This window comes from Ursus americanus, chromosome 33 (genome assembly GCF_024610735.1).
Source record: "Ursus americanus isolate L20-20 chromosome 33, mUrsAme1.1.p, whole genome shotgun sequence".
Lineage (NCBI taxonomy): Eukaryota > Metazoa > Chordata > Mammalia > Carnivora > Ursidae > Ursus > Ursus americanus.
Window position 1 is genome coordinate 7,251,277 of NC_142159.1, and position 67,302 is coordinate 7,318,578.

At 59.4% G+C, this 67,302-nt stretch overlaps 2 protein-coding genes across 18 annotated transcripts in view; both read left to right on the forward strand.

The window, feature by feature from the left end:
- Positions 1–831: 831 nt before the first annotated feature.
- Positions 832–37,370, forward strand: ADGRB2 (adhesion G protein-coupled receptor B2). Of its 10 annotated transcripts, none has more exons than XM_087858251.1 (31): positions 832–965; positions 7,881–8,700; positions 19,865–19,948; positions 20,200–20,364; positions 21,548–21,712; positions 22,311–22,475; positions 22,560–22,727; positions 22,803–22,904; positions 23,066–23,172; positions 23,965–24,159; positions 24,319–24,387; positions 24,465–24,573; positions 24,866–25,196; positions 25,530–25,635; positions 25,810–25,853; positions 26,096–26,222; positions 26,664–26,767; positions 26,868–26,970; positions 27,633–27,783; positions 27,966–28,035; positions 28,420–28,486; positions 28,650–28,735; positions 29,027–29,125; positions 31,249–31,420; positions 31,709–31,804; positions 32,169–32,208; positions 32,873–33,489; positions 35,810–35,845; positions 36,231–36,326; positions 36,425–36,481; positions 36,896–37,370. In XM_087858251.1, exons 2-31 carry the CDS (start codon positions 7,896–7,898, stop codon positions 37,079–37,081), a joined length of 4,722 nt encoding a protein of 1,573 aa, XP_087714377.1. In that variant the 5' UTR covers positions 832–965; positions 7,881–7,895; the 3' UTR covers positions 37,082–37,370. The 10 variants fall into 10 exon arrangements, with proteins under 10 accessions (XP_087714377.1, XP_087714376.1, XP_087714378.1 ...); XM_087858250.1 differs by having other exon boundaries at positions 833–965; positions 36,228–36,326; XM_087858252.1 differs by lacking the exon at positions 36,425–36,481 and having other exon boundaries at positions 833–965; positions 36,228–36,326.
- Positions 37,371–58,475: 21,105 nt separating this feature from the next.
- The window catches only part of COL16A1 (collagen type XVI alpha 1 chain), a 53,705-nt gene continuing 44,878 nt past the window's right edge, over positions 58,476–67,302 (forward strand). For 4 of the 8 annotated variants that reach the window (XM_087858655.1, XM_087858656.1, XM_087858657.1 and 1 more), the window contains exons 1-11: positions 58,476–58,828; positions 60,388–60,494; positions 62,347–62,487; positions 62,597–62,714; positions 63,552–63,675; positions 63,965–64,231; positions 64,850–64,930; positions 65,099–65,224; positions 65,981–66,034; positions 66,338–66,364; positions 66,938–66,973. In XM_087858655.1, the coding sequence (XP_087714781.1) occupies positions 60,422–60,494; positions 62,347–62,487; positions 62,597–62,714; positions 63,552–63,675; positions 63,965–64,231; positions 64,850–64,930; positions 65,099–65,224; positions 65,981–66,034; positions 66,338–66,364; positions 66,938–66,973 (1,047 nt within the window). In that variant the 5' untranslated portion in view covers positions 58,476–58,828; positions 60,388–60,421. Of the gene's footprint in view, positions 58,829–60,387; positions 60,495–62,346; positions 62,488–62,596; positions 62,715–63,551; positions 63,676–63,964; positions 64,232–64,849; positions 64,931–65,098; positions 65,225–65,980; positions 66,035–66,337; positions 66,365–66,937; positions 66,974–67,302 lie in introns of those variants that run through there. The other 4 variants (XM_087858658.1, XM_087858662.1, XM_087858660.1 and 1 more) reach the window with 3 other exon arrangements.

Consider the following 67,302-nt stretch of genomic DNA (forward strand, 5'->3'; position numbering starts at 1 on the left):
GCACAGAGCCAGGCAACATTGCAGTGCACACACAGGGCACCTGTGTGCATAAGCATATGCAAAGTTCAGCGCACAGGAGTGGCACCTGCATGCATAGGGATATGCAATTTGCAATGCACACGGGGGAGGGTGGGGCAAATGTTTCAGCGTCCCCCCCACCCCACCCCCCGCCCCGGGGCCCCGGAGACCCTGGATGCTCGAGCTGCCTCCGGCTTGGGGTATCGCTGGAGGGGCGTCGCGGATCGCCGCATCCTGCGGTCCGGGAGGCTGCGGGCGGGGCGGGGGCTTACCCGGGGCTTCTCCCGCGCCGGCGCCTGGGGCCCAGGGCGGGGAGGAGGAGGGTGCGCTTGGCTCGGCTGGCGCTGCTCCCCCTTTAACAGGAGGCGGCGCGCGTCGCCCCCGCCCCCCGCCCCTTCTCCCGCGGCTCCTCGCGCCCGGCCTGGCGCGCGCCCCCTCCCGGGCCCAGCCCGCGCAGGCGCCGCGTCCCGCCTCGGCCGTCACTCGGCCCGGCGCGCGCTGCGGGCAGCGGCCGGAGCGGCCGGAGGAACCGGGTTTGGCGGCGGCGGCGGCGGCAGTGGCGGCGGCGGCGGCAGTGGCGGCGGAGCTCGGAGACCGAGGATGCGGCGCCGGCTTCTGGAGCCAGGGGCTGCGGCCGCCGCCCGCGAATAGGAGGCGGCGCGCGGCGCGGGCGGTGCTCGGGGCGGGGGAGCGGGGAGCGGGGGGGCGGCGCGGCGAGGAGGCGGCGGCAGGAGCCCGCGCCCGGCCCGGCGCCCGCCCGCCCCGCGCTGCTCCGCGGCGCCTTTTCTGCACCCGCCGCTCCGCGGAGCGGGAGCCTCGGCCCCTCGGCGCCGCTGCCGCGAGCTGCCCCGCGCCCGGCCAGGCCCCCGCCTTAGGGATGGCAAACTTGCGCCCCGTGGCTGCCTCCGCCAGCGCCGGCCCCCGCTCCTGCTGCTGACGGCGCCCAGGTGAGTGCTCGGTCCCAGAGCTCGACCCGGCCCCGCACCGAGCCCTCCGGCGCGGTCCCGAGTTTCCGCACCGGCCCGGACCCGGGGCGCTCCCCTAGCCCATCTCTGTTGAATCCTCCCCCTCCCGAACTGAGTTCTTTCTGCATCTACCCACTCCCATCTCTTTGGGAACTTCCAAGCCTGGGGCCGAGGCCCCTTTCATCTCTGGTGAGTCCCTTTTCCACCCCCTTCCCCTTCCCCATTTCTGCCAAAGCCCTCCCCCTACAATCCTGACCCAGACCTCACCCCCATTGCTGTCTCGAGTCTCTTCCTATCTTAGCCTGGATCCTGGCAGTGCGCCCCCCACCTTGATTAGAGCCCCTTTCTCCAACCTGCAGCTCCACTGTGTATTCCCCCTTAATCGCCCCTCCTCGTCTGTATGCCGGACCCTGCTCCTCCCCTCCACTTCATCTCTGCCCAGAGTCCTTCCTATCCCCCATCCATGTCTGCTCATAGTTACTGCCTTTCCCCGCGCCAGTACCCCGACCATGCTTCCCTTCTTATTTCTGTCCCGATGCTTCCTCCCCCATATCTGCCTGGAGTCTCTATCCCTCGCCAATCTCTGCTGCAAGTCTCCTCCCCCTCAGCCTGGACTTGGGGCCGTGTCCCCCATGTCTGCTCCGAGCCCTCTCCTCTCCGGCCGGGATCTCGACTGGCCCTGCATCCCTGGCTCCCGTGTCCATCTTTGGTCGGAGTCTGTCCATCCCCCATCCTTCTCTTCCCACCCTTGGGGCATAGAGCCGGGCACCAAACGCACCCTCCCGCAGCCCCGGGGGCTGGCATGATGGGGCGGGGGCGGGGGGGTTGTAGGTTGTGAAGTTGGCGGCCACTCCCGCAGTCAGCTCGGTCCGAGGGAAGTCCTCTGCGCCGCGGCCGGTGCAGAGCGGGCGAAGGGTCTGGTGCCCGCGGGGGGAGGGGCTCCCGGGCCAGAGATACTGCCCGCCTGCCCGCCTCGCCAGCTGCCGGCCGGGCCCCTGGGCGTCCTCTGGCGCCCCCTGCCCGCAGCCCTGGACCCGCTGCCCCTTTTCCTCCCGCGGGTAACCCCAGGTTTCCGCAGCCGGAGCAGCAGCAGCGGTGGCTGCGGGACTGGCGCTGGGAAGTCCCTAGGGAAGAGGAGGTTGGCGGGCGAGGCCGGGTGTCCTCTCGTGCTAGCCATGCAGGAACAGTTCTGGTTGTCAGGCCATATGTTCTGAGGGTAGGGTAGGGTGGTGTGGGGTGGGGTGGAGGGCTCATCCCAGCAGGAATTCAGGAGCCCTTTGAGCTATCAGGGACAGACCAGAAGGACTGGCTCCAGAATTTGAGATGGTCTGGATGGGCTTGTTTGGGTTGGGCAGGTGTCCCCAGGGAGCCTCTGTCTACCCCATGGTAGTCCCCACTAGGTGGTGGGTGGGGGCAAAGGTGGGCTCAGTCTGGTCTGGGCATGGCATAGGCGGTAGGGGAGTCCACCTGGCCCCGGGACAGAGCAGGCACCTGGGGAGTGTCCCCCTTGCTGCCATAGGGGTCAATGTGGACTCTGGATGGGGTATGCCCTGATGGTGGTGGTGGTGAGGCTTGAGTGAGGGTCTTGCCTGGACTGAGATTGACAGATTTCCTCCCTCTTCTTCCCTTCTCTGCCTTCTCTTCTCCCTTCTTCTACCTCCCCCCGCCCAATCACTCTTCAGAAAGGGAGAAGTCTGGCCTGGGGTGCGTGTGTGTGGTAGGCATTTTTGTAACCCAAAGTGAGGTCTCAGCTGGTCTCTGCCCTCTCCTCTCCCTCCCAACGCCCAGGTAATGGAGCTGGGTAAATAGTAACTCAGCTTTTGGCCAGATGACCTGGGTTCAAAAGCTGTGTGACCTGGGCAGGCTACATAACCTTTCTGAGCCTCAGTTGGCCCTCTATAAAATGGGTCAGTGATAAATGCCTCATATAGTTGCTGGGAGAATGAAATTAGATTGTATAGAGTGTCTGGCACCTAGTAATGCTCAACAATGATTGGTTTATTGGGCTGTCTTCAAAGCCAAGGTCAGGCCCCTCTCCACACTACTCCTATTCCCAGAGGAGAAGTGCAGAACACATTCTAGTGACTTCACTCTAACCCCCAGGATAATAAAGCCAGAAACCATCCAGCTGCCAGAGTGGGTCCAGGGAGCCTGTGACTGGCAGCCTCTCCCCTCCCTCATCCATCCTTCACCATCCCACTGGACTGCTCTGGGATCAGCTCTGGCCAGAGGGGCATCAGTGAAAGCCAGGCCAAGGTCTCCGAGGTCCTGGTTCAAGTGTAGAGGCTGGGGAGGTAGGGTAAATGCAGGGAAGAAACCCAAGTCAAGGTCCCCAAAGGTAGGTTTGCCTGTTAGGGGGGCCCACGTGGGAAATCAGCCACAAAGGAGCATATGGTACACAGAGGAACCTCTTACCTCTCCCCAGGGGGTCAGATGCCATCAGGAACTTTCCAGGACAGTTAGTGCTCCAGGTCAGAGTTAGGGGGAGACCCGGTCTGAGAGCCCCAAGAGTTTGAAGAAACCTGGCTTTACCGGGATTGGCTTGGTGAAGGGCGGGTAAGGGGGAGAGAGACGACTGGAATCCGGCCGTTCTGCTGCTGGAAGTCCTCTGGGCAGTGTGGCTGGGCCTGGGTCCCACCGGGGAGTGGCGGCCTCCCAGCCTCCAGTCTGCCCGGGCAGCCCTGACATTGGGGAACAAAAGCTTTCGGTTCCTGTAGCAACGGCAGCTCCAGCTGCTGCAAAGTTCCGGGGAGGCGGGCGGAGGGTGGCTGAGTCACCGCCCCCCCCCCGCCCCCGCCCTCGCGGTACCCCCCCCCCCCCGCCGTCTCCCTCCTGGTGGTGTGTGGGAGAGCCCCTTCCTGGACTGAAAGACCCCTGAGCTAGAGGAGGAGCGGCCCTCTTTGCCAGGTGGAGAAGGCGGGGCCGCACTCAGGGGAGCCCCCTCCCCCGGGTCCTGCCCACCAGCCCCAGAAGCTGGATGGAGGTGTGCGCCCTCCTGGGTATCAGAGCTCCAGGACAGGGGTCCTTGAGGACCCTGCCACCTGGCCAGTGTATGTGAAGGGGACCCGAAGGCCCCGAGTGGGGGGTCCCCGTCCGCGTGTCTGCCTGGGCTCGGCCCCCCAGCGAGCGCCCGGGAGGCGGAGGGTGAGTGACGGGCCGGTGAATTGGAGCTGCCAGGTGGATAAACGCGACCGATGTGCGCACCGCCGCGCCCCTCCCCCACCGCTGCCCCTCCCCCGCCCGCGCGCGGGCTCCCCGCACTCCGCCACCCAGCGCCGCAGCTCCCAGCAGGCAGGGCACAAGGTGGTCGATCCCGGGGATCCCGGAGACCCAGCCCTTGCCCTGAGGTGCCCCCCCTCCCGCCCCCAGTCTTGTCCCTGCCAGCTGCTGCGAAAGCCTCCGATTCCCTCAGCGGTGCAGAAGGGGAAGCCCGAGGCCGGGGACCTGTGGGGTCCGGGAGGAACAGGGTCTCAGAGTGTTTGGGCAGAGGGTGGGATTCTCAGGTCTGGCGGCTGGCGGCACGCATGCAATGGAGGCGGGGGGGGGGGGGGTGTCCCTGTGATTGAGATTGTGCCAACCGGCAGCTCACCGATCTCAGCCCACTGAAGTCCTGAGGGAGGAGGCCTTTTGATTATTCTCTCCATTAACCTCCTGACCCAGGAAGTTCTTCCTGGGAGCTGAGCGCCATACCTGTCCTCTCCAGCTCTTGGGCACCTTTGTGATCTTACTGGGCTTGGACGTGGCAAAGTCATTTCCGTGGTTCAGTCCAAAGGGCCTTCCCAGAGACCGTGGTGGAGCTCAGCAGGGAAGCAGGGAGAGTTTGTGAGGTCCTCAGAAGGAGGGGAGAAGGGGAAGGGACGTGTGCGTGCTCTGCCTGGGCCGGGCTGGGTGCTGGGAACTCACTGGGAGGCTGAATGAGCAGGTGCGCACAATCTTGAGAGCAGGGATCGTGGTCTCCATCCCACCGAGGGGGAAACTGAGGCTCAGGGAGGGTGATCATGGCTAATAACCACCTGGGCTGCCCGTGAGGTAAGGATCCTTCCAGGTCCTCTCCCAGGAGAGGCTCTCTCTGACTTAGCTTGGAATTGGGTGTTTTGCCTTATTTTATGGATGGGGAACGATATTAAAATAAAGGGCCCCCAAAGGTCTTCTGTCACAGCAGGAACCACGAGGGTCATACATACCCAGGGTGAAATTCCAGAACTGCTGTGAAGGGGGTGTCTGAAGGAGACTGAGTGGAGGAGGGGGCTTGGCAGGGTTTAGAGGTGGCTCCGTGGTGGAGAAGCCAGGCTGTGGCTCTGAGGAGCTGGACCTAGCGCTTCTCGATGTGTCGGGCTCTGGAGGAGGGAGCAGCTGAGGCCCAGGCGGTGGGTCTGGGGGGGTTGGGGTTCTGAGCCCCCAGCTTCAGGAACACACAAAGGAAGGAGCAGCAAGTCCGATCCCGACACTTAGCTGTTATGTGCTAAGCCTCCAAGAGCCAGCTACCTGTGTGTTCACCCGAGAGAGGACATTTGCGCATCTCTGTGCAAGCGTACAAGTGTCTGGCTCCTTACACCTTGTACACGTGAGGGCCTGTACCTTTGTGTGCGTGTGAATTCACGCATCCGTGGCTTCACTAATCTGTGTGTCTGTCTGTGTGCACATGTGTCTGTTCACATGCAGAAGGCCTATGAACACCTGTCTTTTCATGTGTCTGTGCATACGTGCTTTTGTGTGCATGTCCGCACGGTGCAGTGATGTTCAAGCCTCTGTGTGTGTGTGTGTGTGTGTGTGTGTGTGTGTAGATTCCCCACCCTGCTCTAAGTGGGGGAGGCGAGGCCAGCTATAATGAGCCCCCACCTCCCCTCTGCTGAGCGGCAGCTATGGCCTGAATTTTGCAGCCTGCTTAAAAATAATTGGGGGCAGCGGGGGGATTGGATGTCACTCATCATCAGCGACTGGCTTCACTGGTGTCGCAGCAGGCTGGGCGGGCTGAACAGTTTGGGACAGGCATGATGTGGGCAGGGAAGGCCAGGGCTCTTGCGTCCCTTTTTCAGTTCTGGCGGGAGCAGTGGAGAGACACCGCCTGTTCTGACTTCTGCTGAATAAGTCCACGCGGGTCTTTGGAGGAGGGTGGGGTGGCTCCTCCCCAGTAAATGAGCCTGCCTTGAGCTTGTCCCCCTATCCCCCCTGACCCCTACAGCTGGGGAGGGGCAGGTGCGGGATTGGGGGCAGGGAGGCGTTCCACGGATGCTGCCCCGGGATTGGAATTCTGGGGTTCTGATTCTTGCCCTCCCACCCCTGCCCTCCCACTCCTGCCCCTCCAGCCACTGCCGAGGCTCCTAGAGAGCCAAGGGGAAATCTGTGCCCGGGCAGCCTCAGGGTCTTGGGAACATCTGGCCACACCTGTGAAGTATCCTCTGTTTGTGACTCAGTTCCCAGAGCTCATGGCTTGTCCATCAGGGGGCCTGAGGCCTGGGCAAGGAAGGGGATGGAGCAAGAGGCTATTGGTGGACGAGGCGGAACCATGGGCTGGGGCTTCAGGTCCCGGCTTCCAGTCCCAGATGGATCACTCTTGTGTGATCTTGAGCAGGCCGCCTCCCCTTTCGGAGCGTCATCTTTTCTCCTCTAATGTGGAGCAACCAGACTCTAGGGGCCCATCCAGGGCTGTGAGCTCTGCTGCTGGCACGGAGGAGGGAGGCAGTGTGGATCACCTCGGGGGCAGGGCTGGAAGCAGGACCAAGCCAGCCCAGGTACCAGGCTCCGTTTTCTGGACAGCTAGGGTGGAGGCTGGGCAGGCTGTGGGCAGTGGCTCCGGCCTGGCCTGGTGGGTGGGAGGGTACCTGCAGGTGCCCTGCCCGCCAGCTTTTGTCCACCTGGGCCTGACCGCCCTGCATGTCTGCAGGGTATGGCCTAGGTCCTGTTCGCCTGCCCACACCTGGAGTACATTCACAGCTGCTGGGGGTTCGGCTCAGTGCAGCACTTGGCAGGGACGGAGAAATCAGTGTACTCTGGTGTCCACTCCTAGGTTAAGCTCCTAGGAGCTTAAAGACTCCTGAGATGAGTGAGCTAGAGCTGGGGAGACAGCAGGGGCGGGAGGTGATGACTGGGGCTGTGGACTTTCAGGCAAGGGCTACAGGAGCTGCAAACTAGGGGATGGCTGGTGGCCTCACTGGGGGTAGCGGGCCCTGAGCCAGGCCTTGGACGATAACCCTGTGGCAGGAAGGGAAGAGGGGTTACGGGGAAGACTGCACCCATTTTGCAGATGTCTCCTCCCACCGTTTCCACCAGGAAATCCACCGCAGCGGCAGTCATGACGTTCATACTTGCGGTGCCCTCCATGGGCATGGCTCAGGTTGTGCACAGCCCCTGGCACACCAGTGGTAACTCCTCCCCTTTCTCGCCCACTCAGTAAAGCAAGCGAGTGAGAATGACATTGTTCCGAGAATAACCTTGAATCGCTCTGATTTATAAAAAAGCAAATCGTTGTCAAACATTGCTCCTTTGACAATTACCGCTGGATTACGCATGACGCGCCTCACAGCTGATCACGATACACTGCGACTGAGAGCAAGGGTTCTGGAGAATTCCAGTTGGGTGGTGGGGATGGGGCTAGATCCAAGTGTCGGGCCAGGTGCCTCTGGCTGGTGGGACTGACCGAGGAATCACAGGGTGACAGAGACAACAACTGATGTTTCTCAAGGGCTTCCAGAGTCAGGCACTCCCCCACGTGCCTTCATTTCACAGGTAAGGTGACTGAGGCTCCAAGCGTCAAGTCCCCTGTCTAAGATCACACAGGGGGATGTGGGTGACTTCAAAGTCTTCACCGCGAGGCCCACTCCTGGCAGCGAGCCACAGGAGACTTGAGAGCTCATGCTGGCAGTGCCTGGGACTGCTGACCGCCGTCTCTCTCCACAGGGCAAGGGACATAGGATGACCCCAGCCTGTCCCCTCTTACTATCTGTAATTCTGTCCCTGCGCCTGGCCGCCGCCTTCGACCCTGCCCCCAGCGCCTGCTCCGCCCTGGCCTCGGGCGTGCTCTACGGGGCCTTCTCACTGCAGGACCTCTTTCCCACCATCGCCTCAGGCTGCTCCTGGACCCTGGAGAACCCCGACCCCACCAAGTACTCCCTCTACCTGCGCTTCAACCGCCAGGAGCAGGTGTGCACTCACTTCGCCCCCCGTCTGCTGCCCCTGGACCACTACCTGGTCAACTTCACCTGCCTGCGGCCTAGCCCAGGGGAGGCGGTGGCCCGGGCGGAGGCAGAGGCGGGGCGGCCCGACGACGAGGAGGAGGCAGCGGCAGCGGGGCTGGAACTGTGCGGCGGCTCGGGCCCCTTTACCTTCCTGCACTTTGACAAGAACTTCGTGCAGCTGTGCCTGTCGGCGGAGCCGTCGGAGGCCCCGCGCCTGCTGGCGCCAGCCGCCCTGGCCTTCCGCTTCGTCGAGGTCTTGCTCATCAACAACAACAATTCCAGCCAGTTCACTTGCGGCGTGCTCTGCCGCTGGAGTGAGGAGTGTGGCCGCGCTGCCGGCCGGGCCTGTGGCTTCGCCCAGCCGGGCTGCAGCTGCCCTGGCGAGGCGGGGGCCGGTCCCGCCAGCACCACTGCGCCTCCAGGCCCTCCTGCGGCCCACACGCTGTCCAATGCCCTGGTGCCTGGGGGCCCGGCCCCACCCGCTGAGGCCGATTTGCATTCAGGGAGCAGCAATGACCTGTTCACAACGGAGATGAGATATGGTGAGTGTGAGCAGGGCCCTGGTGGGGTGGGTGTGTCCAGGGGGCCCAGCGTGCCCTCTGGTACCCGTCTTGACAGATTCCCCAGCCTTCACCCACGTCCCCATTGTGTCCGGCCTTGTCCCGATGTCGGGGTCCCTGAAATGGATTTGGGTTAGACCTCACTCTAGAAGAGTTTGCAGTCTGGGTGGGTGAATGGGGGGCAGAGGTCAGCCAATGCGGTGTGGTGAACCCAGGGAGAGGACTCCCCACATTGGGCAATCAAGGAAGGCTTCCTGAAGGAAGTGATACAGGAGCAGAGATCTGAAGGACACATGGAAGCCAGCCAAACCAAAGAAGTGGTAAGGGCATTCCAGGCAGAGGAAGCAATGCGAACAAAGGCCCCAAGCTGGGAGTGACCGTGGCAGGTCCTGGCACTGCAAGTTGACAAGTTTGCCTGGAGGCTGGAGAGTAGGTAGGCAGGGACGTGTTCCTGTCCACACGGGTCAGTGATTTTTGGCAGTGGCCCCAGGGTCAGGGCGGAGGGAGGTACAGAAGACGGTGCCTGGGTGAAGAGGCCTGGGCTTCGAGGCTGCTTTGGAGGGCTGGGCTGGCTCAGCTCCCAGCATCCCCTGTCTCCCCCTCTGGGCCCATGTCTTCTGGGACTGAGGCTGCCAGCTGCTAGAGCTTCCTGCTGACTGGGCAAAGGCTCTGCGAGCCCTTGAGTCCTGCCTGCTCTTGCTCCCACCCCAGCTCCCTCACCACAGCCACCTTCTGCCGACCCTCCTTCCTGCAGCTTCAAGGCCCCCGGCCCCTCATCTGGATCCCGTGTGCCTGCCGAGCCGTGCTGGGCCCGAGACTGGCCAGTGGGCCTGGCAGGAAGTGGGGTGGGAGGGAGGCAGATATGGGGTCCGGACCCCCGCTCTCGTACTAAAAGGGAGTTCCCTTGCCTCTCTGGGCCTCGGTTTCCCCATTTGGGGTAACAGGTCCTGGCCTACCAGCATGAGGGTGTCATGCAGGGATGGAAGTCAGAATAGGTCGGCCTGAGAGTATTTACAGGGAGGCAAGGGGTCTTGTGTGAGGGCCACTAGGAGTACTGGAATATGACCTGTCCCCACCCCTGCTTTGGAGGCCAGAGCCCTGGAGTTGGGCACTGCCTTTGACCACTCCCTTGAGTGGACCCCATTCTTTGGCATCAGTTTCTTCATCTGTAAAATGGGGAGGTCTCTCTGAATTAATTAGTTGTCATGATAGTGGCCTCTCCCAATGCAATGGGGGAGGGGAGGGGCTTCTCAGCCTCCCCCAGAAGACATCTGGCACCATGCCTACCCATGGCAAGTGCCCAGTGGCCTTGTTCTGGCCTCTCCCCCTGGCCAGCTTGGCCTTTAACATTGGTCGATGAAGCCGTCCGAGTGACAGCCAGGCCGTGGGCAGGTTACAGGCCCTGGAGGCCGGCCTGGGATTTAGTGCCTGCAGGAAGAAATTGAATTTCGCTTCTTTGTCGAACATCGGCGGAGAGCGCCAGGCGTATATCAGGAGGTTTATGGCTCTTCCTGCCTGGCGGTCACTGCCTATCACTCTGTGGGGGCCTCCCCCATGGTGCTCAGCAGAGGGCAGGCTCTTTTGTCTGGCTTTCCCTGTGGTCCATCGGCCCAGTGGTCTGCAGTGGACGGAGCAAGGCTCTGCCCTCATGGGCGGGCACCATCTGGGCAGGCTGCCATGTGGAGCACAGAGCCAGAAGCAGCCAGCTGGGCTCGGTGGAAGCCGGAAGCAGGAGTTGGTTGGTAGATGGGGTGTCACTGAGGGTCAGAGAGGGCTGGTGATGGGAGGCCACTGGGTCCCCATAATCATCACAGCCTCTGCGGGGGCCTCTGGGACTGGGGATGGGTGGAGATTGGATGCTGACTGTCCCTGGGCGTGAGGCCTGGTATCATCTCTGAGCAGGGAGCCCCTGGCTCCCAGCTGTTCCACGTCTGACCTCGGCTCATGCCCCTTGTCCTGCTTGGCATGTTTTTAGGCTGCCTTGGGGTTGCCTGCAGGGAGGGCTGTTGTGGGGAGTTGCAGGGGGTGAGGTGGCATCAGTCTTCCTAAGTGCACTCGCACAGCACACGGCTGCCCAGACTTCCTTCCTCTCCCCTGGCAGGCAAGAGACTTTTCCTCTCTGCCATCCCCTCCCTTCTGCCCAGTCTCTTAGGGGCAGGAGACAATGGACATATGGCTCAGTTCGTTCCATGTGGCAGGGGGCGTCTGTGGGCCAGGATGTCATCGGGGCTGAGGGCACTTGGTGCCTGGTGGTAGCACCACCCCCACCCCACCGGGCCAGCTGGACACATGGACCAGCTGCAGGAGAACCGGCTCACACAAGGAACTGCCAGATTGAGGACAAGATTGGTGGGGATGGTGGTGAGCAGGACGAGGAGGACCCTCGCCCCAGCCCCTCTGCCAGGTCCTGCAGCAGGGGAGCTGTGCTCCCCTTCCCTGGGACACCCCAAGTGGAATCAACGGCAAGGCCAGGTGGGGTGGGGCTGAGTCGCTACTGGAAGAGCCACGAGGCCGGGAGCTGGTGGGCAGTGCTGGAGTGGAGTGCATTTGACAAGAGGGTACAGGCGCCTGTTAATTTCACGCAAACTGCCTTTGATAGATCTCTTGTTATTTTTGGTGAGTTGAGCCATAAATTTGTGCCATCTTGCTGCCGCAATCTGTTAAGTGGGGAGAGAGGAAGAAAGGGAAGGCAGGCAGGAAGGAGCTCAGCAGATGCCGGCTGAGGCCGGGGCAGGAGTCGGGCGGGGTGGGGAGAGGTAGAGCTGCCCCTTGCAGTTCCTGCCCACGGACCCTCCAGACCTGATGAGGCACTGGCCACAGGGGATGGCTGTGCGGAGCGATACCCGGGAGAAGGTGTCTTTTGCTCTGGCCGCCCTCCCCCTCCTCTCCCACACGCCCTGCCCTCCCCAGAGCCACTGTCCCATCCTTGGCCATTGCTGCTCACCCACTTCTCCATCATCTAGGCTCTGTTCCTGAGGCAAGAGTTCAAATCCCCACTCTGCCACTGCTGCTGGGTGACTTGGACAAGGGACTGCCCCTGGGGGCCTCAGGACCTCCTGTCAAATGTGCATCACTTCCCGGATCCAGACTCCCCGTCGTGGCCCAGACTCTCGAGCCTGGCCTTCCAGCCCCACCCCAGACCCCGCCGCCCCCTGCTTTGCAGCCTTCCCTCTGATTCTGTCCTGCCCTTGCCTGGGGCTCCTCACTGGCCCCCAAGCCCCTGCTTTCTGGACTCCCTGCCTTTGCTTGGGCTGTTTCCCTCACCTGGAATGTCCTTGGTCCTTGGTTATTCAGATCTTCCCCATTCTTCCCAGCACTATTCGAGCCCTGTTTCCTCTGGGAAGCTACTTCTGCCTGCCCAACCCAGTCCTCGATTGGTCTTTCTCCTCCCAGGGCTCAGGCCCTGTTGTCCTCTTCTGACCAGCCTCGTTCGGTGGCAGGAGGTGCAGCTTTACCTGCTCTTTTGGGGCTCAGACATTGGGGAGGCCAGGCCTCTCTGGGGGTGGGGGGTGGCAGGGAGACCTAGCACAGGCTGTACATTTCCTAGAAGGTCCTTCCAGCCCTGATCTGTGCTGCTGGGGCTCTGCGTGCTCCATCACAGTATGGGGAGGGGCCCAGAGTCCTGAGACATCTCAGCTGCCCATCCACCACTTACGTCTCCATGTCTTTATCGGAGTGGAGTTTGTGCCAGGCCGCGGGTGGGCTCTGAGTGAACGACATCCACAGTGAGCCTGACACACCTGCTGCCCTCTTTTGAGGAAGAGTGACCACTGGTGTATGGTGATCAAGGTCAAGGCCATAGGCCAAAGTCACCCGGCCCTGGGTTCAGTTCCCAACCCCACCACTGACTAGCTGTGTGACTGTGGGCAAGTTTCTTCACCTCCATTTTAACACCTGTGAAATGGGGCCAGGAGAGCTCTTCACAGAGTAATAGTGAAGATTAAGCAAGAGGCTATGGGTCAGTGCTTAGCACAGTGCCTGGCACGTGGTAAATCCCTAATAAATCGCTGTGTGTTGTCCTAATTTAGCGCAGTAGGGATGATGTACATGGGCCACATGTCAAGGCAGCAGGAAGAGTGAGGGATTCAACCCGAAGGGGTGGAAAGGCAGTCTAAAGGAGGTGATTCAAAGTTGGGTTTTGAGGAGTAAATAGGAATTCACTAGCCCGTGAATTTTTTTAAAAAAAGGAAGCGCTTTTAAAATTTAATATATTAGGGTGCCTGAGTGGCTCAGTCGGTTAAGCGTCTGCCTTTGGCTCAGGTCCTGATCCCAGAGTCCCGCTTCGGGCTCCCTGCTCAGTAGGGAGTCTGCTTCTCCCTCTGCCTCCGCCTCTCTCTCTCATGAATAAATAAATAAAATCTTTAAAAAAATTAATATATTAGGAAGAAATTTCACATCATGAATGGAAAGGGAGTATCACTTATTTGAAGTAGAAGATAATGGAAGAGACAATCGTAGTGAAAGCAACGCAACGGTAGTAAGTTCTAACCAGCTGCTTGTCGCTCCTCTCGATTTGTTAGAAAGAGAAATGAGCACGTGCTGGGGACGTGTGGAAGGCTCGGACTGCACAGACTTTATCTTGTGTGCGTTTGGAAGGATTAAAAGGAAAGCCACCCTATAATTTATCATCTAGCCTGGGACATTTTTGAGGTTTTAAAGCAGGGGAAGGGGGTCCTGTTGCTCGCATCAGGGCGGGCACGAACGAGACCACCCCAGGCAGATGGGCAGGAAGTCGCCCCTAATTAAAAGAGACCTGGAAGGGGGAACTGCCTCTGTCCATGATCCGGGGTTGTTTAGCGGCATGTTTGAGAGCCGCCCCAAGTCATTTCCTACTGCATGCTTTGGGAAACCCCGCAGAAGGAAGCAGCCTGGGCCAAGACATGGAGGTGTGAGCATGTGGGTACAGGGAGGTCTAGTAGACTGGCGTTACTGGGCAGTAGCCCCAGTGCTGGGAGACGGGGTTAAGGCTCTGGGACCTTGTCCCCCATTGGCTGAGGGCCTTAAGGCCGCAAGAAGTTGGGTGTCGTGGGGGAGGCCGGATGAGGCCGGATGAGTCAGATGGGGTCCCTGCTCTCCAGGAGGCCCTGGCCACATGGGGGAGGTGGCAGGGCCCCAGCGCGCTCTGTTGAGAGGCCGGGTGGATAGGCCAGCAGCTTGGGGGAGGAAGTCACTGGAGGGGAACTGGCGTTCTGGCTGGGCATCTGCTGTCACGGGGATACCCAGTGGCATCGGGCTGCCGAGGTAGAGCTTGGGATTTTCAGAGCCATCTCTCGGTGCCCCCGCCCCGCGGGGTTCTGAGGCACTGCTGGGGGCGGGAAGCCGTGGAGGGACACGACAGAGACGTGTTTCAAGGGGATCTGTGGGTGCCTACTCGGGGCCCCGGGGCCAGCCTCAGGGAGGGTGTAGAGAGCCCTGGGAGGGAGGACTGCTTTGTAAATCGCACTGCTCTCCCCGTGGAAGTGATGATTATCGTGGTTATTTTTAACACATTCATGACAAAGGAGGCTGAGGGGGCTGCACTGTGTGGGGTTTGGGGGCAGGGTCTGCAGAGTGCGGTGTAGCAGGTGTCTGCAGTCTTGCTCAGATGGCAGAGAGCCTGCGCCCACCCTGCCTGCCAGTGTCGAGGGGAGGGGGGAAACGAGTGGCTCCTCTATGACCGGGGTGGGGGAACGCGCAGGGATATCTGGCCCATGTATGCTGAATGCCTTGGAGCATTCTGCTGCTTGGAGCGAGGCCCTCTGTGCAAGAGCGTGGGAGATGGAGACTCGTCCATCGTGCCCACAAGAGGGATGAGCCTGGGACACTCACAGCTACAGAGGGTGGCAGCCTAGGGTCTCAGCCGCAGAAGGGACCAGCACAGCCAAACTCCTGTGTGGTCAGCCTAGGAAGGCTTCCTGGAGGAGGCAGCATTTAATGTGTTGAAGATTTTGGTAGATGAAGGTGGAGGAGTGGCATTCCAAGGGGGGAGGAAACACCAATCGCAGAGAGGAAAGCATGTAGATGACAAGAAGGAGGTAGCAGACTCCTGCTCAATGCCTCGGAGCATTCTGCTGCTCCAAGTGAGGCCCTCTCTGCAAGAGGACCGAGGGAGATTGAGACCCTCCCATCGTGCCCACAAGAGCGATGAGCCCGACTCCTGCCTGACTCCCTTTCCACGGAGAGCTTATTGTATTCAGGCAGTCCATATCTCTTGTTTCACTTGATTCTGAACCTGTGGCAGGATGTATCATTTTTATTTTCAGTTGAAGATGTTTAAGCTCAGAGAGGTGAGGCAACTTGCCCAAGGGCACACAGCAAGACTCCGGTGGAACTGGCAATCAAATCTGCCACTGTCTGGCTCTTAAAGCTACGTCCCTCCCACTGGCCCACATGACCTTGCAGCGTGCTTGGCTGCCTGGTGGGGAGAAGAAAACAGGACTGGACAGGTCAGCAGGGGCCAGCGCATGCCAGGCTCCGAGGTTTACACTGGTAGCAGTGGGGAGCCACTGAAAGTTCCTTAGGTGGGGGAGTGTGTGAGTGGTTTCAGCTGGGCTCCCAGAGGATCACTTCAGAGGCTCCCGACGAGAATCAGGCTCACGGATGGAGAGTGGATGTGCAAAGAAACAATTAGAAGGTGGTGTGAAAACAGGATAACAGTAGCAAGTGTGAGGGGCTTTGGGGTGAGCAGGTGGGGGCGGAAATGACTTGAGGTCCCACAGGAATTAAGAAAGGCATCCCTGAGGAGCTCCAAGTTGGACTGCATTTTGCTAGAGCCAGCGCTGTGCAGGAGAAAGAGTGTGGCCTCCGGAGGAGTCAGGCGGGCCTGGGTTCGAATGCCACTCAGCCTCTCTCCAGTGTGCGACCTCAGAGCCTCGGTCCTCATTAGTAACACGGGAGAACCCATCCTCGTGAGGAGGAGACGAGGCGAGGTAGGGTGCACGGTGGCTGGCAAGTAGGGGTTGTGTAGTATATATTACCTTATTCAAAACAAAACAGAGCACTGAAGAGGTCATCAGGGGTTGAGCAGGGAAGTGGGGACCAGGCAGCAGGCCTGGCCCGCCTAGCGCGGGCTCCCAGGTGAGAAAGCCGAAAGATTGCCGGACTGTGAGCATCCAAGCCCCGGGTCCTCCAAGCTCGTGCTGCTCCCTGGATGAGACACTCAGGAGTTCTGGGGGCGCTCACACCCCAGGACCCCTTCTCATCCTGTTGGCTCAGCTGCCTCTTAGACTCCCCTGGGGGTGGGCCCCAAGCCGGCTGGGGCCCACATGTGCTCTGCTGAATAAACGCGGTTTCAGTGGGTGACTCCTCGGGTCTCACCTGTGTCCCCCCTCCTCAGGTAGACCTGCCTTTCCCCTGTGGGGGACATGAATTCCTGGCTTCCCTTCTGAGGGAAGTGGGGTGGGGGTGGAAGGGAGGGCAGTCAGTGTAGGCCCTGTGGCCTTGGGCTTGTCCCCTCCCCTCTCTGGTCCAGCCCAGGAGGCCAGAAGAAGGATTCAAGAGCTGGGCCTGGGACACATTCTGATTTTCAAATCAGGGGGGTTCTAGAAACCACTGACGTCACCTCTGGTTCTATCACGGGGCTGGAAAGCAAAGAGTTGGTGCACTGTTTGTAGAGGCTGTGGAGACCACAGGAAGCAGTGGGAGTCCACGGCGAGCAGGTCAGACGGCTCTCCCAACAGGTCCGCGTTTGCTGGCCATCCTGGATGCTAGGCTGGCGGGTGGGGGTTGCCACAGACACAGTGATGTCAAGACGCCAAAGTGGGAGCTGGATGAGGGAGTTCTCAGCTGGATTTGTGATAGGTCGGGGAGTATCTGTAGAATGTTTACTAGGACATGGGTGTCAGGATGGGGCTGATCTAGGTGGAGGACTGTTGGGTGGAGCTGATACTCAAGATTTACAAGGGACCATTACCACTGACCCATGTGGGGTGGGGTTGGGGGGAAGCTAGGAGGGACATGTTCGTTGGTGTTTATTGGTATGCCTCTGGGCCGGATCCGGGGCCAGGGTTCACTGCGCTCAGGGAGATGGCTTCCACAGCCTTCCTTCAAAAGGCCCATGGGCGTGGGGAAGTTCAGACGGTCGGTCGGAAGGTGGAATCCTCTCTGGTAACAGGGCGCACAGAGGAGGGGACAGCCAACTCTGCCTGGGGAGTGGGGGATGAGGAAGACTTCACAAATGAGAAGTCATGTGAGGTGGATTTTGAAAATCAGGTAGGAGTTTTCGAGGTGAAAAAGGTAGGAAACAAGCAGGTAAAGATTTGAGAAGAAATGGTGGTCCAATTTTGGACGGACTGAATTTGAGGGCTGCTCATCAGGAGACCTGTTCAGAAGGCAGGAGGCTACACAGGAGCGAAGCCCAGCGTGGGGGTGCTGCGGATAATGTCTCGGGAGCAGCCATTCAGAGGGGCTAAATTAAACCTTGGGAGGGGGTGTGGGGGGTGCAGTGGAAACCCGACAAAGCGTGGCTGCCTGATGTGGGAAGTAGCAGGAAGACAGAGCAGTCAAGGAGACTGGGGCTGAGGAGCCAGACAGGTAGGAGGAAACCAGGAGAGTTGGGGAGGGGAGTGTTTCAAGGCAGGAAGAGTCAATGGGGCCCCATGCTGCCGAGGGGTCAAGCGGGATGAAGCGGCAAGCGTCCATAGGCTTTAGCAATAAGGAGGACGCTGATGACTTTGTCAAGAACAGTTTCAGCAGAAAGATGTGGTCAGAAGCCAGACTGCAGTGGATTACCAGGCGAGGTGACATTTGAGCCAGGATGTGAGTGGCAGGTGAGAAACTAGAGTGCCAGCTGTGGAACCCTTATTGATGGAGAGGAGGAGCGGGGCGGGGGGGGGGCAGTAGCTGGAGGAGGAAGGAGGGTCGAAGGAGGGCTCCCCCCCAGAATGGAGGTCCATTCTTGGGCTGCCGTGAGAAGACCGTGCTGACCAAATGCTGAGCCAGAGGGTAATGAATGGAGCCCTCCTGGAGGGTGGGCGGGGAGATGCGGGACCAGGCCAGGGTGGGACGGGGGTGGGGGGTGGGAGGCTGGCCTTTGTAAGAGGGATGGCAGGGGATTCGGGAGTTGGAGGGGTGGGGCAAGAAGTCGGGGGCAAGTGTTGGTGGGGGAGCTCCTATGTCACAGCGTCTGCTTTCTCTGTAAAGAAGCTCCTTGCAGACAGTGAGGGGGCAGAGATGAGCTGAAGGAGAGAGGTCAAGGTCTGGCACAGCGAAGATGGAGAATGGGGAAGGCGGGGAGCCAGGGAGTGCTGCTGAGAAGCCCCAGGCGCCCAGCGGATATGCAGCCCTGAATCTGTCCTGGTGCCAGTTGGCACAGCTGTGGGTTTCTTCAGCAGCCTGGGGGTGGGCGTGGAGAAGGCGGCTTGTCACAAGGCTCCGGGGCTGGGGACTGGCTGAGCGGGTGTGGTGGAAGGGCTGGGTGAGGGGATTCAGGAGTGGGCAAGCATGGCGGGAGGCAGGGCCCAAAGTGAGGCCGGGAGGGGTCACAGACACTGTTTGAAGGGAGGAGGCCCGGCGGGGCTGAAGGGTGGCAAGCGGGGGTGCAGAAGAGGTGCAGGTTGTGAGGGGAGAGGGAGACGATAAAAATAAGCCAGATGGGTCCTGCCTTCTGAGCATTCACCACATGCCAAGCAGGGTGCTAAGGGCTTCATGGCCCCCTCTCAGGGAGTCCTCGTCAGCCCTCAAGGGAGGCGGTATTCCGAGTACTGTTCTACGGAGGTGAAAACAGAGTCAGAGAGGCAAAGACACTTGCCCAAGGTCACACAGCGGGTCAGTGTCCATGCCCCAGGTGGGATCCAGGGTTGTCTGACTCCAAAGCCATCCCGGGGGTCCAGGTTTCGGAGCTAGTGGAGAAGTTTTGGCGAGGATGTAGACTGAGTTCTGAGACTAGTGGCTGAGATGGAGGGAAGGACCCCGGAGTTGATGAGACCAGAAGCTGGGCTGAGTGGCACTTCAGGGCCCCCTGCCCAGTGGGTTTGCTCAAGGTGGCCCTCTTTACGCCCGGTGGGATAGAGCTCTCTCTCTCAGATGCAGAGCCTGGACTGGGCAGCAGGGGGCAGGAAGAGCATAGCCCTCTTGGGTTCCTTCAAACCCCGTGCCTGCTGGGTGCTGACCTGGCTTTCAGATACAGAAGAGGGCCTGGGGGTGGGGGCCAGCAGTGCCTTCTCGTGCGGAGCCAGCATGGGCTGAGTCCTGTCCCAAATGCTGTTCCCACCTGTCCAGCAGCCTTTACATGGGCTGGGTCTTTCCCCTCTGTGCTCGTGGCAGCCCCCATCTGTGCTGCCTGGCCTGTGGGAGAGGGCCCGGATGAGCTCACGTCTGAGCAGGAGGGGCCACCTTTGGAGAACAGGAGCTCCCAGCCCCTCCTCCAGCACTGGTGGTTTCCAAGGCCTAGACCAGACACATAAATCAGGGTGGTCAGCTGAGAGCCTGCTGAGGCTGGGGCCGAGGCGGCAGCGGCCTCGGGGAGCACCTGCTGTTCTCCCAGCCACAGGGGCAGTGGGGAGGAGGGTCTGCAAGGCTGTAGGCACCTGCCTCAGGCCCTTGGGTCTCAGACGAGCCACATTCTGACCTGCGGCCTTCAGGTCACAGTCCAGTGCCGCACACTCAGCCCCTGGCTTGGCATGAATCACGTCCCAGAGGCAGGCGGGGGGTGTGTGTGAGGGGGGTGGCCTGTTTGTCAGTCTGAGGAGTCAGTCCCGTGAGGGGAAAGAGCCTGGGCCTCAGGCTCACCCAGCCTGTGTGCTCTTGGACAGGTCACTTCCCCTCTCTGGTCCTCAGTGTCCTCATCTTTAAACAGAGACGATGGTCCCTGCCTCCCAGAGGAGGATTGGAGGAGCTAGGTATGGGTAGCACATGGCCCAGAAGCCTTCCAGAGCCCGCCGATGTGAGTGGCCACTCGTCTTCAGTCTCCCTCAGTCCAGCTGAGGCAAGCGGAGGAGAAGACGGTTGTAAGGCTGCGGGCGAGTCCTGGGCGGCCTTCTGAGCCTCAGTTTCCTTAGCTGTGAAATGGCGGTGGTGGGGCAGGGGCAAGGACCGGACGCTCGGTCAGCCTCGCCTGCAGTCGGTTCCAGGCCCTCAGGCTGAGGCGAGCAAGGCCGCCCTCCCTGTGCCACCGTGGCAGGACAGAGCTGGCCTTTGCTGAGCCCCTGCCACCACCTCCGTGTTCCAGGTGAGGAGCCGGAAGAGGAACCGAAGGTGAAAACCCAGTGGCCAAGGTCTGCAGATGAGCCTGGGCTCTACATGGCGCAGACAGGTAACTCGGGCCCGCCTCCCTTCCTCTGCGGCGGGGGCCCGACGATGTGGCGTCTGGTGGCATGTGTGCTTGGCGTGTGCCCGTCTGTGTCTGTGTCCTAGAGCTCAGTCACATCTCTGCCACGTGAGGCCTGTGGGCAGGGCTGGGCGGCCTCCTTAAGAGCCTGTCACTTGGGTCAGGGTAGGAGGATCCCTAGGAGGCCGAGTGCTCGGGAGGTGCCCCCTGCCGCCGACGCTGTCCCTCTCTCGTAGGCGACCCCGCGGCTGAGGAGTGGTCCCCATGGAGCGTGTGTTCTCTGACGTGTGGGCAGGGTCTGCAGGTGCGGACCCGCTCCTGCGTGTCCTCCCCCTATGGGACCCTGTGCAGCGGGCCCCTGCGGGAGACCCGGCCCTGCAACAATTCAGCCACCTGCCCAGGTACGCCCATCCTCCCGCCTGCTCTGCCTGCAGGGGTAGGTCCTGCCCGGGACTTGGGCGGGTTCATCTTCCAAAAATGGTGGGTTGCCTCCTTTTTTTTTTTACTCGGCAAACTTGACTGTCCCGCACACCGTGCCCAGCCCGCCCCACACAGGGCACTGGGAACACAGAGGAATCAGACCAGGGCCCACACCAGTGGGCTTGGTTCTGGGCCCGGCACTCCCCTGATGCCTGTGTCCTGGTAATCAAGACTCATCTTTTTACCCCCCATTGCCCTCTGTGTTCCTGATGCTCCGGCCATACCAGCGCCCCTTGCACTCCCCATCTCCCTGCATTGGCTTATTCTCATCCTATCCCCACCTTGGCTGTTCCAATTCAGCCCGTCCTTCAAGATCTAAAACAAATGCCACTTTTTTTTTTTTAAATGAAACCTTGCTTGACCACCCCCCCTCCTCTGACTCCCCGTCCCAGTCCCCAGGGAGCCTCCTCAGTCCAGCATGGAGTATTGAGAATGTGCATGTGCCTGCCTGGGACAGGTGGTCCGTCACGGGGAGGTGGGGACTGCCTCAGCCAGTCCTGGTCCTTGTTCCCTGAGGAGTGCAGCAGTGCCTAGGCCATGGCCAGCTCCTGGCCATGGATTTAGAGTAGGGCTACCTGGGAAGGGGGTGTCAGCACCCAGGAGTGTGGCAAGAGCTTGCAGAAGCCTGGGGCAAAGCTGTGTTCCAGAGTGTGAGCTCTCTGTGTCAGTGTCCGTGTAGAGGTTCATGTCTCTTTGTGTGTCCATGCGCTTGGGGTTGGGAGGGGCACTACTCTTGCCCCAGGCCTGTCACGTTGGATTCTTGCTTTGGGTCCGGGCATCGGGAGGGCTGGGGTGGGGTAGGCTGGGGTGGAACTTCAGCCCTTTCCTGGGCTTTCCCGTGCCCCCAGGAGAGGAGGAGCCCCGGCTCCCCTCCTGGGTCGGTCCTAGTCTCCCTGCCCTGGTGTCCACAGGAGGGATCCTGTGTGAGTTGGGACTGTTAGCCCCAGGTCTTCCACATCCCCCCCCAAAGGGCGGAGTCCTGGGGCCCAATGCAGAGCCAATGAGGAGCGGTCGCAGAGCTGCCGGAGCTCCTGATTGGTGGGCGGATGGGCAGTGGGCAGGGCCAAAGTGCCGCCCAGCCACCGGCCACGTGCTTCCTTGCAGTGCACGGCGTGTGGGAGGAGTGGGGGTCCTGGAGCCTGTGCTCCCGCAGCTGCGGGCGGGGGTCCCGGAGCCGGATGCGGACCTGCGTGCCCCCCCAGCACGGCGGCAAGGCCTGCGAGGGTCCCGAGCTGCAGACTAAGCTCTGCAGTATGGCTGCCTGCCCGGGTCAGTAGCGCCCGTGGGCTTCCAGGCGGGCGCTGCCCAGCCGGGTGGGGGTCGGGAGACCCAGGGGAGGCAGCCAGGTCCAGTGCCCTGTCCCTGGGGCCCATGAACTTGAACCAAGCATGGGGAGACTGGCAAAGTGTACCTGCCAGCGTGGGAGGTGATGTGGCGCGGCCCAGACTTGGCACACTCTAACCCTGTCAAAAGAAGTCTGCCCCTTCCCCTAAGTCCCGGGATACCCTTCCTGTTCGTTGCCCTTCGGTGCTCATGGCCAGCCCGGCTGTGAAGGGACACAGATCTGGGCTTAAGAGTAGACAAAGTTCCAAAGCTGTCCCTGGGGCCCATTTCCCTAACCAAAAGAGAGCAAGTGCCGCCTTGGTGCTGAGCGCAGAGGTATCCTGTGCTCCTGGAGCTGGTGACAGGCAGGCAGGGCCAGGCCCAGGCACCACCTGCCAACTGCAGCCCCCCTTCATCCACCCCTGTCCTGTGGGTCTGGCCCGGTTCAAGTCTGAATGCCTAGCAGGCTTTGCCATCTCCCTTCCCCCACTGGTCCCCACACCCTTTGCTCAACGGCCACCCCTGCTTGTGTCTCCCCATGCAGTGGAAGGCCAGTGGCTAGAATGGGGTCCCTGGGGCCCGTGTTCCACATCCTGTGCCAACGGGACCCAGCAGCGCAGCCGGAAGTGCAGTGTGGCGGGCCCAGCCTGGGCCACGTGTACGGGGGCCCTCACGGACACCCGCGAGTGCAGCAACCTCGAGTGCCCGGGTGAGTGCTGGGTGCAAGGGTGGCAGGTGGCAGTCCCACCCCCGGGGGGCACCTGGGGCCACTCACGCCCCCCTTCTCCTGCAGCCGCAGATGGCAAGTGGGGGCCGTGGAACGCGTGGAGCCTGTGCTCCAAGACGTGTGACACGGGCTGGCAGCGCCGATTCCGCATGTGCCAGGCCACGGGCGCGCAGGGCTACCCCTGCGAGGGCACTGGAGAGGAGGTGAAGCCTTGCAGTGAGAAGAGATGTCCAGGTATCGGCCGCAGGACGCCGGGGGGTCGAGGGACAAGCCTGTGGGCCTAGCTGAGCCCTTCCACTGTCCCCACAGCCTTCCACGAGATGTGCAGGGATGAGTACGTGATGCTGATGACGTGGAAGAAGGCGGCTGCGGGCGAGATCATCTACAACAAGTGCCCCCCCAACGCCTCAGGTGAGGGGGGTGGCTCTCCCCGAAGCCCCACCCCCGCCCTTCCTGCTCACTCCTTTCTGGCCCCCCCCACCTGTTTGAGCCTCCATGCTCAGGTGTGGGGTGAAGTGGGTAGGAGTCCGGCCCCCACACCCAACCCCGTGTCCCCTCCTGTCCCCCTGCAGGGTCTGCCAGCCGCCGCTGTCTCCTCAGTGCCCAGGGCGTGGCCTACTGGGGTCTGCCCAGCTTCGCCCGCTGCATCTCCCACGAGTACCGCTACCTGTACCTGTCGGTGAGGGTGCCCCGCCGGGCTGGAGCGGCCCAGGATCTGTCCCAGGCTCGGCAAGGGGGTGGAGGGACCTTGCTTCCTGCTCTTGCCCGTGTGCCCTGGCATACATATGCCATGCCCACTTCTGCCTGGCAGTGCCTCTCCTTGCCCAGCACACTCCTACTCATACCTCCAGGCCTGACTCTCCAGTGTCTTCCCTTATTCCTGGCACCTCCTGTGCTCCTCCGGTCCCCCGAGCCTCCCAGTCATGAGGTGTCACGAATGCTCTTCAGAATGTCTGTGTCCCCTTAGACTGGGAGCTCCTTAAAGGCAGAGACAAAATTGGATTTATTTTTGGGTCCGCAGTGCCCAGCCCAGGGCCTGCCGGGGGGTGAAGAATGTCGGCAGCGAACGTGGCCTGTGTGTCCTGCGTGTCTGACTGTATTTGGTGCTTGCGTTTGCACGCGGAGCTCGTGTTTGAAAGACAGTGATAGTGAGGGTGCCTTACGCTTCCGAGTGCGCATGACCCCTCTGGGCTGGGGAGGCGCCTTGTCCCTGTGCCGGGCCTGTCATCTTTTATGTGCACATCTGAGCGCCTCCCTTCTCCAGCTGTTTCTATTTTGGTCTTTTTCAAGTATCTTTAGGTCTTTTTCTTGGACTCTGTCTCCTATGAGCCCCTCTGAGCAGCTCTCTCTGACCTTTTCCCCCTCTCTCCCCCTCTTGGATGCAAGCAGTGGGTGGAGTGGAGCAGGATGGGCCAGCGGCCGGTCCCAGTTCCTGACCGCATGGTAACAGCAGCCCGCCTGTCCCCTGCAGCTTCGGGAGCACCTGGCCAAGGGGCAGCGCATGCTGGCAGGGGAGGGCATGTCACAAGTGGTACGCAGCCTGCAGGAGCTGCTCGCCCGGCGCACTTACTACAGTGGGGACCTACTCTTCTCTGTGGACATTCTGAGGAATGTCACTGACACCTTCAAGAGGGCCACCTATGTGCCCTCGGCTGACGACGTGCAGGTACCGCCCTGCCCCACCAGAAGGAAGGAGGGCCCCCTAGACTGAAGCGGGAGGTTGGGCTCCCTGTGGCAGAGTCTGGGGGGGTGACGTGTGATTGTTGGGGGGAAGCCACGGTCCCTGGGGCTGGGATCTCCTGACACCCGTGGCTCTTGCCCGCAGCGCTTCTTCCAGGTGGTGAGCTTCATGGTGGATGCAGAGAACAAGGAAAAGTGGGATGATGCTCAGCAGGTGAGGGGCTGGGCTTCCAGGCCTTTTCCCCCAGGACCCACCCCTGCCTCGGACCCTAATCTGTTGTCTGTCTCCAGGTATCCCCTGGCTCTGTGCACCTGCTGCGTGTCGTGGAGGACTTCATTCACCTGGTGGGCGATGCCCTCAAGGCCTTCCAGAGCTCTCTGATTGTCACAGACAACCTGGGTACCAGGAGGCAGGCTAGGGGGCGGGGACTGGAGAGGGCAGAACCCAGGCCGCTGTGGGGGGAGGGATGGTATCTGACGGCTCTTCCTCTTTTTCCTCTCTCCCTCATTTCATCCCTTCCTTGTATCTCTGTCCCTGTCTTCTCCCCTCCCACACCGCGGGTGGTTTCTCTGTGCGCGTGTCCCCCACCCGTGTGTTTGCACCAACCTCGGTGTCTGCCTCTCCCCTTTCTGTTTCTTCCCCTGTGACTCTCCTGCTGCCTCTGTCCCTCCGTGTCTGGTGCGGGTTGCAGTGATCAGCATTCAGCGCGAACCGGTCTCCGCCGTGTCCAGCGACATCACGTTCCCCATGCGTGGCCGCAGGGGCATGAAGGACTGGGTGCGGCACTCGGAGGACCGCCTCTTCCTACCCAAGGAGGTGCTCAGCCTCTCCTCCCCAGGGAAGCCCGCTGCCTCTGGCCCAGTGGGCAGCCCTGGCAGGGGGAGGGGCCCAGGAACCGTGCCCCCTGGCCCCGGCCACTCCCACCAGCGCCTCCTGCCGGCAGACCCTGAGGAGTCGTCGTCCTACTTTGTGATCGGTGCTGTGCTCTACCGCACACTCGGCCTCATCCTGCCACCCCCCAGGTGAGTCCCCGGGGAAGAGTGGAGGGGCCACCTGGGGAAGAGGACTGAGCTTATGCTGACCGCGGGGAGTTCCCTCTGCAGCCTCCTGGACCTTGGGCACTATTGCCTGGCTAGGGACACAGGTGCTTCTCAGATGTCTGTGCAGCTTCCAGAGGCTTCCCCGGGACCAGGGCTGTGGGACTGAGCTCTAGACCTCTCCTGAAGTCCCGGGCCCCACTGAACTAGTCTAGGCCATTCCCAGGCCATGGCTCCCTGGTAGCCCCCTGCCCCTTATCCAGAGCACCTTCGGGTTCTTGCCGCTGGCAGGAGCTGACCTCAGTACCTGTCCCCCAGACCCCCGCTGGCCGTCACATCCAGGGTGATGACAGTGACTGTGCGGCCCCCTACCCAGCCACCAGCTGAGCCCCTTATCACCGTGGAGCTGTCCTACATCATCAACGTGAGTGGGGGCCCAGACGGTCACCCCGGGGATACCCCATCGTGGGCAGCCAAAGGCCTATCCGATAGCGGGCCGAACCTCCGGCCTGTGTGGGGCCTGCCGCGGCAGGATGGGTGGTAGTCCAGGGTGGTGAGCTCCCCACCCCACGCTGCACTCGTGACCTCTGCTCCCCAGGGCACCACGGATCCCCACTGCGCCAGCTGGGACTACTCCAGAGCGTGAGTTGGGCAGGGGCTCTGTGTGTGGGGTGCAGCACTAGCACTTCTCTGTCGGGCGGCTATCTCACCTGGAGGGCGAGTGGGTTCCTTGGGGCTGTCCTCAGCCTGAGGGGTCCAGGGCACATCCTGGGGCTCCCAGCCACTGGCCTCTTGGATGTGGCCTTACCCTGGATTTCCGCCAGCACCGGGGGTGGGGCCACGGAGCTGGGCTGGGTATCACTGCACCTCTCTCCTGACTCCAGAGACGCCAGCTCGGGGGACTGGGACACTGAGAGCTGCCAGACGCTGGAGACGCAGGCAGCCCACACTCGCTGCCAGTGCCAGCACCTGTCCACCTTTGCCGTGCTGGCCCAGCCGCCCAAGGACCTGGTGAGCGGGAGGGAGGTGCCTGGGCTCGGTGGGCGGGGCCTCTCCCCGGTTGCCAGGAGCCATCTGTGGCGGTGTCTGCGGGGACCTGGGTGACCCCACGCGGGCATCTGAGCAGGTGCCCTCGGGGGACTGCATACAGAAGTCCGTGCCGCCAGGAGGGTGCTCACAGGGACGATGTGTGCCTAGGGACGTGTGCTGGTGGGCAATGGCATGTGTGTACACACACGTGCGTGTCTGGTTGTGTGTAGTGAAGTGCGGGCAGCCAAGCGTAAACGCACGTCCATGTGTGTGACTCTGTCTGCCCTGTGCACATGTGGATACGACGGCGAGTGTGAGGAAGGTGTAGGTGCTGGTCGGGGCTAGACAGGAAGTGGGGAGGGGGAGGGCACCCCTGCGGGCGCCTGGCCCAGTGACCGGTGAACCGCCTGCTCACCCTCCTAGACCCTGGAGATGGCAGGCTCCCCCTCGGTCCCCCTCGTGATTGGCTGCGCCGTGTCCTGCATGGCGCTGCTCACCCTCCTTGCCATCTACGCCGCCTTCTGGAGGTAGGTGGGACGCCGGGCAGGGTGCAGCGGGAGGTGGCCAGCCGGCCTCGCTTGGGCGGGGCGGCTAGCTCCTCCTTCCCTGCCCACCGTGCCCTCTCAGGTTCATAAAATCCGAGCGCTCCATCATCTTGTTGAACTTCTGCCTGTCCATCCTGGCATCCAACATCCTGATCCTCGTGGGCCAGTCACGGGTGCTGAGCAAGGCAGGTGCAGGGCACGGGCGCCAGGGTGAGAGTGGAGCGGAAGGGCTGAGGGCGGAGAGTGTTGCCGGAGACGGTGCGCGTGTGTCTGCACGGACGTGCCCACATGGCGGCTGTCTGTATACACCCGGGCCCTGTGTTGGGGGAGGGTAGGAGTGGGAAGGAGCGTGTGTGAGTGGACGTGAGGCCATCGGAGAGGGGTGTGTGTACTCGAGTGGTGGATGTGTGCGGCTGGGAACATGTGTGTGAGCTGAGCTGGCATGCCCATGCGTCAGGCGGGTTTCATCTGTGGAGCCCGAGCCGGGCCTCTTCGTGCCACGTGCCTGTGGATGACCTCGGCTGGCCGTCCCGCCCTCTGCCCCCTCGGCCCGCGCTGTGAAGGCCACGCGTGGCACAGCCGCTCCCGTCTGTCCCCCTCCCCGCCAGCCATGTCTGTGCAGGGGTGGCCTGCCCGCCCGCCTCCCGGATGCGGGGTGCTGTGTGCGTGTCACCAGGCCCGTGTCGTGCTGTGTGTGGGTGCAGAAAGGCGGGGGTGCCTGACAGGGCTCTGTGGGGGGCGGAGCTCGGGTGGGCGGCCGGCGGCGCCCAGCGTGGGGTGTGGGAAGCCTGGCGCCGCCCACTTCCGTGGCTGCTCGGGGCCACTCCCTCCCTCCGTCTCCCCGCAGGGTGTGTGCACCATGATTGCCGCCTTCTTGCACTTCTTCTTCCTCTCCTCCTTCTGCTGGGTGCTCACGGAGGCCTGGCAGTCCTACCTGGCTGTCATCGGACGGATGCGTACCCGCCTGGTTCGCAAGCGCTTCCTGTGCCTGGGCTGGGGTGAGCAGGGCCCGTGCTGGCCTCTGTGGCTGGGCCGTGGGGGCAGGAGCAGCAGGACAGGGTCAGCTTTGGCCCTGGCCCCGCTCTCTGGGCCCCGGGGTCACCCGCGCTGGGGCTGGGAGGATGAGACAGCTCGGAGAGCCCACAGCCGTCTCACTGTGCCCCCCTCCCCACTCCTCCAGGTCTGCCGGCCCTTGTGGTGGCTGTGTCTGTTGGCTTTACCCGCACCAAAGGATATGGTACATCCAGCTAGTACGTGGGCCTCCCGTGGTGGGCAGCAGGGGGTTAGTGGACCTGTTTGGGCATCACACTGGGCATGGGGTCTTCTCAGACTGCGGTCCTGGCCCATGCCTGCCGTGCTGTGGGCCAATTCTTCCCTGTCTCTGAGCCTCTGTTTCCCTAACTGTAAAAGGATGTGCTGGGATTGGGGGTGATCTCTAAGAACCACTTAGCTCAGGGATCAACCTTGTTCGATACCCATGGTGGGCTCAGGGCTGGGTCTTTGTTAGAGGGGAAACTGAGGCTCAGCCGGAGTCCAAGGCTCACTGTCACCCAGCTGGAGGCTCTGCCCCATCAGCAGCCCAGGGGGCACTGAGTGGTGGTATCTGATGCCCCCCCCTTTTCCCTCCACCCCAGCTGCTGGCTCTCCCTGGAGGGCGGCCTGCTCTATGCCTTTGTGGGCCCTGCAGCTGTCATTGTCCTGGTATGTGCCCCTTTAGCATCCTGGGAAGGGTGTGGCCGTAGGGGCTCTACCTTCTCCCTGCACTCCAGCTCTTGGGGGAGTTTCCCTGCCAGGGGAAACATGGGGGTTTCCCTGCCAGGAGGGCACCTGGTGATCCTGTCTCCCCCCCTCACTGGACCCCCAGGTGAATATGCTCATTGGGATAATCGTCTTCAACAAGCTCATGGCACGTGATGGCATCTCGGACAAGTCCAAGAAGCAGAGGGCCGGGTAAGGGGGCTGTGACTTGGCCTTGTGGGAAATGATGCAGGGAGGGAGGGCCGGGACTCTTGGAGACTCAGGGCTTGCCGATGCCACCAGGGCTCCCTGGCCTTGGTGCATCAAGGGTGCAGGCAAGGTGGGCACCTGGAGTGCTCCGCTGAAGCCCCTCGCCCACCCTAACCCACCTCTTTCTCTCTCGTCTGCCCTCCCCCTCCCACCCCACTCGGGGCTCATGCTGCCCCGTCTCCTCCCGCTTCCCATGTGTCTCCCCCCTTCTCCCATGTCTGTGCCGCCCCCGAGGTCGGAGCGGTGCCCCTGGGCCAGCCTGCTCCTCCCCTGCTCAGCGTGTGGAGCGGTCCCCAGCCCCCTGCTCAGCTCAGCCTCGGCCAGGAACGCCATGTTAGTTGTGCCCCCCGGGGGGGTGGGGGTGGGGGCGGGCGGGGGCAAAAGAATGGGGGGCAGTTCCCACGGTTGGGGGGAGGAGGGATATCAGCCCAGTGCCCTGGAAAGCTTGCCCTGCCCTGCCAACTGCCACACACTCTCAAGGGCTTGGCATTGACGTGGCAAAGGGCAATGGGGAGTGAATGTCTGTGCCTCTTGGAAAATGCTGGGTTCCTGTGCCCACCCCTTGCTCCCACCCCTGCCCCCACTCCCAGCTTATGTTTTATCCAGGCACAGCTGCAGAGCCCTCCTCATACCCCCCCAACCTACAGAGGCTTTTAGAATCTTAGGCCCTTAGAATTTTTGAGCTCATAGAACCTTGGAATGATAGAATCTTAGAATAAGACAATCAGAAGCTAAGAATGTTAGGATGAGTGAATCCTAGTCTTATCACTTGTCCTAGAATCTGAGAGTTAGAATTTTAGAGGTATTGAATCTCACAATCAGTTGGGGGGACAGAGACCCTTAGAGATGGAGAACTATTTCACCAACATACCCCCTGGAAGCCGAGGATCCTAAAATCAGAGCCACGTTAAGAGCAGAAGGAGTGAATGAACGAATCCCCAGGGGCCTTGGGCCCAACCTCCCACCCAGGGCCAGAAATCCATCGGAGCCTCCCTGACCAGTGGGGCTCCAGCTTTATCTTGCACACCTCCGGGGTCAGGGAAGCTCACTGCTTCTGGAGGCAGCCGGCACTGTCTCTGGGAAGCTGCGCAGGGGAGAAAGCTCCCTCTCGCCTGGGCTGCTGTCTGCCTCCCTGACCCAGTGTCTCAGAACTAGCAGTTAAAAGCCTGGGCTTTGGAGGTGGCCGGGCTGGGTCTGCATCCCAGCTCTGTCTCTCTCTCCCAGTTGGGCGCACTCCAGTTTCCTCATCGGTAAATTGGGATAATGATCCCCATGCCTGTTTACTGGAGTTGTTTTGGTCACAGTGTGAACTAATGTATGTAAATTGTTCAGTGTAGGGCCTGGCAGAAGACTGGTGGCTAATCAGTGGTAGCTCTTATGACTGTGATTAGGCCCTTTCTGAGTCTTGGCTGCGCCCCCAGGGGCTGTGGAGACCACTGTGCCCGCCCCCCTGCCCTCCCCCCTCCACTAGGCTGAATAGCCCCGAACTTCTCTTCCTAGGACAGGTCTTGGCCCCCTGCCCGTCTCTCTGCCTTGTCCAGAGCTGTTCCCACCCCTGCCTGACTCTCCTACCAGGGTGCTCATGAGGCAGAGTAGGCTGGGCGTGGCACCTGGCCCAGTAGGGCAAGCCTGCCCTGCTGTGCCCACGTGGGCCCTAGCTGGTGAGGGCGGGCTGGCTCTGGGGCCTGGAAGCCAGGGCCCATCTGCCCCTTCCCTTGGCCGTCCCTGCTCAAGGAGGTGGGGGATGTGTGGGTTCGGTTATGACCCCGGCTTTTCCGGCCAGCCCCAGCTACGCTCTTTCTGCCCAGGGCTCTGAGCGGGCCCCCCTGGGAGCTTGGCACCGCCTCCTTGGGGACCTGAGAGGGGGAAGAGGCTCTGCTGCACTGGGCCTGACCCCATGCCCAAAGATGTGTGCGCTCACGTCCTCCATGCTCTCTGACCATTGGATCTTTGTTTGTGTCGGCCTGCCCGTCTCATGCTCTCTCCCCGTGTTTGCTGCTTTCCTGTCCGGCCCCCTCCCGCCTCTCCTGGAATCTCTGGGGGTGCAGCCCAGGCCTGTGATTCCATGCAGAATGGGGCTGGAACTCACAGCACCTACATCTGCCTCCCTCCCCGTCTTCTCTCCCACCGGCTCTTTCTACCTTCTCTGTCTCCGTCCCCTGACGCTGCCTCGGGCTCAGTCCCAGGTGTCTGTCCCTCCCACCTCTCCTGGTCCCTGCTCTGGCCCCGCTGCCGCCCTTCTCCGCTCTCTGTCTCTGTTCTCTGTCTCTCTGCCTTCAGCTCCTCGGCCTCTGTCTGCTTGGGGACATTGCTGAGGTCTTGGATTCGGAGCCCTGCCAGTCTTGGGCAGCTTAAGGGCCCCAGGCCGAACAGAGGCCTGGACTCAGCACCCCACCCCCACCCCCGTCCTGTCCCCTAGAGTGTCACCCTGATGCACCCTCTGCTGCCGTCCTCAGGGCCTCGCTCTGGAGCTCCTGCGTGGTGCTGCCCCTGCTGGCGCTCACCTGGATGTCGGCCGTCCTGGCCATGACAGACCGGCGCTCCGTCCTCTTCCAGGCGCTCTTCGCTGTCTTCAACTCGGCGCAGGGCTTTGTCATCACTGCGGTGCACTGCTTCCTGCGCCGAGAGGTGGGGCTGGGCTTCTCCCGCCCCCTCCCATCCACTTCACCTGTGCCGACGGGGAGGAGCCAATCCCTAACCGGGCCCCCAGCTGGGTTTGGAAGCTGGTGGCATGGGGCAGCCTTGGCCTTGGCCTTCGGACCTCCTAGGGCGCCTTCTCCCCTCTGACCTTCCCCCTACACCGGATGCACTTCTTTCCTTCCACACCCACCTGGGTGTCTGGGGTGGGAGGCACAGCTCGCTGTGGCCAGGGGCCCTGTGGTGGCCTCAGGCCCAGCAGGCACCCGCTGCTCCCAGGTCCAGGACGTGGTGAAGTGCCAGATGGGCGTGTGCCGGGCGGATGAGAGTGAAGACTCCCCTGACTCCTGTAAGAACGGGCAGCTGCAGATCCTGGTGAGTGAGGAGGCCACGGCGGGGTGCGGGTGGGCTCTGAGTATGCCCCCCCTAGTCCTCCTGCCCCAGGTTCGTCTTCGCATCCATGGAGGGGGTGAGAGACAGGGAGGGGACAGAGATCGGGTTTGATTCAGGCCCAGTCACTGACAGCTTGGTGGCATCGGGCCAGTCTTTTCCCCTTTCAGTTTTCCCACCTGTCGGCCGAGGCTGGACAAGACCCTGTCAGGGGCCCCTCTGGGCTCCGTCAGGCAGTGTGCCGAGGGCAGCCCCTCTGGGTGGCTGGGGAGAGGCCTGAACTCCCTCCCCCCACCCTGATACATGGACCCTCTCTCTGCCCATCTGCTCTGTTCCTCTCTGCCTATAGTCAGACTTTGAAAAGGATGTGGATCTGGCTTGTCAGACAGGTGAGTCCGTCCAAGAGCTGAGAATGGCCCCCAGGGGTGGACGAGAAGGGAGGGAGGGCCTGCAGCCCCACCACAGGAGGCCCTGTGAACAGTCCGGTTGTGGGGTTTAGCTGTAGAGTCAGAGAGCCCTAAGTTGAGTCAAAGCTGTGAACACCACTTACTGTGTGACTTTGGGCAAACGGCTGACTTCTCTGAGCCTTAAATGAGTTAGGGGACATTTGCCTAGCAGGGTGCTTGATGTATAGTGGCTGTCACGTTATTATATCATTTCCATGATTCTTACCAGAATGTGTTTCCAGTTCTGGCTCCTGGGGAGGAGCTGCCGGGGGTGGGGGGTGGGACAGGGAAGAGCAAGGCCGTTTTCACAGCCTTGGGGCTGTGGAGGTCAGAGGTCAGGACCTGCACCGGGAGCTGACCTATGGGAGCTGGGCCTTGGCTTCATCCCTTGCCCTGCCTTGCTGTGGGCCTCTGGGTCGGTCTGACCCCTCTTCTTAACCCATCTCGTGTGTGAGAAAGTACCCACCACCTAGCCGTCTCTCCAGGACTCAGTTTCCTCTCCTTGGACTCAGTCCGAGCTCAGGGGCTTGGTACCTACCCAGCCCGGGCAGGGGCATCAGGGACTCCTCCTCCTGAGGACTTACCTCTCTCCCACTCCTGCCCTCAGTTCTGTTCAAGGAGGTCAACACTTGCAACCCATCTACCATCACGGGCACACTGTCCCGCCTGTCCCTCGACGAGGACGAGGAGCCCAAGTCCTGCCTCGTGGGTCCCGAGGGCGGCCTCAGCTTCTCGCCGCTGCCCGGGAATATCCTGGTGCCCATGGCGGCCTCACCAGGGCTGGGGGAGCCACCGCCCCCACAGGAGGCCAACCCCGTGTACATGTGCGGGGAAGGCGGCCTGCGGCAGCTGGACCTCACGTGGCTGCGGCCGGAGCCGGGCTCTGAGGGGGACTACATGGTGCTGCCCCGGCGGACTCTGAGCCTGCAGCCCGGCAGCGGGGGCGGCGCTGGCGAAGATCCCCCAAGGGCCCGGCCCGAGGGCACCCCTCGGCGGGCTGCCAAGACACTGGCCCATCCGGAAGGCTACCCCAGCTTCCTGTCTGTGGACCACTCAGGCCTGGGGCTGGGCCCTGCCTATGGGTCTCTACAGAACCCCTACGGGATGACCTTCCAGCCGCCACCGCCGACGCCCAGTGCCCGCCAAGTCTCTGAGCCAGGGGAACGCAGCCGGACCATGCCCCGCACTGTGCCGGGCTCCGCCATGAAGCTGGGCTCCCTGGAGGTGAGGGGCTGTAGGGCACGGGGTGGGGGTGGGAGGCCTGCCTGCGTGCACCCAAGACTATGTCTGAGTCACAGGCCACAGCAGGGAGGGACAGCCAGCAGCGCCCCCAGAGCGGCCCCTTTGGCCGACGTGGCTGGGAGTGTGTACTTCATGCCTCTCTTCTCGGTTTGCGCTCCCCCCAATACCAGGGAATCCTGGCTTCTCTGAACTAAGATGGGCTGGGGCTCCGAGCGCGGAGGGCACACTTTTTGGGCCTTCGCACGTGCTTCAGTGCCTTCTTTGGGGTGACCGGTTAGGACGGGTCTTCCTTGGAGGGGCCTGGTGTCGTGATGTTAGGGAAGTCGTACCAGGGGCTGGGAGCCTAGGTCTCTGAGTCTGGCAGGTGTGGGCTTGGATCTGGGCGCTACTGATCAGCTGTGAGATCCCGAGAGTCGTCTCGCTCTGAGCCTCCGTCTCCTCGTTGGTGAAGAGGGCAGCCTCTTTGTAGAGTTGTTCCGAGGACTAATTGAGAGGTATAAAACGTTTGTCTCGGTGTGGAGCAGGTAGAAAGTGCCAGATAATTGGAAACGGATGCTGTTAACATCCCTGACATCAGCCTCAGGCACTGCCCCTAGGCCTCTGGCCCTTGACCCTCTCTTCCTGAGAAAACATGAGCCCCTGTGTCTCACTGCCTGTGTGTTTTCTGTGGATGCCCCACCTTCCCTCCGGCCTCCTCAGGGAATTACTGGGAACAAGCAGGTGACAAGTGGGGAGCCACTGTAGAACTCTAGAACATTCTAGAACTCTGGGAGGGATGATGGAAACGCGGGCAAGGACAGGGGCAGGAGTCACAGCTCAGACACCGTTGGCTGCTCATGTTTGGCCTCCGACACCTCTCCCCATCCTCCGCACAAAGGAAATTAAGTTAGCAGCTAGAGGTTTGCAAGTTTAGTTTCTCTCCCAAAAATGTTTCTTGAACATTTGGCGCCCGCTCCTGCTGCAGATGGCAGGAACAGGAAGGCGTAACAAAGGCAAAATACACCAGCGCCGGGGAGGAGCGCGTTCGGCGTCAACGGCAGGTTTTGTTCTGTGGACACCTGCCCAGGGTTGGGCCACGGAGGAGGGGCCAGTTTTGGGCTCTTTGTGTGGGAGGTAGCACTAAATGTGGCGGTGTCTTGAGGGGTCAAGGATGACGTCCAGGATTCTGGTGCAGGCAACTGCCGTGGAGTGGAGGCGGAGGAGCGGGTTTGGGGCGGGGAACTCGGAGTTTTTTTAGTTGGGCACAGCTGTGTACGTGGTGCCTGTGGGCATTGGGACAGGAGGAGATGTCCCGCTGCTTCCAGAAAGAGAGATGTGGCCAGAACAGGGAGGGCACACACATGTGCGTGGTCAAGGGCAGGAGAGCGCCTAGGGCCAAGCGTGGAGAGCCTCATGCTGGGGAAGCCAGGGATGGTGGGGAAGGGGCAGGCGGGGAGGTGGGAGGAGCAGGAGAGAGTGGTGTCATGGAGGCCAGTGGTGATGACCACATCTGCTGGGCCCGGGACTCAGGAGATCTTAGCTGGTGGTCTTAGCATCATCCCTGAGGGCCTTGGGGCAAGTCCCTTCCCCTCCCTGGACCTCAGTTTCCCCAGTGTAACCTGGGACGGTTGACCTTGGTCTCATGAGCGCTCCTGGTGCCAACATTCTAAGGCCTCCTCCTTGAGCGGCACTGGACGCTGCTTAAGTCAATGGGGCCTTGAATGTGCTCTTGGGCCAGCAAGGGCCTGGACGGGCGCAGAGGCCAGGGAGGCAAGACCTGGTTTGTCAGCAAGGCAGGGTCAAAGGAAGGACTGAACACCTGAGTCCTTGTGTTTGCATGGCAAGTGGAAGCTTCCAAGGAGAGGGGCGCCTGTGGCTGCCAGAGGATGGGGCAGGATGGGGTGGAGGGGTAGAGTCCGGGGCACAGGGGAAGGAGTGTCTGCTCTGGGATCCCATGTGGGATTCCGTGTCTCTGTGCCCCTCGGCTTAGGTTGTGTGTCTGTGGTGTGTCTGTGTGTGCGTGCTCCCCGTGAGTGTCTGCCGGCAGGTTTGGGCATGTGTGGGCCTTGCAGGAGCAGCGGAGTGTGGGCCGGGGCTGGAGCCACAGCCCTGTGGCGGGGTTGTGCCTCAACCCCTCAGCCCCTAGGCCGCTGCCCTGTCCCTCCAACCCCGAGGGCTGCCCTTAAGGATTCCTGGCTTCTGGGCCCTGGGCTGGCAGGGAGGTGCGAGGGCAGAGGTTGGGTAACAGGGTTGCGGTCTCTAAAGCCCCCATGTGCTAAGAAACTTTCTTCTCCTTCACTGTTTCCTCGGTGCTCCCTCCCAGCGAAAGAAGTTACGATATTCAGACTTGGACTTTGAGGTAAGTGGTATATGTGTGTGCCTGTGTGTATGCGTGTGTATGCGTGTGTGTGTGTGTGTGTGTGTGTGTGTGTGTGTGTGTGTGTTGGGGGGGCATCTGTCTGTGGTGTCTGTCCCCAGAGGGTCCACTCCTCACATGAGCCAAAGCCCCATAGCGGAGCCTGACCCAAGGACCCCGAGCCTGTGGCTTCCGTGGGGTTTTCCCACCATCCCCCCCCAACCCGAGCCCCAGCCCAGAGCTTGGAAGCCGAGGGAGAGCCAGGCCTTGTGCTGGAGGGCCAACAGCAGGCCAGATGCGGGGAGCCAGGGTGTGAGGGGGGGCGGGGGGGGCTCACCGTGCCGCCGGATGCCGTCCCCCCCCTCTGACCCCCTGCGGCTCCCAGAAGGTGATGCACACCCGGAAGCGGCACTCGGAACTCTACCACGAGCTCAACCAGAAATTCCACACTTTCGACCGCTACCGCAGCCAGTCCACAGCCAAGGTGAGGGCTCCTCCCGAGTTTTTTCTGCCCAAAGCTCAGGGCCCAACTCGCCACAGGGCCCCCCAGGGTCGGAGCCTGACCCATGGCCCCCGTTGCAGAGGGAGAAGCGGTGGAGTGTGTCCTCGGGTGGGACAGCCGAACGGAGCGTGTCTGGCGTAAGTCCCCCCTCCGCAGGCTGGGTCAGGGTCAGGTGGGATCTGAGGGGCTGCTTCCCTCCCAGCCCTCCTCCCCTTCCTGGGCCACCTCAGCCCACCTCACCAAGGGCTTACCCATGGCATAAGTGACAGTTCTGGGACTGCCTGGGAATGGGGGGCATTGCCAGGGGCTCTGGCAGGACCTTGGGAAGGTGGGCACACAGAAGACAACGACCCCAGGGGCCTCTCAGAGCGCAGGGCTCGGGAACCCAACTCTGGAGCCGGGCGGATCTGGGTTTGAACTCTAGTCAGGCCCCTGGGTGCTGGGTAACTTTGGGCTTCTCTGGCCCTCTCTGGGCCTCCTCAGCTTGTCCTGTACAACGAGCGAGAGGATATTGGCCCAGCTCCACGGGTCCTTCCCACTGCCTCCCACAGGAGAAGCCCGGCCCTGGGGAGCATCCCGGCTTGTCCCAACAGCGGAGACACCAGAGCTGGAGCACCTTCAAGTCTATGACGTTGGGCTCGCTGCCCCCCAAGCCCCGAGAACGGCTGGGCCTGCACCGAGCAGCCGCCTGGGAGCCCACAGAGCCACCCGATGGTGACTTCCAGACAGAGGTGTGAGTGCCACACCGGACTGCCCACTGCGTATAAATATATATATCTCTCTATTTTCACACTCCACTTTGGAACCACCCAGGAGCCGGCGCCCCCTCCCCTCTCCCGAGGGCTGGGCAGGGAGGCGCAGTGGACTCAGCCGGGCTGGGGGAGCCAGACACGGCATGGCCTGGGGGGCTAGAGCCCTTCCCCTGTTTCTCAGAGGCCCCCCCATCTTCACCCCAGCTGTCTGTCCCTGTCCCGGGCTGGGGAGGGGGGAGGGAAACTTTGTCGGGAATAAACTTCACTCTGTGGATTTTGCTGCTGAGCTGTTTGCTTCCCCCAGGTGAAGGCCCAGCCCTGGGACCCCAGCTTTATTCCCCTGTCTTCTCGGTTCACCTCACTGGGTCTCAGCAAACTGTATAATGGGGTCAAGCCCTCCCTGACTGGGAAGGGGCACCTGGGCTCTGACTCCATCTTACCCCTGACTCCCTGGGTGACCTTGGGCACATCCTGTCTCCCGTCAGGGCCTGGATGGGGTGCGAAGATTGGGAATGTGGGATGGGACCCCTTGCAGCTGGCCTTCTTCCTTGGCTATGATGGTCATGGCTGCTTTCACTGGGACTCAGAGGCCAGACGGCCTGGGCTGGAGCCAAGGCAGAGCTTAGGGACCTTGGTTTCTGTGGAATAGGGCTGGTAATAGTACCTACCTCGCAGGGTTGTTAAGAGGATGAGACATGTTAATATGCACAAAACGCTTAGCGAAGGCCTGGCACGGGAGACGCTTCTAAAGGCTTAGCTATTATCACTTGGCACTTGGTCCCATGCTATGCTCTGTGCTGGGAGCTTCGCACATACAGCCTCGGATCCCTCAGAATAACCTGGAAGGTTTTAGGTCTGTGGATGGGAAAACAAGGCCAGAATTGGGAAGTGACTTGCTCAAGGTCACTATCAGGGTCAGAGCTGGGATTTCAAGCCTAGGCTCGGCAGACAGTGGAGCCCGCCCTCCTTCATCTTTATCAGCCTCCCCCTGATAGGACAGGAAGCTGGGGCTCAGCTCCCTGGGACCCGACCTTCCTGGCTGTTGGGGAGCAGCAGGGGGAGCCTCGGGGTCCAGGGCTCAGGTTGGGTGTGGAGTGGAAGGGCCAGGCTGGCTTGGGGCCTGAGGGCCGGGGTGGGAGACTCATTGCTGGGGTGTATTCCTCACATGCCCGAGTGGATGATGGCACCCAGGAAGAGGGAGTGTAGGACTGGCATGTGGACGTGTCTTGCAGCGAGGGCGGTGGTGCTCCTGTGGTCAGGCAGCATCGGGAGCGGGGGCCACAGGTGCCGCTGCCGGCCTGGTCATTCGGCAGCACGGGCACCCCTGGGCCACTCCCCAGGGACTCAGGCTTGAGGGGTGGCTGACCCATCAGAGGGAGGGGTTAGGTGCTGTGGGAGCCTGGATGGGGGAGAAGGGGGAAGGGACTGGCTGCTGCGGCAGGTCACAGCTAACAGCCCCCTGGAGGAATGGTGGCCACGGAGGTCCAGGCTCCCCCAGCCTTCTCTGAATCCTGCCTGCTGTGGCCTGGTCAGAGGACCAGGAGCGGAGTCCTCAGACCTGTGCCCCTAGGCCCCGGGCTTTTCCAGGCCCCCGGCGTTCCTGTGAACCTCCGGCCTCCCCCAACTCGGGCAGCCCGGGGAACGTACTGTGCACAGGGCTCTCTCAGGCACGACCTCGTCTGAGTCTTCAAGGTAGGTACTGTGACTCCCCCATTTGACAGATGAGGAAATCAGGGCTCACAGAGGGGACATGACTTTCCCGAACTCCCACACCTTGTAAGTGACTCTACTGGGGCTTGTGGCTGCGAGTGGCAGAATCTCGATCCCAGCCAGCCTGGGTAAGAGGGGACTCTGTTCACTCAGGAGTTGCAGGCTGCAGCGAGGACGATGGTGGGCATGTGTGGCTGTCCATAGGTGATGGAACCCAGGGTCAGAAGCCTCCAGATGTTCCCAGATGTCCCTCCAGATGTCCCTTACAGCTGCTCTGTGTCAGCTTCATTCTTTCAGGCCAGCTTCCTCACCCCCGCACTAGGCCTCCTTCCAGCTCCCATCACTGGCTTTGCCCCCAGAGAAGAAGAAACTTTCTCTTATATTCCAATCACTCCCCAAGGAAGGGCTGTGATTGGCCCAGGCAGAGTTTGGGGTGCTGTGATGGGCACGATGGGTACAAACGAAGCCCCTGGCCCTGACCTTGGGCCAGTGGGCCCCCCCTCACGCCACGGGTCAGGCTTTCCTTTGAGTTACCGCCACAGCCTTCTCAGTGTCTTTCCTGTACTCTGGTCTCCTCTCTTCCCCGCCCTGGGCTGCGCTGGCCACCACTGGGATCCGGGGCTGAGCTACCCAGCGCCTTCCCCTCCCCCCTGGTTTCTCACTGTGCATCTGGTTTGAGGCAGCTTGGTATTCACCTTGTTCGTTCTGCTCAAGCAGTGACCACAGCTGTAGCAGAGGCTCCTGAGGCGGGAGGCTGCTCACGTCTGTGGTTGGGGACAGAGCTTTCCTGGGCTGAGGCTCTGCGCCTCTCTGCCCCCAAGTCCTCACTCCCCCAGGCACTGCCTTGCCGTGTGAGGCGTGACCTGGGACAGGCCCTATCAGCCTTGGGTTTCCTTATCTGTAGGCCTGATAGCCCTTCCATTAGGGCTGATAGCTTACAACTTGTCATTTCTCTCCCGGACTTGAATTTCTCACCTCCTCGTCCTCCTTATTCTCTCTGCCTCCTGTCTCCAGTCCTTTACTCCCCTGGCCTGCCACTGCCCTGCACAGAAGCCTCCTGAGGATCCTAGAATTAGCCCAGAATACAAGGCCCTTGGTGATAGGACCCTTGCCTACCTCTCCTGGCCTGTCTCTCCACCTCTGTGCCTAGGCACACGCCATTTCTTCTGCTTGGACCTCCCTTCTGCTCGCACTGGCAGATCCCTTCACCCTTCTAGCTCCAGCCCAAGTGGCCCGTCTGTGAAGCCATCCCTGAACTCCCCATCTCAGCAGTCAGCACTTGCTGGGCTCCCTCAGCCCTGGCACACACTTTCACTGTCACACTGCTCACAGAATTGGTGTCATTCACGTCCATGTGGTTCAGGTTTGTGCCCTCAGTCGAGGGCTCTACACAGAGCAGGCATCATGGATCTTTACTGACTGAACAGATGGGATGTACAAACCAACATTGGTTTCCTTACCTGCAGAATGGGGATATCGATAATTCTTACCCAGCCTTCCTCACTGATATTATTCACAGGGAGCATTTTGCTGGTGACATCTACCCCTGTCCCAGTTATTCCTTCCTAGGCCTTGACGCTATACGAGGCACCAAAGGGGAGCCAGGGTGCTGTCCAGGGTGCTGAAAGGGACGGGCCGCCCTACCAGGAGATGAGCGTGCCCCCGGGGGCTCACCCAAGCTCAGCTGCAGCTTCCTTTGCCTTCCAGGCCATGGCAGGGTCATGGGTGAGCAGACCAGCCCTACCTTCAAAAGACCAGACCTGGGGGGAATGTCCCACAAAAAAAGGAAAACTACACATGTAATTGTAAATTTCAAATTCACTGGTAGCCATTTTTAAAGAGAAAGGTGAGCTTTTATTTATTTATTTATTTACTTACTTACTTATTTTTAAAGATTTTATTACCTATTTGTCAGAGAGAGAGAGAGCACAAGCAGGGGGAGCGGTAGGCAGAAGGAGAAGCAGGCTCTCCAATGAGCAAGGAGCCCGATGTGGGACTCCATCCCTAGGCCCCGGTATCATGACCTGAGCCAAAGGCAGACGCTTAACTGACTGAGCCACCCAGGCATTCCGGGATTTTTTTTTAAATAATATATTTAGCCCAATATATCAAAAGCATTTTTTCGGCACATGATCCATAAATTATGAACAAGATACTTTATGTTGCTTTTCATATTAAGTCTTTGAAATCTAGTGTTTGTTTTACATGGACAGCACATCTCAGTTCAGCCTGTGACATTCTGAATGCTCAGTAACCATGTATGGCTAGTGGCTACCATACTGGACAGCACAACTCTAGACAGAATAAAGGCAGTGACTTTGGACAAGTCAGTTCAATGTCATCCGTGGAAAGGAGGTACAAGTACTATTTGCCTCACTGGGTCGTGGTGAGGGTTCAGGAAGGTGACGCAGGGAAAATTCCCAGCACAGTGCCAGCATGAATAGGTCCTAAGTCAGTGTTCCTGGAATCTAGGTATTCAGGGGATACACATGGACAGGGAAGGGGTGTCCAGAGGAGACCTTCCCCCCACCTCACAGCCTATCTTCCTTCCTTCTACCTGCAGCCCCAGACCCTGGGAGAAGGGAGTCAGGTTAGGACTGGCACATGAACAGACACATTAAAACACAATAGAGTTTAATTCACTTCCATTAGTCACCAATTAAAAGGAAATTAGGTGACCAAGGAGGCCTGAGGGAGACCCTGGGTGCAGGATGCTGCCAACTTCTGCCTCTCTGGACTTATTTCCCTCAAGGCTTCTTGCCTACCCTGGCAGTTTATGGGGTCCCACAGTTGGGGCTTTTTAGGGCCAGTCCCTAGGACCCCATATTATTCCTCCCTGTACTTCTCCAAGGCCATCAACCCCAGGAAGACCCCTAACCTCTCAGGCCCTCAACATACATCCTAAGTATCCAGGGCAGAGGAGCCTCCCATAAGGGCTTTGGCATGCAGGCTAGTGGGAAGTCAAGAAGGGTGTTGAGCTGGGGACTGGCATGATCAGATTTATATATTAACAGGATTGCTCTGGGTGGATGGGAAATGGAGGGGGGTGGGTAATTAGTGAAGAGTAAGGATGGAAGCAGAGACCAGTGAGGAGACCATCCATGAAGGGAAATTTAGTGGAGGGTGCATGGAATTTATATGTATGTAGTGGGTGGAGTTGTCAGTCCCTGATATGGACAGTATGGGAAGGAGCCAAGGATGACTCATGGGCTTCTATCTTATGCACCTTGACGAACAACTGTACCATTAGATTTGGAGCACCGGAAGAGAACCAGCTTTGGGGGAGACACATTATGACATTGGACTTGAGTGTGTGAACCTGGAAATACATTGGAGATGGTCAAAGGGGAATTTCAAGTAGGAAGTAGGTGGTTAGACACACAGGGGTGGAGCACAAAGAGCTGGACTAGGGTCATGGGTGCGGCAAGAGGCCATATTAGAGTGGGCCCTAGAGTGAGTGGAAGGTGAAGAAACGAAGACCGTATAGACAACTCTTGAAGCGGGGCTATGAAAAGGGAAAGGAAGCTCAGGGCCTGCTGTAGGCTCTGAAGGTGAATTAGCTGGCAAGGATGATGGAATGCGAAGAGGTCATCCTTCCCCCTCCCCAAGATCCTACATAATGACAGACCAAAAATAACCAGCTCTGCCATTCTCTGAGGCAGGGTCCTGAGACCTGGTAATAGATATCATCATGGAGATTGATTCTACTCATTTGTTGGGCTGCCGGCCAGCGGCAGTTCCTGAAGAGGGGATAGAGGGTAGAGGTGGGCACTCGACAAAACCTCAGCTCTAAGACCTCTGGGAGGAGGAAACTTTGGATTCCCTGGGGAGTTCCCAGGGTACGAGATGGAGATACAGGCACGTGCCCTGGACTCTCTGCAGCCCTCTCTGCCTGGTCAGGAGGAGCAGGGAGGAGCCCTCCCCAAAAGCCTCCCCACTAGGCCTGCTCCAGGCTGGTATGTCCCCATCCCCTGTGGTGCATGGCACAGCCCCAGCCATCAATCCAGGCATCCCTAGAGTCAGCCAAGAAAGTCAATATTTAATTTGGGCATCATGTTAATGCTATCGATCCCTGCCTCCCCTTCTCCGCTTCCTCGGGCTCATTTGTCACTTCCCACCCACAGGGGGTTGCGGGGGTGGAGTGTGTGGGAGCCCAGTGAAGGCAGAGCCTACCCTGGGGTTGGCTTGCGAAAACTGGCCTGCACGTGGGGGTCCTGCCCTGAGCCACCCACCTTCCCATTCTCCCCGAGAATCTCTGATCTGTTGTTTGACTTTCCTGAGCCCTGTCTCCAGGGAGAACACTGAGGTGGGGACAGGAGGTCCACCTTCCTCCCGGGTGGGGACTGAGCCTAATTCCCTGTAGGGTCCATAAGCAGAGCAGGTGTGGTTGGAATTGAATGATGGATAGAACCTGTGAAGTCTGCTACTGTGGGAGAGAAGTGAGAGTGAATCCTGGGACCCAGAGCCCAAGGGCTATTCCATGCAAGCTTCTGGAGCCCCTCTGGGTGCCTAGCACAGTGCCTATATAATGCTGTGGGACCCACGTGGAGACCTTGAGACAAGGGTCCAGCTCTAGGCCTTGGCAAGGCCTTGGGAGTGCTTGGAGCTTAGAGCTCAGCTGGGCAGCAAAAGAGGCCAGGGGGAGGACAGAGCCCCCCGCAAGGCTGAGCTGGGTTCAGCTCCACAGTTTGTTCTTGTCATCTCTGGGATCAGATCTGGACAGGTAGGCCATGCCCTTTGGCACTCTGGCCTGGTCTGGCCCACCCACCATCAGGAGGGGAATGGAGTCGGCTTGGGGGCCGGTCTCATGCTGAAATTGCAACTTGATCCCCACTTGCTGAGTGACTGCAAGTTAAATAACCTTTCTGAGCCCTAGATTCTTCCTCTGAGAAGTCTCTTAGTGCCTTGGTCACTTTGTACAGTTTTCAGAGGGTCAGAGATGGGCAGGGACAGCAAGCCTTGGTGGCCCCAGGGGGTGTTACAAGTTCTTGCACTGAGCCCCTGCCACATCTGGTGCAGCCTGGAGAAGCTGCCAGCCATGTTGCTATGGGCCACCTGCTATCAGTTAGGCCTGGGCCACTGTGGCAACTTCGGCACTCCTTGTTGTCCTGAGCCCAAAGCCAAGACCACTTCACTGACGGACAGTTGGGCCAGGCTTGCCTCCTAGCATTGTTGACCCAAGGGGCAGATAGTCCAGCCTGGAGCACCGGCAAGCTGGCAGCAACACACACACACACACACACACACACACACACACACACACACACGCAGAAAGAAAGAAATTCTGCTTCAATGAACTTATCCAAAATTTTGCAATTGAAAAATTCAAAAAGAAGTTGTTTCCATTTCAGCATGCTTGTAAGTATTATGCTTTACAGAATAGTATTAGTCCTATTATGAATTATGTATGAAGAACACCAGATTCTTTTCAGTGGGCAGGGCACCTAAATGTATTAATCTTGCCCAGATGACTCCCATCTGAGCTGCCCAAGGCCTGCTCAGTGGCCCTGCTCACCCACTCTCAGCCACTCATTCAAGCCTTAAACCAGGAGAGCCTGAAGTCGTCATTCATTTATTCAGCAAACATTGTCTGATGCCAGCTCATGCCAAGCCCTGCGCTGGGAACTGACGATGTGAAGATGAGGAAGACATAGTCTCTAAGAACGATACCAACGAGGAGAGACGCAGAAAGAAGGGATGGATTTTATTTCCTCTGCCCAAAACCTTCTAGGGGCATTCCCTACTGTGGCCCAAGCTCTGATGTGTCCCTTGCCACTCTCTCCTCACTGATGGAGCTCCAGCTATGTGGCCTCCTTTCTGCTCCTCAAACACATTTCTTACTTTCCCCTACCGCAGGGCCTTTGCGTGTGCTATACCCTCTAGGAAAGGTTCTTTCCTAGTTCTCTGCTTTGCTGGCTCCTCATCTTTTGACTGAAGTCATCCCCTCAGAAAGGCCTTCCTTACATACCCCTTGCCGCCCTGAGTCATTGTGTATCACACCAGCCTGATCCTTCCTTAGTACTGCTTTTCCCCCTATGAAACTACAGCACCTGTTTCCTGTTTATCAGTCTGTCTCCCCACTAGACTGTGAACCTCTGAGCGCAGGACAGGGTGATGTTTATTGACATGTATACCACCGCCTGGCACATGATGTGAACTTATTAGATATTGTTGATTGGATGAAGGAATGAACGTGGAGATTAAGGTTCCCATAGGACATCAAGAGGGGGATACCTGGAGCTAAAGCTCTGGCCCTTCATGCCACAGGCCACCCGTGTCTGTGTCTAGACCTGGGGGTGGAGGGAGGGTACCGCAGGCGCAGGCCTGGAAAGGAGAAAGCCCCACAGGATGCCAGCCTCAGGGCATGCATATTGCAGGAGGCTCCTTCCTTGCATATTAACTTGCTGAGGGACTGGCAGGTCTGGCTCCTGCTGAATTTTTCACTGTCAGGGCCAGTGGTTGATTGGGGCTGGGGGTTGGGTGCACAGAGCATCGATGTCCAGAAGACCAGGCACGCCTTTGTGCGAGAGAGTCACGTGCACCAGCATAGGCAGGGCCTTGCTCCCAGGTGGCCGCGCACGGGTGCTACAAGTGCGGCTGTCCATCTGAGCGTGCTCTGCCCCTGGCTGGCCTGCAGGGCACACAGGTGAATGGTGTTCGACGCGCCAGCGCTGCCCACCCTGGCAGAGAGAAGAAAGGGCCCTCAGAGACCATCGAGGTCCACTCCCACCCCCATTGTGCAGAGAGGAAAAGTGAGGCCCACAGAGGGGAGAGGTGGCTTAAGGTCACATCATGAGTCCTTGGAGGGTCAGGGCTAATGTTCAATGAACAGTGAGCATTTCTGGAAAGCCTATGGTGTACGTGGCAGGGTGCGGGACCCTGGGGACTCACCACGCTGGAGAAACCGCCGTCTGGGAACGGGGGCTTGGGGAAGAGAGAGTCAGACACGGACATGAGCAGCAGGCTCCAGAGCTGGAGGGCTCGCCTCTGCCTTTGTGGAAAGGACATTAGGGAAGGCTTCTTAAAGAAGGAGACACTTGTACTGGGCTTTGAAGACTAATTGAAAGCTCAGCAGGCAGGGAAAGGGGCAGGGGCCAGGTAAGCAAAGGAGGCACGGGAGGCATGAAACAGCCTGGCAAGTCTAGGAAACGGTGAATCGTGCGGTTTGGCTGGAGAGGAGAGGAGAGTGCAGGGGGAGGGGATGCAGAGATGAGGCTGTGAGGGAGGCAGGTTCCGATCACAGTGGGCCTTGCCCGCCATGATAGGGGTTTGGATTTTATTCTGAGGGTTGCTGGGGAATCACTGAAGCAGACCTGGGTTTTAGGAAGATTTCTGTAGCTACCAAGGAAAAGCGAATTCAACGGATGCATTTTGAGCACTTACTATGCGCCAGGCACCCCGCTAGGTCCCGATGATTCAATTCTGAGTGAGGCGCACGGGCCCAGCCCCACAGTGCAGATACGACAGACAGGTGCGGCGGTGGAAATCTTAGCGCACAAACTCAAGAAATACTCCATTTCTGTGTTCTTGTTAAGTCAGCTCCAGTCTGACTCACGCAAAGCCCTGTCCTATGAGTTGGCAGCAAATGTCATCTCAACCATCCCTGGGGTCCCCTTGCCACCTCCTCCAGAGTCTTGTGCAAGGACCCGCTGTCCCACTTGGGCCTAAGCTTGGAGGAGGCGCCACCTGTCCTCTGTCTACCTTGATCACAGAGAGATGCCCATTGTCTCAGTTCACGTGGTCTCTCGAGGTTCGAGGGGGTTCGAAGTTTGGCAACTCATCTGTTCCTCTGCCACTTCCGAGCACCAAGGCTAGAACCTTAGTGCCTGGGCTCTACCCTGAGCACCACTCCCCATCCTCCACAGTTCCTGCCACCAGTCGAGGAGGGGACGCTGCTGGACACATCCTTACCACTCCCAGGACCCCCCTTCTGCCTGCTCTGCAGCTAGCTGCTCCGCCTCCGTTGTCTGCCCCATTGGCCATCTCTTCTCCCCATCCCTTGGGAATACCTAGCACCATCCCATCCAGAAGGTTAGCTTTTTCCAAAGTCAGGATAAGCCATCAGACTTCAAACAGCTTTTGTGTTCAGCCTTGCACAGTTCCCTGAGGCTAGGAAAACCAAAGGGCTGGGCTATCAGCATGGAACTGGGAGGGGAGCAAAACAACGAAGATCTCAATAAATTATCCTGTCACAGGAGTGCCTAAGTGGTGAGACCCAAGCAGTGATGCTCTGAGAGGGGCAGGGATGCACCCAGGGCGGTGGGAGCTCAGACAAGGGGCACTGAACTCATTCCAAGGGGTCAGGAAAAGCCTCCCAAGCAGCAGAGTTTCTGCCAGACTGAGCCTTGAGAACAGCAAGGAAGAGTGTTCCAGGAAAAAGGAACAGCAGGTGGGAAGACCTCTTGGTGAGCGCCAGCAGGGGTGTGTGAAGAGCTGACAGTTGGCCTGTGTGTAGGAGGTGGGGTTAAGTGGTGAAAAGCCTCCTAAGTCCCCAGCCAATGTTTGGCTGTTCATCTTGATCATAAAAATCCTTTGAAAGATATTAATCAAGGAAATGACATGACCAGATTTCTGATTCAGAAACTCTAGTTGGGGGTGCCTGGGTGGCTCAGTCGTTAAGCGTCTGCCTTCGGCTCAGGGCGTGATCCCGGCGTTACGGGATCGAGCCCCGCATCAGGCTCCTCTGCTGGGAGCCTGCTTCTTCCTTTCACACTCCCCCTGCTTGTGTTTCCTCTGTCTCTGGCTGTTTCTCTGTCAAATAAATAAATGAAATCTTAAAAAAAAAAAAAAAAAAACGCTAGTTGGCTAGCAGAAGAATGGACGGGAGAAAAGGGTAAAGTTGGAGGCAGGGGCAGTAGTTGGCAGGAGCTGCAGAGATCCAGGCAAAGGACGGTGGCTGCCTGAACCTGGGGCAGTGACCTGGATGGACAGAAGAGGACACCATCCATATGGATGGGGGGGGGGAGGACAGAGCTTCGAATGACTATCTGGGGCCAATCCCTGCGATGGAGCAGATTGGGTTCGGGAGGATGGTGGTGGTAGGTGCCAGCAGGACACCCAGGGAGAGGAAGTATTCACCCAGGGAGAGGAAGTATTCGAAGCGCAACGGACCCCTCCCCCCACCCCACCTCTGCAACCCCTCTGCGATTCCCAAACTTCCCACTAGATGGAGGGCTGGTGCTAAGAGACTGGCTCCCCTCCCATCCTCTGCCCCTCACCCCCTCCCCCCACCCAGGGATGGGCCTTCACTTGGGCCTCTCCAAACCCCGAATTCCTGAACTCGCCAAGAAAGCTCAAGTATTTGGGGCTATCAACTGCCCCCACTCCCAGGACCGTGACCTCAACCTCTAGGGTCCGGTAGTGGGCTATCAGCCCAGAGATCTCCGCCTAAGGTGTCTCGGCATACTGCTCTGTGCCCACGAATACAGCAGTGTTTCTGTGTTTCGAGGGGCCTCAGGCACTTGGGCCTCAAAAACCGCTGGAGTCCCACAGATAGGCCCTCAGCTTTGAGACCTCCCTGTCAATGGAGCTGTGGTTGACCCCACCCCCCGACGCTCTCCTTTTCCCCGACCCCACGCTGGGGGAGGAGGCACCCTTTCCTCTCATTTCTGTTCCGGCCTCTCGAGGCAGGCCCAGGTCCAGTCCCAGGCCGTCCGATGCCTGGCATCTAGGCCTTTCTGGACCTTGGAAACGGGATGCAAGGTTGGCCAGGGCCGGGCGGAGCCAGATAGGAGGCGGGGCCTAGTGTGGAGTCTGGGAAGGCAGCGGCCGTGGGTGTGGCCTGGGGCGTGGCCAGAGTGGGCTGGAGGCGTGGCCGACGGCGGGGTGTGATCGGGATCCCCCAACTTGGAAGCTTCCTCCCCTCCTTCCCTAGCCACTTGGGTCTCCCGGGAGCCCCGCCCTCCCTGGCCCCCAGTCCAATAGCCAGACAGACCCGCCGTCGCAAGACTCCTGGCCCTACTTAACAGAGGTCACATCTCCGGGGAGGCCGCGCCCAGCTCCCTGGAACTGCCAGGCCTAGCAGGGAGGAGGGTGGAGGGGGGACGCATTCTCGGGCCTACACCTCACCCCCTGCAATTCCCCCCACCCCATGTTTCCATTCTTTTCTAGGTAGACAGCTGAGGGCCTGGGGCTTGAGCCGGGAGCGGGAGGAGCTGGTCAGGCGCCTGCGCCCCTATGAGGCCCCCCTTTCCTGCTCCTCTGCGCTCAAGCCTGGAGCCTGCTCTAAAAATAGACATAGGCGCCTAAAGTGCCCACCCAGGAGGGGGTCTGGGATGCCTGAGTCACCCTGCCCGCGGGGCCTCCCCTCATCTCTGGGAGCCGAGGCCAACTTGATGGCCAGGCATCACTCCGGCTCTGTTGGCTGGACCCCACGCTCTTGGCCGTGCCTTGTCCCCTCCCAGGGCCCGGGAACTGGCCAGACAATGGCAGGCCAGGCCGGGCGTGCGTAGCGGTAGCAGCCACAGCCGGGAAGAATTAGGAGTTCCCAGCCCTGATTTATTTAGTTGTTTTTGTGCGTCTGGCGGCGGTGCTCCCCCAACTCCCTGGCGGGACAGTCAGGTCTACACCTGCCCTTCTCTCCCGCCCAGGCCCACAGGGCTGTTCTAGGCTTCTGGGTGGGGACCTGGGCTCAGAGCCGCAAAAAAGTCCCAACTTGGATCTTATGGATTCCGGAGCTACCACCCCATTCTACAGAAGAGGAAACTGAGTCCCAAAAAGAGGAAGGGGTCTATCCCAGAGCAGACTGTCCTGTAATAGCCCTGGATTCAAATCTAGCTCTGCCTCTTAGCAAGACACTTCTTAGTGCCTGTTTCCTTACTGTAACGTGCTCAAGTTGAGGCTGACAGCCTTTCACCTGTAAAATGAGAATCATGATAGACACTTAGGATTGTCCTAATGATTAAAATGACTTTTTATTTTTTTAAAGATTTTATTTGTTTATTTCAGAGATAGTGAGAGAGAACACGAGAGCCAGGGAAGGAGCAGAGGGAGAGGGGGAGAGAGATCATCTCCAGCAGACTCTGCACTGAGTGCAGAGCCCTATGTGGGGTTCGATCTCAAGACCCTGAGATCACGATCTGAGCTGAAACCAAGAGTCAGACGCTTAATCCACTGAGCCACGCAGGCACCCCGAAAATTACTTTTTAGAAAGCAGCAGAGGCATATTGGGAGTTTCTTGAACCTGGGTTGGATCCCAGTTCAGCAAGTCTGTGAACATCTCTGACTATTTTTCTCCACTTCCGATGTGCAGAAGAGGCTGAATGGGCAAGCTCCCCTCCTCGGAGCTGCTCAGCTAAGGTGGTGTGGCATGGTCACTGGGACACTGGGATGGGTGGGGAACACTTGGCTCTGAGTCGGTGGGAGGAGAGGAGAGGCGGCATTGCCTCCTGGGCTTTGCACAGGTCTGGCTTACCTGACCCTCTTCCTAGTTCCGAGGAGGGGTCATGTTGGGGTCTTACAGGTTTAAGACCTGCAGACTTGGGGGAAATGGAAGGGGCTCAAGAGTCCCCAAAGTTCGGCTTTACCCTGTTGCCAGAGGGTAGGGACCTCCCCCCACCCCAAGCCAAACAGTGTATCAAGGGAGACCCTGGCCTTGAACCCAGGTCCTCAAGTCTTAGGCTCTTTCCCCCTACCTTCCAACCACCTGTCCTCTTTGTCAGGCCTTCTCTGAATGGTGAAGGCTGACAACACTCCAGTTGGTTTTGGTTCTTTATATATTATTTGTTATTTAGGCTTCTTCGTGGAGGAAAAAACAACAACAACCCTGTCTTATATCTGTCAGAAGTGTCATTGACCTCTCAAAGTGACATGAAATCAGCTATGTAAATAGTGAAGGGGATGGGGTGACTGTCAGATAGGAACGTGGGTGTGAGGTACAGAGCAAGAGTCCCTGGTGAATTATTAGCCCTCCCCAATAATAATAATAATAATAATAATAATAATAATAATAATAATGTTAATGAACATTTTTGAGTGTTTATATGGACTTGGCTTAGTTTCATTCATTATCTCATTTAATTCTCCCCCAAATTCCATGCGGTTAGGTGTTATCATTATCACCCCATTTTATAAATATGAAAACTAAGGGCTCAGAGAAGGGAAGCAATTTGCCTAAGAGAACAAAGCCAGGAAGTAGCGGAGCTGGAATCAAACCCTCTCCCACCTTTGATTTGATTTTCTGCCTTGATGAAAAAGTTGCATTTTCGCCCTGAACTTTCCCTTCCCCTGCCCACTCCCTCAAGTTCCCTTCCTAGCCCAGTCTTCAAGCCTCCCTAGCCCAGCCCCGGGCACTACTGGGAGGAGGTGGGGCTGGGTAAACAGCAAAACTTCTCTCCACCCAGAGATTCCAGGATTCAAAGAATTTACAATTCCAACTGTCTGAGGCTTTTGCTTGCAAAGGAAGTATCTGGGAGTCTCTGGATGCTCCCCTTCTAACCACACCTCCCCCGGAGGCTCCTTGGCTTGCCCTCCAGGGCGGGGAGTGTGTCCTTTACAGGAGCTGGGCCCCTCTTTCATTCATGCAGCAAATATTTGCCGGGAGCTTAGTCTCTGTCATAGGCTCTGGGGATAAAATGGTAGCCAGAGCAGCTCTTTGTATGGCATATAGTCTAGCAGGACACAAATAATTCACTCCAATAATTCAATGGCTCATAACTGATTGCACCCCTCACACCCCCTTGTTTTTCCAAGCTTCTGTTGAGATTTACCTCTTCTGAGAGGCTGTTCCCCCACCCCCTATTGGGACATAGGTGAAGACAGTCTCAAAGTGAAGGGTGTGGAGGGCTCGCGGGCAGGGGAACCTGCCAACAGATCGTGTGTTGTGATGGTGAGGGTTTCGCTCTCTTATCGTCCGCACAGAATAGCTGCCGTCTACTGAGTTCCAGGAACCACGCTTAGCTCTTTCACCATATCATCTCATGTTTTACCAACAAGGAAACAGAAGCTCCCCCCCGCCCCCCACAAGGGGTGAGATAATTTGCCAAAAGTCACACAGGTAGTAGGTAAGGGGTAAGGTGGGGTGTGAGCCCAATTATCCTGGGGCTGGAGACCCCACCCTTAGCTACTATTGTGAGTTCTTCTTTAATTTTTGGATGAGGAAACTAAGACTCAAAGGGGACTAGAGATTGGCTCAGAGTCGCACAGCAGGACGGAGCTGCGTACTGGGGTAGAAACTCTCCCAGCAGGGCCTTGGGAGGCCAACACTTGGCCCCAAAGGGATCACTGGGGATGGGGCGACCTTGGAGGCAGGCTGGGGGCCAGGTCAGCCTGGGGTCCTCGATGCTGCCTGTGCTCCTCTCTCACCCTGTTCCAGGAGGCTCTGTGCTGTGGGGCAGAGGCCCCTTGGGGTGCCTTGATAAATGAGGGCTACGTCCCACTGGCCCTTCTGTGCTTGTCCTGAGATACCATCTCTGTGCAAGCCTGGGGAGGTGGACGGCAGACAGCAGAAGAGGAAGCGTCAGTCCTTTACCCTCTGGGAGCTTCCAGTCTGTCTGGGGAGGCGGGGAGTTGCCTGGCTTGGGGATCATTATACCAGTGAGCACCTCTGAGCATTGACTAGGTGCCGGCACCTTGAGAGAAGCCTTTGCTTTGTCATCATCCCCTTCAATCCTTCCAGCAATCCCTGAGTGATAGATGTTGCCATTATCTCTCTGTTTCTCAGAGGAAGAGGTTAGGTGACATTCCCCCACCCCGCCCCGTTACAGAGCCAGCCGCAGCCAGAGGCAGGATTTGAACCCAGGGACAGGTGATCTAACACCAGGTTCTACTGCAGGGGTTCTCAATATGGCCCCTGGGCCAGCATCATCATCATGGCCTGGGAACTTACTCAAAAAGCGAGCTGTATTGAATCCGAAACCCTGGGGGTGGGGCTGCGTGGGACCAGTCCTCCGTGCTTGAGGACTGCTGCTCTCCTGCTTTGTAGCACTTGGGGGACTGCAGGTGACCTGATTCAAATCAGAAGGTCAGGCGGATCAGTTCAAATCTCCGCTCCACCGCTTCCCAGCCCTATGACCTTGAGACTTCAGTCTTGAGTCCTTGTCTTTCTAGCCCGGGAAGAGGCAAGAAGAGTGCCTGATCTCCTAGAATTGCTGCTGGCTGTGTTTAATGAGAGTAGATCCCACTTGACAGATGAAAAGAAAACAACAACAACAACAACAAAAGAAAACCCCGGGGGGCTCAGAGAGGCAAAAGGACTTGCCCAGGACTGTGTGTGTGGACTCTTTCCCAGAGACAGCTCTGGGCTGTGGGTCTGTCCCAAACTGACCGGTTCAAATCCAGCTCCGTTCTTGCCAGCTGATGACTCACCTCCCTCCGCCTGCGTCCCCACACTTAGGATGGGCATCGCGATTGTGCCTGGGCCTCCTGTGGATGCTGTGAGACTAAAATGAGTTTCTCCATGTTTGGTGCCAGCCAGTGCGTTAGAAAGGCTCAGTAAATCTTAGCTGCCGCTGTTACAGGCAGAGCCAGGATCACGGCCAGTGGCTTCTAACGGCCCCCACCCCTGCTCAGAGTATGATGAAGAGTTTATGGGCGGTCAGAGAGCGTGGGAATTCCAAGGAGCAGAATTTTCCCCTCGGGGTAGAGCCGAGTTTCTCCACCTTGCCACTACTGGGCCCGATAATTCGTGTATTGTGGGGCTGTCCTGTGCGTCGTGGGAAGTATCGTATCCTATCAACTCAGAGGATGAGAGCAGTACCCCCGGGCTCTACCCCCCAGATGCCAGTAGGCGTGCCCCCAAGTTGTGACAATCAAGAGTGTCTCCAAACATTGCCAAGTGTCCCCTGGAGAGCCGAATTGCCTCGGTGGAGAACTACTGAGGTAGAGCCATCGGACAAGGGGCTTTGAGGTGCTTTAGGACAGGAGGTGAGGTGGGTGAACGTGGGAGCCTACGCTGGAGAGGCGGGGGACCAGGGTCACACAGTGGGTAAAGGTGGGACTGGAATCCAGGGCTCTTGTGCCCGTCACCTCCCAATAGTTCCCTCAGAAGAAGCGGGCCAAGCCCAGGGGACAATCGAGTCGGGGCCCACGAGACCTAGTGTGTTCTCCCTTCTCCCCCCAGGGACCCCCTGCCCGGCCATCAGCATATCCGCAGCAGTGCCCATCAGAGCCTGCGCCTACGTCTCCGGGAGCTCCACGGTGGTCCAACCAAGCAGGTCCAACCAAGCAGGTCCTGGTGCCAAGAGCTATTGGAATAAGGCCCCTCAGTTGGGCATCTGTAAATGTGGCCCGGGCCAAGGCTGTCTGTGTGTGGAGCTCGCCATAGCCCGACAGGGGAGGTGGGCATCGGCATCGGCTGAGTGGAGAACCAGCCCACCCACTGGGACCATAAAGCTGCCGCTGGAGGTGAAAGATGGGTCTCCCCGCCACAGGGATGCGGACAGCTGTGGAGACGAGGCGGCAGGACTGATTTAAGGCAAAGAGATGGAGGGAGAGAGAACGAGAAACCGAGTCAGAGAGTCAGAGATACAGAACCAGAAACAGAGACACGGGCAGATAGAGACAGGAAGAGACTGAGACAGGGTGAAGGAAGCAGAGAACAGGGCAGTTCGAAGATATAGAGAGACAGGAGACAGGAACATGTAGATACAGAAAAGGGGAGAAAAAGACAGAGCCCAGAGACACAGAGATTCGGAGTTAGAGATGTAGATCTCCAAACAGAGGCACACAGGGGAGTTAGAAGCAGAGGTGAGAGGGAGCTGCAGAGGGGCCAGAGTCCCAGGGAAGAAGGTATGCTAGAAAACCCGACGGTGACACGGACACAGAGAAAAAAGGGCAGAGACCGTGGGAGATAGCTAGAGTCATGAGGAGACGGGACAGAGACACTCAGAGAAACCAGAGGAGGCGGGGAGTGACCTTGGTCCTCTGGTCTCAGTCTCTCCTCTGTGGCCCAGAAGCTGCACGCGTGTATTTCTGCACGTGTGTTCACTCACGCCTGTGCTAGTGCGTGATATCTCCTGTGGGGGCGCGTCTGCGCCCAAGTGCTGGGACAACGCGGCGTGCGTTCACCCACCACTGCACCAGGGAGGCCTCTGGGGCGCCAGGCTCAGCGGTGGGCAGGTGAGTACCTGTGGACAAGGCCCCCGTGGAGCCTCTTGCTTATTAGTAGAGAAAGACAGTACACACACGCACACACACACGCACAAATACTGCAGCTATGCAGAGATTCAAAACAGATTCATGTAATCAGGAGCGACTGCGGAGTCCTCTGGATCGGGTGGTCTGGGAAGGTCACTCTAGGAGGTAACTTTGAGAGACCTTCAAAGAGCAGGCCCAGCAAATATCAGGGGCAAATCCTTCCAGGCAGAGGGAGGGGCTTGGGACAAAAGCCCTGAGGGGAAAATCCAGGCCAATTCAGGACTGCGAATGGAAGCCAGTGAGTGGGGCCCCATCTTCTGGGGCGAGGTGGCTGGACAGGAAGGCAGAGGCCAGATCGTGAAGGATTCTTAGAAAGGCCAAGGCAAAAATTTGGGGTTTTATTCTAGGTGACATGAGAACTAGAAAATTGAAGCAGGAGAGTAGACTTAAAGCTACAGATTTGGAAAAGCCTTGCTGGCTGCTGGGAGGGAGGTAGGGGTTGGGAGTCTCCTGAAACAGTCCTGGCAGAAGCCGGTGTGGCTTGGGTGAGGGTGGGGAGGAGCCGGTGGGTGCAGGCTGTATTTTGGAGGTAGAGTCAACAGGGGAGGAACCAAGGATGACTCCTAGTTTTTCGGCCTGAGCATCTGAATGAATTACGGTGGCATTTACTGGAATGAGGAAGACAGGAGGCAGCAGATCTGTGGGGAATAATCAGGAGGTCTGTTTGGGCCATGTGTGATAGGCGTGCATGCGTGCATGCGTGCACCTGTGTGCCCATATGCCAGGGCCCAGGTATGCATGTGTGGGGGGGGGTTCAGACCACCTCCGCTCGGCTGCATGGGAGCTCCTGGGCCTGTCCTGGGACAAGGCCCTGTCTGGGCTCTTCATTTTCCCCCAGCTTCCTGTGCTGCCCTTGCCAGATGGGGATTCCCCGATGGCCAGCTGGGACAGTGGGGTGGGCGGCTCTGGGGCACGGCTGACATCTGGGCGCACTGTGCTGGGCCCAGGAGGCCTTGGTAGCCCCACCCGGCAGCGGCAGTCAGGCTCCAGGGCAGCTGGTGGCGATTAGCAGCATTGATTACCTCGTGGTGATGCCATCTGGGGCGAGGGCACTGAGCCCGGCCCCACAGGAGACCCTGCTTGCTGGTGTGCGGGGCCCTCTGGGGCTGAAGCATGTAAATGCGTGCATGGTCAGTGTGGGAGCCGCCTGTGTCTGTGTGCACGCACGCGTATGCGCCGTAGGTCTGCAGCTCTCTCTGCTCGCACCTAGGGGTAATTACACCTGCGGGCACGTGTGCGTGTCTGCGTATGCTCGTGCAGACATATCTGTGGGTGTGCATACCCAAGTGCATGTAGGGCTGTACCCGTGCGTTCTGAGAATTAGGCACCTGTGTTGGTGTATGTCCAGGGATGTATTTCTGTGGGTTCATATGTGCTTACATATGTGTCTCTGTGCATCTGTTTATGGGGAGGACTATCGTGTGTGTGTGTGCAAACATAAGTGCGTCCATGTGCATGTGAAGTCTACACACGTGTTGTGAGAGAGCGTATCTGCATGCTCCTCGATGTGTGCACACACGCGCCACAGGGAGGAAGGGGCAGGGGCACCTTTCTAGACTGTGTGTGCAGTGTATCCAGGCCTAGAGAGCACCCCAGGCTTGGTGGATCTCGGGAGTACTCTTGGGGTGCTGCAGGGAGGTACCTGGGTTCCCCCTTCTCAGGTCCCTCTGGCTCTGGCTGTTCTGGGTCCACCCCTCCCCTCCTGCCTGGTAGTGCCTGGGTATGAACAGGGGGAAGGGCGGGAGTTGCCCAAGATGGCCTAGTAGTTAAGAACTTGAGCTGTGAGTGCGGGCGAGCTGGGCGTGGGTCCCTGTCCCACCGCCTCCTAGCCCTGTGAGCTTGGGCAAGCTGCATCGTTCCTACGCTCCAGGTTTCCCCAACTGTAAAACGAGGATAAGAATAGAATTCTCCCTCCTGGGGTGGACGCGAGGAGTAAAGGAGTCAGCCTATGTGAAGTTCTTAGCACAGACCCTGACCTGTACGTGTTGCCTATTACTTCCCAAATGCCCACCTCTGGGGCAGCACCCTCTGCCTCCGCACTTCTCAGGCCCGAGTGCCCAGAAAGCCCCACCCCTCTGCTTCCCGCCTGCTGAGCTCAGCACTTCCCAGGCCCCACCACCGTCGTTGTAGCCACATCTGGGACGGCTCCCGGCTCCCTGGGGCCGGGACCACAGTGGGGCTCCTCTGTGGGCTTGGTTGGGGTTTCCGCTGACTCAGCGCCTCTAGCTCTTAAGGCGGGAAATCCCAGACCTGCTCCCGCCTCTCCGGGGTTAGATGGGGCCACAGGGCTCCGGTTCAACCATGTTGCTTCTACAGGCAGTCTCCCCTCATCAGGGCACCCCAGTTGCTCCCCCCTCCCCCACATTCATTCCTCCCATTCGTGGGCCTCTTGAACCCCGATTCTCCGTAGATCCTCTGCCCTTGTGCCCAGAAATTTGTTTGCTACCTTGGGCGGGGTACCCTTGGGAGGGTCACCTGGATCACCCCCGGTCTCTGGAGAGAACTAGACACCGTACCTGCTCCTTTTCGCTCACAAGTCCCATTGATGGTGTATATGCTTGAATCCCAGTCCCCACACCACCGCCTGCCAGTGTTCATGGTAATAACGATAATATCAGTGAATATTTATTGAGCTCCTTTTTTAATATAATATTTTTATTTCTTCACAATCCTAGTGTCTTACAGCTCTTCTTTTGGGTTTTTTTTTATAGCTATTCTTGCATGTTTATTTTTTTAAGTAAACCGGACCCCCAAGGCAGGGCTCAAACACTGGATTCCAAGATCAAGAGCCCCAAGGTCCACCGCAGAGCCAGCCAGGCGCCCCATATGGAGCTCCTCTTTTGTGCCAGACCCTGTGTAAGCCCTTTGATAGACTTCCACCCATTTCCTGCTCCCAACAACCCTGTGAGGTATATAGATCATTATCCCATCATACAGATGAAAAAGGGAGTCCGAGTTAAATAGTAAGTTCCAAGCCACAAAGCTAGAGCAGAGGACAGGGACTGGAGCCCTTCTGACCTCGGAGTCAGGGAGAAGGGAACCTGCTGGGCTCCACATCTTGGGACATGAGGCAAGGGCAGAACGGGTTAATGTAGCGCCCACCCCCCATCCTGGGAGGAGCCCCCCTCCCCCCCAGTTCAGTTTAGATCGAGGAACAGACTGACTGGAAATGTGAGGCTGAGAAACTGGAAAAAGCTGACCGAGGAGGCCTGGGCAGTAGCCACGTCACCGCTGCCACGGAACTGGGGAGGAGGGTCTGCAACCCCCCGCCCGCCCTCCCCAGCCTTCTGGAGGCCCAGCCAGGAGAGGGGAAGGGGGTGGCACCGGGGAGGCCCTTCACGCTCCGGCCGGGCCCTTAAAGGGCCGGCCTCCCCGCCCCCCCACCTCCGCGGCCGCGGCCGGCAGCGGAGCCCCCTCGCCGGGCAGCTCGGGGCACGCAGGGTCCCGCCCCGCTCGCGCCAGAGCTCACCTGGCGGGGAAGCGGGCGGGGCGGGCGCGGGCGCGGGGCCAGGCCGGGAGCGGGGCCGTGCGTCTCGCCGGCCGCCTCTGCCACCGCTGGAGCCCCCTCCCGGCTCTCGCTCCCGCCTCCCGCTCGGCGGGCGGGTCCAGCTGTGTTCCATTAGCGGCCCTGGCGCGTCCCCAGCCCCCTGGAACCGCCCCTCTTCCCCCACCCGGAGTGGCCGGCGGTCCCGGGCAGACAGGCGCGCGTTCGCTCGCGGGGCAGCATTCAGCCCCCGGAGCCAGCGACCTGGGAAGCTGGGGCTTGGTGGCCCGGCAGAAGAGACCGAGGACCTCCCCGCGGGCCTGAGGAACCCAGGCCCCGCTCCCCCCGGCTGGCTGCCCTGGGCTGCCTGGATTACTCAGTGAGGTGGGGGATCCCCAGCCACGGTAAGTGGAGGGTGGAGTGGGCCGCTTCGGGGCTCTGGGCTGAAGCGCCTCTTCTGCCTCCAACTTGCTGTGTGACTTGGGCCAAGTGGCATCCCGCCTCTGGACCTTAGTCGCCTTCTCTAGCGGGGAGCTCTAAACTCCATCCCAGTTCTGCTCTTCCTGCCCCCAAACCTGCGCCTTTGTATTAGGATGGGATCACATCCTTGGAAGCTTCTGTCCTATCCCTGCAGCCTCTGCTCTGGCTGGGGCCAGGGGGAGTGGAGGCCCGAGATGAGGAGCAGGAAGGGGACAAGCACACCGATATTCCCGCCTCCACATGCGTTCACATGCCTCCCACAGTTGGCAGCCCTTCCACTGATTGGCAGGACGGGGAGGCCAGGATAGGGTTTTGAGTGATGAGATGTGCCCACCACTAGGAAGAAGCGTGAGTGGGGTGGGGGAACAGTTCTGCCTCAGGAACAAGGGGATCGGGGTCCTATCTCCAAATATAGTGAGGTGAGGGACCCTTCCTACCCTCACTCCCTGTTCAGGACTGAGGGAAGGGAAATAGAATTCCATAACAGCTGGGGGGAATGAGGTCAGACTTGCATAAGAACTTCCCGACAGGAGGGCCTACTGGAGGGGTAGTCATAGGCCGGCTATGCGCACGTGTGTGTGTGCAAACTGGTATGTCTGGGTAGATGTGTCTCTGCGAGCAAGCCCGTGTGCAGGTAGATCTGTATGCACGCACTGGCACAAATGGGTCTGTGTGGATATGTGCCCGTGTACCTGCGTGTGTCATGCTGACGCCTGAATGACTCTGTGTGTGCACGTGTGAGCTGCCTGTCTCAGGGGAGGCCGGATGATGTATGGGTCTGCTGGCCGCTTGCTGAGCCTGCATTGATTTATCTGGGCCCATCCATCAGGGTTTAATAAAACTAAAAGACGAGCATCCATCAGCGGGGGAGGGTTGGCAACAAGGTCCTGAGCCCGGTGACCTGCTCTCCCACCCACCATACCCATGGGGAAAGCTTCCTTGGGCACACCCAACTCTGTGATACCTGCCAGGACACTCAGCCCCTGACCTCGTGGGTGCCTGCAGGATTGTCTGGCTGACCTGGGTGCAGCTAGCCAGGTACCAGGCTGGTATACAGCAATGCAGTGCTATCCAGGTTGATAAAATATTGAAATACTTCTAGTGTCCTGGTAAATAGCCTCTGTCTCGAGGCCCCTCACTATCCCAATTCACCTGGCCTTTTAGGACCTTCTGGATCTCTCCTTAATCCGGCAACTATCCACTGGCGCCATCAAACGCTGCCCGGACCCAGAACGGTCCTGCCAGCGTTCTGCTCTGGCTGGTCGGCGTCCGTGCCATACCGGTGGTTAAATATTTTGAGTATCACCCTGGCCCAAATCCTAGCCCAAGGCCTGTGGTTGGGCCTCTGAGAGGGACTGATGCCTGGCCAGGCCTCCAGCCACCCCAGTACTAGGGCCTGGCTCCCGTGGGCCGGCTGCTGCTTGCCTGTGGATCATGCCGTGGGAGCTCAGGCATCCAGCTTCACGGTGTCTGTGGTTTCCAGGTGCTGTGGCTGTGGCCGACCTCTCTGGACCAGGATGTGGGCGTCTTGGGTTCCTGGCTTGTGGCTGCTCAGTCTCTGGGCCACGTGCAGCCAGGGGGCAGATACAGGTGAGGTGCCACGTGAGGGTCGGGGTGCCGTCGGCCTGTGCCTGGCTCCCTGAGATGCCGGGGTCCCATGTACATGTGTGACCGTGTGCCTAGGGCACGTGGGCTTTATGAAGAGTCGGAGGGTGGGCTCGGGGTGGCCCGAGGCGTTGGTGCCGTGTGCGCCGGAGGGTCTGTGTGCTTCTGTCTGCATGTTTGTGCCCCTCTGAGCCGTTCTGCTTCACGGAGTGGCTCCGTGCAACTCTACCCATTCCCCAGTCTCTGTGTGTGCGAGGACACCCTTCCTCCCTGGCACATAAGCCCATCCTGTATACACGGTGCCGGCCGGGCGCGTGAGGTCCCTGCAGAAGGAAGCTGCAATTTGAAAGAGGCCCAGGCCTTTCCAGTTCTTTTCATGGTGGAGAATCCATCCTCCAGCCCACGTGCTCCTCCCCCTCCACGCTGGCCCTGGATCCTGGATAAAGGGCCCGCCTCGAGGCCCAGACGCTGGATGGGACAGAGGGTGCAGCTTTCCAGGGCCCAAAGCCAGAGGAAGTTGACCGGGCAACTTGCCCTGTCCTGCTGGGTGCCCTCTGGGCTTCGTAGCTTAGCTGCCCAGCTGAGCAGAAATAGAACTCCTAGAACCCGAACCGAGCCGAGGGAGGCCGAGAAAGCAGGCGCAGCTGTGAGAGGGGAGTGCACCGGGGCACACGTGACTGGCCACAGGTTGTGTGCGTACATATGTGTTTCTGCGTGTATGCGCGTGTGCCTTGCTCTCTCCCTCACCGGGTCCCCTGGGGGCTGGGGCAGAGAATTTCAACATCTGTAAGGAATCTGGGCCCATTGCCAAGGGGTGAGTCACCCATTGCTGCGGCCGATGCTGAAGACAGTGATACTCTCTCTGGCCAGACCTGGGGGAGGGAGACTTCAGAGGGGTCACTGGACTTAGGGATCCAGGATTCCTGCTTCCGGTTAGGCAACCAGGGAGTTCAAAGCCCAGCTTCTAGGAACTGTGTCCATTGTCCTGTCCCAGCTGTCCCACCTGCAGTGATGGAAAGGCCTTTTGAGTCTGGCCTTTATCTCCTGTTGTAGCACCTTCCCGGACATTTTGCTCCGTCAGCGCTAAGAGGAGGGAGGCCCACGGCTGCCTGTCTGTCCCTTCAGGGTTTTGGAGACCATAATTAAGCCATCCTCTCCAGCAGGCTTTACCCACTTCATATACCCTGTCTGGAGCCCCAAGGTCCTGGGAGTTCCCTTGAGCTTATGGTCCCTCCAGGCCCTCAGTCTCGTCTTACTGTTTCATAAGGTAGTTATCCAGGTGAAAAGTCATTCTGTTGGTTCAGACTTGTGTCTGGTCTGCTTTTCCATTTTAGATGTAGGAAGTAAACCCCACCCACTCCTGAGAACACGTGTACCAGCTGCACATGGCATCCCCGGTGGCACAGGCATCCGTAACTGACACGTGTGCAGACATGCTCATGGGCTTGTATATAACACAAGCATGCATAATGTGATTTTCTTTACCCTGAGGTGCCCCCTGCCTCCTGCTTGGGTAAATATGCAGGAGGGAGTACATGTGTCTATCCAGCTCTCTGCCCCATCTGAGTTCTAGGGCTGCTCAGAGTTTCTTGTGCTCTTTCTCTTGCTGACCTGCCCTCTGACTTGGAATCTTGGGGGATTTGGGTTCCAGGAGTTCTGGTCCTATTCTGCCACGAATTCACTTCTCAGCCTCTGGGCCTCCGTCTTCCCATCTATATACTGGGGGTCCTCCTGGCTCCCAGGGCAGCCAGGGTCAGAAGGCAAGAGGTGAAAGCAGCCCCAAGGCAGGGCCTGGTTAAAGGTCCAGAATGGGGAACAAAAACTTGCTTCTCTCCAGGTTCCCCAGGAGCCTGGACTCTTCAGCCAGACTCCACTGAATGGCCCACTGCCAATTCCCTTCCAGGTGAGCAATGCCCACCTTCACAACAGGAAGGACTCAAGCTGGAACACAGAAGTCATTTATCGACCAACGTGACCGGTGAGTGCCCATCTCATTCTGCTGTCCCCCCTCTCCCATCTTCCTGGAGTGGCTGTTACCCCTTCCTCACCTGCCCAGGTGAGCTCTTCATCTGGTGTCTCCCCCAAAGGCTTTAATCTCATCCACCGACTCAGCCTCATGAGAGCATCCGCCATCAAGAAGATCCGCAACCCCAAGGGGCCCCTCATCCTGCGACTGGGGACAGCCCCACTCACCCAGCCAGTGCGGTAAAGGCCCCAGCGTGACCACTGGGAATTAATACTCCCCAGCAACTCTGGACGTGGGGCCTAAGCCCAGGGGCACCTGTGGGTCATTTTATCCCACCCCTTGCCGGGAGTCAGCCTGGTTTCCACCCCTGGGGCTTGCAGGGTAGGCACAGAGGAGATGCATGGCACACCCTCCCTCTACCCCTCCCCACCTCTGGCTGGCAGTCAGGGGACAGGTCTATATCCTGTGGGCACTGTGAAGACCCCAGGAGCGTGTGTGTGTATGTGTGTGTACAACCGTGTGCACCCACATGTGCCTGCAGGTGAAGTTCAAACTCCCACAAGTCCCCAGGGGGTCTGGCCCCTGCTTCCCTCGCCAGCCTCACCTTCCAAAATGTTCCTGTTTCTTGCTCGCTGCTCCAGTCACGCTGAATGCTTTTTATGTTTTGCCAGCATCTCTTCTCCTACGCCAGGCCTGGTTGCCCTGGATCCCAGGGCATCCTGGGTTCCTCGGAAGAACTTAACCACAACTGTCACGAAATAGTGACATAGTCATCCAGGGGATTCTTTGTTTAGGGTCCTACCTCTCCCCCCGCCCCCATCAGACTTGAAGGCTCCACGAGGGCAGGAACCTTCTCTGTGTTTGCACCACCCTTATCCCCAGCAGCCAGACCCACCTGGCACATAGTAGGCACTCAGTCAATGTTGGTAGAGCGAATGGACCTGTACATGCATGTGTCGGTTTGGAGGTGTGGGCCTGTGCGTGTCTCACGTCGGTTCGGCAGTCCTGAGGGCCCAGGGTGGGCAGCAGGTGGTCTCTCCCCTGAGCCTCAGCACCCCTCCCTGCTCTACCCCCAGACGAGTATTCCCTCGGGGCCTCCCCGATGAGTTTGCCCTGGTGCTGACACTCTTGCTGAAGAAACACACCCACCAGAGCACGTGGTATTTATTTCAAGTGACCGATGGAGATGGGTACCCACAGGTGAGCTGGACCCCACCCCCTGTGCCCCCCATGGCTCTTGGGGCATCGAGCAGCTTGTGAATTCTGGGGCCTCTCTGCCCCATCCCCAGCACCCACCCTCGAGGCTGCCCCCACCCCAGCAGCTCCTATCCCCTTTCCGAGTGGGCTGCTCTGTGGCCCTACCAGCTTCCCTCTCTTTCTGGGCTTCAGTTCCTCTTCCTGTGAAATGACCCGGAGGGCCCCGAACTTTGCCATACTGAGCCCGAGGGGCTCTGATTCTCTGTCCTGTTCCTTTCCCAATGCTCCGCAGATTTCCCTGGAAGTCAACAGCCAAGAGCGGAGCCTGGAGCTCCGGGCCCGGGGCCAAGACGGCGACTTCGTGTCCTGCATCTTCCCGGTGCCCCAGCTCTTTGACCTGCGCTGGCACAAGCTGGTGCTGAGTGTGGCTGAACGCGTGGCCTCTGTGCACGTGGACTGCACCTCAGCCTCCTCTCAGCCTCTGGGGCCCCGGCAACCCATACGGCCCGTGGGCCATGTCTTTCTGGGCTTGGATGCCGAGCAGGGGAAACCCGTCTCGGTGAGTGCTAGGTTGGACGCTGGCCTCTGCTCCCATGTCCTGGGAGCCTGAGTGAGCTCCCTGGAATCTGTATCTGACCAGCTCCTTCCCTGGCTCGGAATCCTCTCGCGGTTCCCCACTGCCCTCCAGATGCAGCCTACACATATCAACCTGGCATTCAAGGCCCTTCATGGTCTGTTTCTAGAAATGTCTATGGTATCTTCTTCCTTTACATCTGTCTGTATGGCCTAACTCTAGTCAATTCCTTCCTCGTCTTCGATCTCACCTGCTGCTTTCCTGCCTGCTCGCCTTTGCCTCTGCCGTCACCTCCACCTGGAATGCATACCCATCTGCGGAATATCTACTGGTCCTTCAAGGCCCGGCTGAAATGGGGCCTCCTCCACCCCTGTTCCTTTGGGCCAAAGCGAACTTTTCTCCCTCCTCTCCGTCTTTCCTGCATGTGAAGCTCTGGTTTGCTTTTGGCGACAGCTATACCCTGATGGTCTCCCCGGGAGAGACTGGAAACCCTCTGAGGGCAAATCCTGGGGCGGAGCCACCCCGGGGCCCCCCGGGCAGCCAGGACGCTGAGCTATTTGATCAATGAAGTGGGAACCTGACTTGCGTGTGTGTCCCCTGCAGTTTGACCTTCAGGAGGCACACATCTACTGTGACCCAGAGCTGGTGCTGGAGGAGGGGTGCTGTGAAATTTTACCAGGCGGGGTGAGTGGCCCAGCTCCGGCCGAGCGGGGAAGATTTGGGGCGTTTCCCAGGGGTGTAGTGTGCTGGAGATGGGCGGCCAGGACGCGAGTGCACTATCTTAGGATAAGTGGGTGGGTGGGTGGGGTCTGCCTTCTGTACTGACTCCAGCCCTTCCTCCGTTCCGGACAGTGTCCCCCAGAGACCTCCAAGGCCCGCCGGGACACCCAGAGCAATGAGCTCATTGAGATCAATCCACAGACTGAAGGCAAGGTCTACACCCGCTGCTTCTGTCTAGAGGAGCCTCAAAACAGCAAGGTGGGTGGGCAGGGCAGGTAGACACGAGCACAGGTAGGTACTGGTGGGACTGAGGTCTAGCACCAGGGCCAGTTGTGCCTGGGGGAGGGAGGGCCCCGGAAGCCCCACCTGTCTATGGACCACCCCTATAGGATTCAGAGAGGCGAGAGCCCACTGGGTGAATCTGTGTCTACCTGCACGTTGGCATTGAGAGATGTGCCCATCTAGCTCCGGCACTATCCAGCCCCTCACTGATGTCACCCCAGACCCCTCTGGTGAGGTCAGGACCAGGCTTGCACCCAAAGGCAGTTTCTCCAGGACAGGGGTATCTGGGGTCAGAGGCCAGGCCACACTGCTTCCCTCCGGGCTTGCTCACTCTCCCGGGCCCAGCCCCAGCCAATGCCAGGCTGATCCTACGCCCAGCACCATGGCCAGCTGCCCTCAGGTTCTTTAGGGTGACAGGGAAGCCCAGTTAATCCTTTTGCCCCACCCCCAGGCTGGGCAGCCTCCCTGCCCGCTGGGCATCGTGCCCAGCCTTTGGCTGCAGGAACACAGGATCCCATTGATTCATGGTCTTGTTTTCTCCGACATCACGTGGGTGGGAAGAAGAGGAGGGGGCCTGGGGGAGTGCCAGGGGCCTGAGCAGGCTCTCGATGCCTTGGGAGGTGCCAACCGAGGGGGTACCTGGGCCCATGCCCCTACCTGGGTGCCCGTTTCCAGCGTGGGCCCCTGCACGACCCCATCTTCAAGAGTTCCTTTTTTACTCCATCTGCCCAGGTGGACACCCAGCTGACAGGAAGCATCAGCCAGAAGGCAGAGAGGGGAACAAAGGTAGAGATGGTAGGGGGAGGGCAGGGGGCGGAGTTCACGGTGCCCTCGGTCTGCTCTCTGTGCCCTCTGTAAACCCCTTGAATAAGCCACTGTACTTCCACACTCTTCCCCCTGCCCCCACTCCTGGACAGAGCTTGGGATGTACAGGTGCCAGCTCCGAGAAGGAGGGGTGAGTGGGGGCGAGACATACAGTACCTGGCACAGTGTAGGGCACCCGCTCCTGAGGGTTCTTGGGTAGGAGTATTGGAAGCAGGCTTTGTAGCCTTTGCTTCCTGCCCATTACCATGCCCTCCCTCTTCCCAGGCCCGTCAGGAGACAGCAGCCGATGAGGTAAGCCTCCCATCTAGACTGGCAAAAAGAGCTTGGTTGACGAGGTGCCAGCATGAACCCTTTGGACAGGTTTTGGGGCACCAGAGCCTGGGCATGGGGGTTTGGGATGACTACAAAACTCCCAGTATTCCTTTAGTGCTCCGTGCTGGGCCGGGTCTGCCTGCTGCCTCTCCTCGGGTGGGTGGAAATGGCGGGGGGGGGGGGTGAGTCCTGGACACTCCTGCTGAATTGGCAGCAAAGGGCCACAGGGCATCATGGGAAGAATCCAGACCTTGGCTTTGAGACCCCAGATCCTGGGCCTCACTCTGCCCCCACACGCTGTGTGACCCAGATCGCACTGCAGTTCCTCTCTGGGCTTCAGTTTCCTCATGTGAGGAATGGCGTGGCTCTGGGTTGCTGGGAATTGAGCGATGAGGCTTGTTTAGTGGGATTCCTATCTTCCTGCTCCCTTGGACTTCACCCAGGACACATGTGATGTTCTGTGTGCTTGCTGTGTGCATGCGGGGGCATGGGGTGGGGAGGGCTGGTCCCGGGCTCTCAGAACTGACCGCCTGGCCCATTCTTCCCTTGCAGTGCCCACCCTGTGTCCATGGTGCCCGGGAAAGCAATGTGAGTGAATAGAGGGTGTGCAGGGTGGGGCGGGCGGGGGCTGGGAGTGGGTTAGTTGGCTTCCTGGTTAAGGACAAATGAGCTTTTGTGTTCTTATCACACTCCCTCCCCAACATCCCCCAGAGCTGGGCTTGACTCCCACCCCATCCTCACCAAGGGCTGCATGGAAGGAAGCCTCATGCCTTGTGATCTGGGCAATGTATTGGGATCCAGGGTGAAATGGGGACAGGGTGGTGGCTGGTGGGACCAGAACCTTGGTTGCTGATCCCGGCTTTCCACTCCCCTGAACTTGGGGCAGCTCTGCTTGAAGGCTTCCTACATCACCTTGG

Excerpts from the sequence above, each read along its gene's own strand:
- ADGRB2 (XM_087858250.1), top strand. The coding sequence starts at position 7,896 with ATGACCCCAGCCTGTCCCCTCTTACTATCTGTAATTCTGTCCCTGCGC. Across the intron at positions 22,728-22,802 it reads CAGTGAGAAGAGATGTCCAG|CCTTCCACGAGATGTGCAGG; the intron begins GTATCGGCCGCA and ends CTGTCCCCACAG. Across the intron at positions 31,421-31,708 it reads ACTGCTTCCTGCGCCGAGAG|GTCCAGGACGTGGTGAAGTG; the intron begins GTGGGGCTGGGC and ends CGCTGCTCCCAG.